We start from the raw sequence: 72,089 nt of genomic DNA, 5'->3' as shown, positions 1-72,089 counted from the left end.
TCACTACAAAAGTGGGTACAATATGTAAAGCCCATTTCTGATGTCCCCCACCGTGATATTGCTGGAATATTGCTAAAAGCGGGGTAAAACCAAACTCACTCACTCACTACAAAGATATCTCTATGGCAGTACAAATTCAAAGGTAATATAATACAAGAATAGTGATAATATCCAGTAATTTCCAGCAACGTGCAGATAAATCTGACAGTCTCTTAATAATTTTAATTAAGAAATTAAGACGATCCATTTTGTATATAAACAATCACGACCCCAGACAATCCACCAATTTCTGTTACGTGATGATTCCCAAGTTCAAACTTAAACGGTAACCTGCCATCAGTGAAACCAATAAACAAGGAAATATGATGAAGTCACAGATCTGTCTTCAAAGGTGTTTCAAAGTATAAGCCCCTATTGCTTGCTCGTTCGCTCCTTCCCTCCCTCAAACCCATCCACCCACGGGCCCAGCCAGCCAGCCGCTCACTCGTTCACTCACTCACTCACTCACCCACTCACTCACTCACTCACCCACTCACTCACTCACCCACCCACTCACTCACTCCACTCACCCACTCACTCACTCACCCACCATATACTAGACATAATGTATAATATTTTAAAGCTTTATTTTGTTGACAGTTACATAGACAGATTCTTTAATACAAATGCATAAAATCGGTGATTTACAATGTGATTAGGTTGTCTGACAAAACATCCACTTGCACAGTTTGAGATCGATTGGGTCATTGGATGAAGAGATATTTACAAAAAAACGGGTCCACATGCATTTCATGCCAAACTATAAGAGCTGCAAGTTTCAACGCTGCTCAAGCATCATTTGTTCAAGATTCGCATCGACTCTTTGGAATGGAAAGTTCGCTATTAGAAGTCATTATTCTCTTCATACAGTCTTAGGAAGAGTTGTTTTGTCAATCTGAATCGAAATACAGAACAGTTGAGTCGGTTCCTGTGGCAATTTCACAAAGCGTCATTGATGTTAATGTCAGGACATATGTCGTCCATTCACATCACGCTTTCCAACAGGATGCTCACGGATCAGTAGTTACATGAAATAAATCTATATCTTGTCAACCAGTCCAAAGTCCAGTCGAACTAGAAACCAAACTGATGAAGCTTTGTCAGTCAGTTTGATTTTTCGATATTATGAAAGGTAAATCAAAACGACGAAGCGTCAATAAGCGTCATAAAGGATGTTAAGAAAATGTGAACTCTCTGCCTCGGCCTAACCTTAAAAATCCATAAGATTTTAGACCCCTTCGTTCAGTGAAATATTAAGTGCAAATTTCGAAAGTTCTGACTGATAAAGATTTCTGTTTCGAACAAAACACAGTGTGCCTTTAGACCAATATCAAATGGATTATGGTGATGTGTGGAGCTCAGGTCACAAATCAGTTGAAGTTGAGCAACGTTGGGCGCGGAGAGTCTTTGGCTGGGTGACCATGTTTGGCAGTTTGACTGTAGTCAAGTCCTTCAGTCCTGCCCCACAAGGAAGCACATATGTTACTTGTGGTCTCGCCTTAGGCAAGTGAGTTTGTTCAAAATTGCCTCTGTTCACCCAGCAGAAATTGGGTACCCGGTGAGATAATTCATGTGACTATAACCTTCCAGCGCCTCACAGGCAGCTTGGGTTATCCGGGATAATAATAATAATAAGATTGTGCCTGCGCTTTCAGCAGCCGCAACGGATGGAAAATAGCGCATGACAAATGCACTTATTATAATTTTTATTAGGACCTTCTGAAAACGCACAGAAAATGTAAGAACTGTAATTTCTTCTAATCCATTTATTGCAGCAGACACTACCTTGACGATATCCTCGAGCATGCCGTGTGCAATATTGATGTACATTCATTGACATAAATGAACTTGCTTCATTTCTGAGATTGCAAAAACGTGTATTGAAAATCGACGTGATGTTATATCCACTTCTGAATCTGTGATTCTTATAAGAATTGCAAATACCTCAGCGGCGTGATCTATTTATTGATTTTCAAAGGAAAGCAAGATCATAATGATTGATGGTGTCAGGAACTGACTTTGAGATTTGGGCCTTGCATCTTTGTTCATTGACCATGTTTCTTGCCTGTAACATCACTCGTTTATTATGATAATGTTTGATGTTGTCGGAGTTTTTGGAAATCAATGCGATAAGCTTTGGTTCCTAGGTGATTGACACACTTGACGATGTTGTGTGAACGATGTTTTGTGGACGATCTTATGTGAACCCAGTTTGCATCATGTGTCCAGACACGGTCAATACACTCCCGTAGAAACCTGATTATTTGTTTATACCTAGAATTAGCCCAAACATGCATTCCCTACATGTTCATGACACTCGATACTTGTACATTATGGATGTCAACTTCTTCTTTACGTTTCTGGGTCCGTGTTCTTACAACGTAGAGAATGTGTATAATGATTGTTGAATTTCTTTTTAAAACATCAAATTACATGCATTCATGACATTTGCGATGAAGTGAAAATACTGACTTGCTGCACTTGGACTATTTACATGCCGTACAGTTTCACTGATAATATTAATTAAAATATGTAACATTACAACTTCTACATTTCATGGTGGAATAAAATATGTGTATTGACCAAAATAGGTACTTGCTATTCTACATTACAGGACAAAAGTATGGCTAAATGCTATACAAATAGCCGTCGCTCTACAGAGAGATGCGTCTGTTCACGGAGAGATGTCGTCTGCTGTCGGTGTATATCGGGAGTGTTATGAACGTGTTATCAGAGAGGGTCGTCTGTACACGGAGAGGTGTCGTCTGCTGTCGGTGTATATCGGGAGTGTTATGAGCTTGTTATCTGAGAGGGTCGTCTGTACGCGGAAGAGGTGTCGTCTGCTGTCGGTGTATATCGGGAGTGTCATGAGCGTGTTATCAGAGAGGGTCGTCTGTACACGGAGAGATGTCGTCTGCTGCCGGTATATATCGGAAGTGTCATGAACGTGTTATCAGAGAGGGTCGTCTGTACACGGAGAGGTGTCGTCTGCTGCCGGAGTATACCTGGAGTGTTATGAGCGTGTTATCAGAGAGGGTCGTCTGTACACGGAGAGGTGTCGTCTGCTGCCGGGTGATATTGATGCTACTAAAAATCAAATCAAATCAGTTCATACACAGAAAATTATTAACCTTATACCTGGAATCACTATTATCAAGAAGACGTTTTAGTTCGCGTTGCCCCAAGCTGACTTAATACTCTGTTCAAGGGGTGCTTAAACAGGATTGAAATGAATTGTCTGATATTGGAAAGAGAACGAAACGTCGAAATATATCAATACAGTAAACGCACTGATATTGAGGTGTGGTGGAGCAGCCTAGTGGTTAACACGGTAGCTAGTCACCCTGAAAACTCGTGTTTGATTCCCCTCATGGGTGCCATATGGGAAGCCCGCTTCTATTGTCGCCCGTGTTATCAGAGAGGGTCGTCTGTACGCGGAGAGGTGTCGTCTGCTGCCGGTGTATATCGGAAGTGTCATGAACGTGTTATCAGAGAGCGGCGTCTGTACAAGGAGAGGTGTCGTCTGCTGCCGGGTGATATTGATGCTACTAAAAATAAAAAATGTACTCACTCGTACTTCGAAATATATATGTATGCCAGCACCTCTAACCAGCTCTCAGCTTTACTACCGATCGTTTGTTTTCATCGACCAGTAACAAAATATGAATATGCAATTTATAGAACAAAAAAAAAAAAAAAAAAAAATACACCCAGCTTGAACGTGAACTTTACTCTGCGTGTTAATTTACTTCTAATGGGTCGATGATTCTGTCGAAAGTCTCCAGTTTTCAGCAAGAACACAACTATATCTCATAGCAATTATCAGTTTTGTCGCAAACAGAGGTTATTAAAACATAGCACGTTTTCATTTTGAACAGACCCGTGAAGATTCGGGTTAGAATGGGTCTTAAAGGGGAAGTGTACACGAAAAAATCACGTTTACTCTCAAGTGAAACAAAATATATTTTTTTAATTAGGTAATATCAGTGTTTGAAAAAATACACTAATTTTTCTTACAGTAAAAATATAACCCTCAATATAAGCCCTGACATGTTATGAGACGTATGTTTGCCGACCTAAACAAGCCATAGTTGCCGCCCTTTGATTTTGACGTAATTGATGCCAATTGATTTAGACAGGTCTCTTGTCTAGTCCCAAAGCAAAGGATATATAGTGACAATAATCACGTGGAAAAAAAACGTATGTAAAAATATATATGGCATTCGTTGGATAATACGTAGCTAGCTTTATCAACTGAGGATAAGGCATTGAAGGACCTATGATATATGTCTAGTTTATTAAAGAGCTCATATCTGGTTTCATTATAAAAACTACATTCAACAAGAAAACGAACCTCCTCCTCGACATAGTTATTGTTAAAAAAATTGCATGGAGTTATGGGTCGTGTAAAACGTCCAACTTCCACTTGCAATGGCGATGATCCAAATCGTAACTTGCTGAGGATACCTCGATGTGAACGATTAAGAATAGGTTTTACATGTGTGATTGAATAAGCGATAAGTACGTAGTTTGTTGCCATTGGGGAGGTTACGATAGGGAGGTGGTTGGATCGATCCTGAATGTGAGTGAGTGAGTTGAGTTTTACGCCGCACTCAGCAATATTCCAGCTATATGGCGGCGGTCTGTAAATAATCGAGTCTGGACCAGACAATCCAGTGATCAACAGCATGAGCATCGATCTGCGCAATTGGGAACCGATGATATGTGTCAACCAAGTCAGCGAGCCTGACCACCCGATCCCGTTAGTCGCCTCTTACGACAAGCATGGGTTACTGAGATCAAGATTCTAACCCGGACCTTCACGGGTACATCAGAGAAATAAACAGCACCGGTTAACTATTGTCAGCGAATTACAGAGATCGTTACTAAATTACTTTAGTTCGTACGTGTATGCGGCTATGTGATTCTCTGACGAAGAGACATAAGCACTGTCCGACCATCTTTTCAAAATATGGATATGTACAAAAACAGACGCAGACAGATACGTTTATTCAGTAAAAGGCCATAGGCCCATCATAGTCGTTTGCATATGGTATTAATAGTGTAGTACAGATACTTTTTAAGAGGAACATTTCGAATGCGCTTTAGTACATGATGCAGAAAAATACTAACATCTTTTATGACAGCCATCATTTGATTTCATAATGTTGATAAAATTGGCGTGTGGATCAAAATCAGTCAATTTGTTTTCTTTAATCAGAAAAAAATGTTCACACTTAAAGAGTACATGAAATTCATCTTCAATAACATTTTAGTCATTCAGTTTACACAATAAACATTATCTCTCATGGTATTTTAACTTTATTGTATCTTTCAGTTTCAACTGCTAAATTAAAATTACCACATCTAAGTTTGGACATGTAACTATTTATGAAGTATTCGAAACATGACTAGTGCTCTATTTGAGAGACACCACATAGCTTTAGATCATTAGACGGTCTACTACCAAAACACCTTAACCTCTGTTTTCACGAAAGATACCTTTTCCAGGAGGTCCAAGTCGTTTATCCTTTGTGCCACGTTCGAAGCTGACGCACTGATATCGAACTTCGTGTGGAGATTTGTAAGAGGGCAGTCTGTCCCATACCACCACCCTGCCCCACCGCTCACAGCACATCCCGAGGGGTCGGGGTGGTCCCAAGTGGCGAACCTCTGACCATTGACGTGCTTGCTTGCTTATTCGTACTCAAACCCATTCCCCGAGGCTTGCGAGGCATGCTTATAATTACCAGTGTAGGATAGAGTGTACCCACTGGTTTCATCGCCAATCTTGAAATAAGAGTAGTAGTGTTGTCCGTTTAGTGCACCAGTTCCACGCACGGATATATCTAATTTGGCTGTACGTTGGTTTGAGATGTAGTGCAGAGCTTCAATTCCGAGCCATCTGTTGCATGGCGTGATCCATCCAGTCTTACATTCATTTGTAGGAACATTTGCCTGTTTAAATCTGTTTAAACACGTGGTTTCAAATCATTGTGTTTTAAACGATAATATTTACAGTGATGTGGGACTAAGCTAAAAACAGTCACGCAGTACAATGATATGTCGTCTGCCAGTAGTTTCATCCATTGATCTGTCACATGATCATCGTTCATGGCAGTGTTGAAGTATTTGTCCACTGGATCCTGTTCTGACATGTCATGACAAGCATGCACCTGTTCTTCATCAAACAACCAAAACATAGTTCCCCAAAAAGTCGTTGAATGATTTTAGTGACTTCTGAAGAGTAACACAAGTTCGGTAAATCTATGCTTTGGCTCTAAATACTTCGTCTGCGCTTTCCTGGACTTTGGTTATCACTCGTTTGGCAGTTTTATGTCTATCCTGAAATGTTCTCGTGGCATCTTTCACCACGATCTTGAAACCATTCGTTAGATTACATGATGACAGGTTCACTGAGAGTGTGGAAATATCCGCATCACTTGCTTCCAGGAGTAGAAGGTCACTTTATTGTCGGCTCCTCTGTTCAATGAAACAACAAATGTTCAGTGATGATCACATGAGTATATGTTTCTGGTCTTTTTAGAGTGCAAAACTATTTCAAGAGAATATCTCTCACTTCCATTAATTCCTTTCCAAACCAATTTTGTCCTTTCCAGCTTCATACACCTAAAAGTTTAGGGTCATGGAGAGAGAGTGTCCAACACCCCATCGTTTATCATAAGGACTCTGTTGCAAGGTCAAGGACGTTATCTGGCGGATTAGGAAGACGGCGTAGACGTCGATCCATCTCGTCCCAAACATGCTCTATCGGGGAGAGATCCGGTGAATTTGCAGGCCAAGGCAGTAAGTCAACGTTGTGGTGTTGCAAGAAATCCATAGCAACCCTTGCCGTATGAGGGCGGGCATTGTCCTGTTGGAATGTTAACCCAGGGCCATGACGTTGCAGAAAAGGAATTGCCACAGGTCGAAGAATCTGATCCCTGTAGCCCACACCAGTTAAGTTGCCCTGAACAATCACCAAAGGAGTTCTTTGGCGTGCTGTTATTCCACCCCACATCATCACGGAACCACCACCAAAGCGATTCCTCTCCAAGACACAGGCTTGTGCATAACGTTCTCCCACGCGTCTATAGGCACGTTGACGTCCATCACTATGGGAAATTTTAAACCTGGACCCATCTGTAAAAAAACAACATTTCTCCACCAAAACAAGGGACATGATTTCGGCACCACATTCGGCGAGCTTGTCGATGACGTTGTGTCAGGATAGGTCGTATGGCGGGACGTCGTGGTCTGATCCCGTGATGACGTAAACGTTGTCGAACTGTGTTGGGGTGGATACGGCGAAGTCCTGGGATGGTTCGGGCAGTCATCACTGCAGTATGAAACCTGTGGCGAAGATGGGTCACCCTTATCCATATGTCCTGTCTTGGCGTTGTTACACGTGGACGTCCAGAACGTGGCCGATCGATGACGTCATTTGTGTTCTGGTAGCGTCTCACCAGTGCAGAAATTGTGTTCCGGTGGCAGTGGAAATGTGCAGCCACATGTCGTTGAGACATTCCCCCACGGACCATCCCAATGGCATCATGACGTTGTGCAGTCGTGAGCCTTGGCATGCTATGCGTTTCAATAGCCGTTTAATTTTTTGAACGATCGCAAGGGCAGGGGTTGAGCTTTCCAAAGTGACAGTATTGTGTGGCATTCATTTGCTCTGTTTCTCTTTCCCGGAATGCACGTGCAACAACGTATTGCACGTCTCAAGGACGAACCCACTGACGTCACGGAACGTGGCACGTGCATGCATGTTGGATACATGTCACTGATCTCTGAGTTTAATTCCTTATGTGTCTACACAGGTTTGATAAATTTAGATTTTAAATTTTTGTAAGCACAGTTTCTTTATGTGCCTAGTATATGTTGAGATATGTTTCTCGTACAGTCTAAGTGTCTTTTCTGTACTTTATGATTATCCCAATCTTGATTTTCATGAGCCCTCCGCCAGTTTAAACGTCTTTCTCTTTGTGCATCTTTCATCAATGGTGAGGGAATTCTGCGCTTGCGCTTTGTCTAAATGTTTCATTACATACCTGAGGACTTTCTTTATCAATCATCTCATTCCTGATATTATACACGCTTTTAATTTTCCCCTAGTCACAATCTGACCAAGTCGCCGGCGGTCTGTAGCACTGAACTTCCTTGGCCTCCTCTGTCATGTCTACCAGCTACCTCTCTTGCATTAGTCACACCCCTTTCAAAACCATCTAGAACTAGATTTCATTTGTCAGAATGTTCCAAATGTGACAGACATATACTTTTACACTGTGAGTATTATGTAGCGGAACGAAATGAATTGACAACCTCATTGACAAACTGGATGTTGAAAGTTATGTTCAAATTGATCTTTTGGATGAAAATGCGATGTTTGCACTATTTTGGTGTTCGGTTCAAACACTACCTGGAATTGTAAGCCAGACTACTTGGGAAAGTGTGTCATTATTTTTCTGTAAATATGTACTTCATCTGAAATATGTATTAGACCATTCTCTCTTTTCATCTGCTGTGCAGCAATAGCTGCTGTTGTGTACATATGTGATATGGACTATTTACTTATATTTACTTATACAGAATGTCTTACTTGGACTCGTATCTATATTTATGTACAAACTGACATCATATATTTGCTCTGGGTAACATCAGGGATATTGTAAATCTTCGGATGTAAATTCTGGAGGAAATACAGAAATTCATTCATTCAAGCGTTCCTGTATCCCCTTTGTCTCCAATCACCTGTGACTGAAGGGATGGTGTAAATCCAGCTAGGGTCCATGCAGGTAGCAAAGGTACTGTAAGTCCCCATGGTCTCTATAGTATGGTGACCTGCCTTCAGTTGCTGGTGATCTCCAGCCCGTATTTTATATTGTATTGTCCATAAAGGTTTGTTTAATTACAGTTGCATACTAGTTTTAATTCCCTATCTGTGATAATCTAGTTATTTTGCTGTCCTTCGTTGACAGGTGGTTATAATTCATTTGCGTTTATTATGAATTCATAACTTTTTAAAGTCACGATATTGCTTAAATATTGCCGATGTGACTGTAACTGTTAACCCACTCACTCATTCATTTCTGTATCCCCGCCACTAACTCACATCAACAAGAATAATCTGATAAAGAAATGTCATTGTTGCCGGACGTCGTACAAAACTACTCTTGACATGCCACGGTATCCATTAACCATTAATTATGAAAACGTGAACAATCTTAAGTTTTTCACCTGAGTCCCGACCCAGAAAGCGTCCCTAACGTTACAACCTATCTTAACTCTATAGTTTATGGCATGCAAATGTCGTAGCGCTACGAACGTTTTGTATTGTAACTCAAGGTTCCTGCCGTGTGTATATATATTTCAAAGACATATGGTCCCAGCTCTCTGTGTGGGACTTTGGGGAATAACTACAGTTCTGACAACAGAAAATACATTTTAATGAGAAACTATAGCACAACTATAGATCAGATATGGTGAATCCATGAAGATAGCGTTAATAGTGGCAGCATGTTGTCCGTGGAGAGAAGATTTACAAATATTACACACGGGAGTTATGCTTAGATGGCTACAGTCTTCATGAATCTTTGAATACCCACAAGACCTATCGCTCCTTAAATTACCACGACTGTATGGCCAAGTAATGAATATGCTATCAGTATAATTGATTAATAAGGCTCCTTGCCTATAGGCAGGAGAACTATTGTAATCGTTCGGATTATTATTATTATTATTTATTATTCCGCCGATTTTTGTACCAAACATACCTCCTAAACCAATGCTCCGAATCGCTTACAAAACATCACACAGATGCCCACCGAGGTGAAGATATTCCCCTTAAAAATCTCTAGGCTCTAGGCCCAATAGCAAAGGGGAGATAATTCAAAATTAATTCCACAATTTCAAAGTGTGACAGCAAATATCTCAAGAACTAATTGTTCCAACACTTCCAAATCTCTTGTACAGATGCACAATCGAATTCGCAACAATTTTGCCTGGACGGGTCAAGTCGCTTAATTGTACCGTTTGGCAGTTATTTTTGTTTTCAGTTTTTGGCCATGTTTTTCAGCAGTTTTCTGAGTAGTTTGCTCCAAAAATGTGCAGATTCTGCCAGTATGATAGATGAAGTCTCGGTCATGCCAGAACACTAATTGTTTTGACCGTAGACCCAAGAACAACTAAGATACAGCCTTTTAATGAGGGAACTATTTCTTCTCCAGAACTTCTTAAAAGGTACATCACCCCCGCAACCCCGGCTGTATTTGGAAGATCCGCTCTCCTGTCAAAAACGTGTTCTGGCTCCATTTTGGACGGTGATTTCTAGCCCTCAAATACAATTCAAACACCCGTAACTCTCAAACCAACCGTCCGATTTCGACCAAAGTGTACCTGTACAAGTGGGGTATTAGTGTCGATTATAACTACTGATTGCAGTAATGTATCTCCAAAGACAAGCAGTGAAATGATTCATACTAACTAAAACTATTACAACTTTCATCAAATATGTGACAGACTCAATAGGCTAGATAGAACTAAAGCCGAGGAGCCTACATCGTTGATTGCAACTATATTTATTTGTCAAGTCTGTCAAAATTGTAATGTATGAACCCACATTGTCAAATCTTTGAATTTAAAGAAATATAGATTTTCTGAAATTAATACCATTAGCTTTGTATCTGAAATATGCATTTAATGCCAAATAGAAACTTAATATGTTACCATCACCACGTGCAACTAGACCAAACTGTTATTGTACTATGGGCCTCAGATCAGATCACGTCAGAATAAAATCGATCTATCATCCGACCATACTGTTGATAGAAATCTCATGAATAATACTGTGCAATATCGTCATTATCAAAACACCTCACAGACGCATATTCCAGTAAAGATGTCTTCAGAAACGTGAAACTGCGTCTAATTTATAGATGAACACGATTTCCTCGAGACTCATTAATCAGACGAACCTCCATTAGGTCAATTCACAAGTGACTACAGAAAATAAATAATTCCTTTCAATGACTTCAAGAACGGAAAACGTGTTTTATATTCCATAAGTGTTTTATGGAACGCTGCAGCGATTCGATTGAGAAATACTATTGTGACATTGTATTCCTTATATCAGTATATAACATTAACTTTGAGGTATTGTTATACAGTAAGATAAAATTTCCAAACATGATCGTGCTGGTGTAATATGACAAGAGATGTGTTCCTTGTGACCAATACGATCACGCTGTGCCGGTTAGTTTGTTTGTTGTTTAACGCCGAACTCAGCAATATTCCAGCTATATGGCGGCACTCTGTAAATAATCGACTCTGGACCGGACGATCCAGTGATCAACAGCAGGAGAATTGCCCTACAATGACACAATATGGATACAATGACATGTGTCAACCAAGTCGGCAAGCCTGACCACCCGATGCACAAGCATTGGTTGCTGAAGATCAATTTTAACCCGGATACAACTATTGCTATTTACCAATTCAGAAATATTCATCAAAGGGGATATTATTTGTCATTTAACCTAATATTCTCACAATTAAAAGCGTTAAACCCATAATGAGTAAGTGAGTTAATATTTAACGTCACATCGGCAATATTTCAGCCATATGGTTTCGAGAACATATTTGACATTGAAATGGGATATATGTGTATTATAATAACCTGTCGACGAAGGACAGTAAAACAACTAGAATATCACAATTAGAATTAAAACTAGCGTGGAAAGTTAAAACCAATGGCACTATTTGGACAATACAATATAAAAACAGGCTATAGATCGCCAACAACTGAAGGTAGATCACCATACTAGGGACCATGGGGACTTACAGTACTTTTGCTACCTGCATTGACCCTAGTTGGATTTACACCATCCCTTCAGCCCTTGGCGATAGTAGGAAAATTTAGCCAAAATTAAAATCACAAAAATACTACGTTTAAAAAATCCCGGTAAATTTACTTTTGATTTGCTAGTACTTCAGTCGTGTTTTGGTAGAACCAACTTTATGGTTTAAGTGTATTATTATATGTTCTTGGTTCTTTTCTAGTTTTCCCATGGTCCCTAGTCTGGTCATCTACCTTCAGTTGCTGGCGACCTATAGCCTGTCTTTATATTGTATTGTCTTCGTAAATATAATACTTTTAGATTTCCATGCTAGTTTTAGACACCATCTGTGACACTTTAGTTATTTTAGAGTCCTCCGATGACTGATTATTTAACAGCATATATTTATTGTGTATGCAAAACCTTAAATTTTAACTCACTCACTCACCTCTTTTCTTGTGTCTATCATCATTCAGGCTTTGACAGTCTACGCGTATAACGGAAACTTTTGTGTGGAAGGTCACAAGAGGTGTGATTAGTAAGCGGTATAACGTCTCAAATAACGTTATACTATTATTCTGAAAACATTTTATTGAGGAGAAATAAATGGATGAGGCACAAGTGCCACAAAAACGAGGTCTTCTCCAATATACAACTTCTCAAAATGTGATGAGTAAATAATGACAGTGTAGAATATATTTCCAGTGCTGAGAGAGAACATAAAATTAACTCATAACAGACACACAGACAGGCACACAGACAGACACAATGTATATTATGCTAGTGTTTTCCAAGAGAAGATGGTGTCCCCCGCCGTGATGGTGCTGGAATATTGCTAAAAGCGGCGTAAAACCAAACTCAGTCAGTCAGCCAAGAGAAGACTTATATAGAAACTGACAATGGGTACTAAGACAATAAGTTTATGACGTGGCTTCCATTTTAACATCCTTTGATCTCTGTCCACAGAACTGCAGGTACGTCAGATGTACAGTGCTCGTATCCCGAGCATTCATGAACGGGTAAATGTTCGTCGACTAATAGCAGATACAACGTAATCAAATTAATATATGACTAAACAGAATATTGGTGTATCCTGTTTTGGTAGACAGGACAATATGATTATGTATATTTATCAGTGTTGCTTGAAATCATTAGGATGCGGTCGAAGCATATGCCAAAAATGGGCCAAAAGGGAAGAAACTGTGGAATGTCTTTCATGTTGGGTCAAGTCAGTACGTGATGTTGTCATTTGACTGACTGACTGAGTTTAGTTTTACGCCGCTTTTAGCAATATTCCAGCAATATCACGGCGGGGGACACCAGAAATGGGCTTACCACATTGTGCCCATGTGGGGAATCGAACCCGGGCCTTCGGCGTGACGAGCCAACGCTTTAACCACTAGGCTACCCCACCGCCCCTGTTGTCATTTGAAAAAGAGGAAACCGAATTGGAATAAACCCACTCTGTCCCAGCCAGTTCTCATCCAATGTCTGACTGCCCTGCATGAAAAGGTAGTAGTTATTCCCACTGACTAGGCCTCAAATAACATAACCATTATATGTAAACATCATTACATGAATAATTTGATCAAAGAGCTTGGTATACGTGACATATCAAATAATACCACATAAAAGGCCAGTATGATAACTGAGGAAGAAATCTGCCTAAACCATTCAACAGTACTATCAACGTTCGGCTTGACTCTAAAACCTGAAGACAATGTCCATTCCTCTTTTCTACTGGATTCCCAAAGTACATAAAAATCCGCACAAGGAGATTTATTGCTGGTCTCAGCAAATGTACCAGCAAATTAAATATTTTATTTATACAGAATAATATGTAATTATGATTAACATTTTGATGAACTATTATGAAGTTTGAAGGTCATTTATGAAACACTTTTGTACGTATTGCTACGAGGGTCCATATTTGGAGATCGTGAAGACACTTTCATATTTTCAGCAGTTTGCCGACTGCATAAAGATACTGAATTGGATCTATTGTTTCATCGGCAAATTGACCTTTTGAGTCTATGGGAGCAGGGGAAGGTCGTCATTCCTTTCCTGGCATGGTTCCAGAGGTCAGGACGTGCTGTGAACGTTCCGTCTATGTAGATAACGGTTGCGGATCGAAGCACTCGCAGCTGTTCATCAGGTAAGACATTTACCTGAGTAGGTTAATTGATTTATGTTTAAAAGATTCATTAAGCTACCTCCACCAGATTGAGTCTCATAGCTAATCCCTAATTAGCTAGGGTTAATCCATTCTGCCTCATGGGGGAGTATGGTGTGTTTTCTTTGTTAATTACCTACTCCACTGTCTCACAACTGGTAGTTCTCATAAACGGGAGTAGTAGGGTGCTAAGTCTATAGCTTGATTAGCTCGTCGTAGGCCGATGGTATGTAGTACTCTTGGTCTTTTTATATCAAAGCTATATACGCAAGGGATGATGTCGACAGACCAGACCAGACCAGAGCAAGGGCCCAATGAATCGGCTGCCTTGGACATTTCCCATTTCACATCAAATTAAGATATCAAATCCTACAGCACGAAGCATCCTAAATGCCAGTCATAATTTCAAAATTATGTTTTGGAATATGGTTAAAAGGAAAGGTTCCAAAACCGATGTTTACTATCTTAAGGCAGACGACACATTGGTGACAGAACCTTCGGATACAGCAAACAACCTCACTATCGTATGTACCCCCGAAGGTCCGGGTTAGAATATTGGCCTTCAGTAACCCATGCTTGTCGTAACAAGATAGCAAGATACAAGATAACAACAATATTTCATAAATGCATTAAATATGTGATTCAGTAATTTAGGAAGGCCTTTAAGGTCGCTTATGCTGGTAGTAGACAAGAGTAGGCACGCCGAAGACCCGGGTTCGATTCCCTACATGGGCACACTGTGTGAAGCCCAATTCTGGTGTCCTCCGCCGTGATATTGCTGGAATATTGCAAAACGCGGCGTAAAAGCCAACTCACTCACTCTTATTCTTTCCCTTTACACCAAAAGAAATTTTGTATCTGAGAATAATGAAATCCGGGTACTTTTTGTCACTGACGTTCTGTGCGGTATTTCCTGTGCGTTGTAATTTACTTCCACCGGGTCGATGTTCCTATCGAACGTCCCAGAATTTCAACGTAAAACCAAAAGCATTTTTTATTATTCTTTTATTATTATAGGATATCTATATATCGCACATATTCACGCAACTTGAACATGCTCAAGGCGCTGGTTTCTCCCCCGATCATTGGATGTCAATCTCAACGGCACATCGTATTATCAATCTCAACTCCCTGGGGATCATACAACTCTTGCAGCCACAACAACAAAGTATATGCTTGGTTGTCCTTCAATGATTCGTGGGAACATTCACTTTTGTTTTATGCCTCACAGGTTCAAGTTAAGATATTGGGTTCGACAGTCTACAGAAATATACACCAAGGGTTGATTATTTACAGCGAATTGCATTCTTACATAACTAGAACTAAAATACTTCTGCACGCGCTTAATTGTACGTACGTGTATGTGACCGGTGTCCGTACTTCTGTTCTATGGATGTGTATGTGACCGGTGTCCGTACTTCTGTTCTATGGATTTGTTCGTGACCAATGCTAATATGCATATTATTGCCAAACGGTTTAACCCAGAAGCAATAAGATAGAAACTGAATTGTAATACCAAGATTGTTTGCCTGCATTTTTCATGAATAGAACTCGAATGAGCGATAATTGAATTAACAATTATTTCAGGTCCTGTCCAAAACATCCAGATTCCCAGATAACAATAAGTACAGACCGACCTTTGTCTCACTGTGTATGAGTCACACAGACATACATGTACCATCAATATGTGAAGACCACAGTGCGTTGTAGAAGGGCAGTGTGCAGGCGAGTGGCAAGTCAGTTTTTTCGCACCCAAAAGGTTGCAAAGCTTTGTATTTAGAGAGTATTGAGTGCTTGTACAACCCTTTCAGCAACAATCATGTGTAAGGCTTTTATATAATGGTAGCTACCCCTATGGTGTACCAAGCACTGGCCATGTGCAATGGTTGGTTTTCGGTAAGGTGTTTATTTATGATGGATTCGAAACACGACTTGTGCTCTATTTGTGGGACAACAGTCTTAGTTTATTAGACGGTCTGCTACCAAAACACTTTAATCTTTGTTTTCACAAAATCTACTTTTTCCAGAAGGTCATTGCCGGCTGGCCATTGAGCCATGTTCGACGCCGACGCATTGGTATCGAACTTCTTGTGGAGATTTGTCTGAGGGCAGTCGTTCGCGTACCACCACCCTGCCCCACCGCTTACAGCACATCCCGAGGGGTCGGGGTGGTCCCACGTGGCGAACCTCTGACCATTGATGTGCTTGTCCCCTTCGCCGTACCCAAACCCATTCCCCGAGGCTTTAGAGACATGCTTATGGTTACCAGTGTAGGTTAGAGTGTACCCACTGGCTTCATCGCCAATCTTGAAATAAGTGTAGTAGTGTTGTCCGTTTAGTGCACCAGTTCCACGCACGGTCATATCGAAATCTGCTCTTCGTTGGTTTGAGATGAAGTGAAGAGCTTCAAGTCCGAGCCATCTGTTGCATGGCGTGATCCATCCAGTCTTGTATTCAGCCCATGTCTTGTTGTAGTCGTTCTGGCAGTCAGATCGTCGTTCTTCGACCACCGTCCACCCTGTGTGGCCAAGATAACATTCTACCTCGTACTCCCTCGGAGCATTCAGTGGCCGGATACTGATAATTCGAAAGTCGGATGATCCCCCTCGCATTCCACCTTCGTAGGCCTCGGAACAGTCTGAAAAATTGAAATACAACAGGTGACATTGTTCAACCTATTAAATTAAACTTGATGTTCAGCTGAACAAAAGTGAGATGACACTTGGGACTTTGTGAACTTGAAGGTCTTGCTGAGTGACTCACCCCTGTATCGCCTCTCACAGTAGGGTCCCGTGAAGTCATCATAACAGTCACATCTGGACACGGCGTCGTTGTATGTTCCTCCGTGTTGGCACACATTCACCTGAAACGAAATCAGTAAATGATTTCAAAGACGCCACATGAAACATTCTATTGGAACTTGCAAGCTATTTCTCTTGAAATTACTCTTCATGGAACATGTAGTTCGCCAAGCAGAGTGGTAGTCCCTACAAGTGTCAGGATTTGCATCTTATAGGTTCACTGTACCTAAGGTGATGCTGGTAACGCACGCGTTACCAGCATCCCAACATGGCGGCAGGTAAGATCGCTTGATTTTAAAAATGCTTCTTCTTCAACACATAGGCATTAATAAGCAAATTCAGTGCATTGAATGTATTTCCACCATCAAAGTTTATCAGTGTGCTAAATAATGTTGATTGTATACACGTGGAAGGCTGTTAATTCGAGGGGAATAATCGCCAAGCGATCTTACCTGCCGCCATCGAGGTTGGCATCATTAATTCCTGTTGATTATGACTCGTGGTTTTTCAACGCTATACCCAGGTCGTTGTTTTTCACCAAACTGATATATAAAACCTGTATGATTTTGGAATACCTTCTGATGTTCACTTTAGATAACCAGGTGAACAAACGATAGCATTATTTTCAGGAACACTCATTAACGTGTTTTAAATGAATTATGAAGGGTCGAGAGAATCATCTATAATATCAGCCAATCCTTGACCCTTGTGATATAATGAATACATTTGGGTCTGGTATGTTGATAACATCTACGCTATCCTCTCCTGTCTTTTTACTTTACGGTCTTTTATCTTGACATTCATCTGATCTTACCTTAGCTTAACCTGATTTACTTTACTTTCACCTGTGGTTTGACTTTACTGTCACCGTTGTTCTCACCTTAGTAGGGCGTTAGGGTAACCTAGTGGTTAAAGCGTTTGCTCTTCTCGCAGAAGACCCGCGTTCGATTCCCAACAGGGGTACAATGTGCGAAGCCAATTTCTGGTGTCTGCCGCCGTGATATTGCTGGAATATTGCCGAAAAGGCCGTAAAATCCAACTTACACACTCTAACTATGCTTTTACACGCATTCTCATTCTCACCTGTATGTTCTTTTATTCTCATGTGTTCTCCGATTACTTTCACTTTATTATCTATATGGTGAAACATAACCAGTGACATATATAGAGAATACTACACCAGGTCTCATTACATACGAATGATACGAAACGAGTGTCCTTCCTATGGTGTCTGACCGAGCGAAAGGTCAGATACCATAGGAAGGACACTCGTTTCGTATCATTCGTATGTAATGAGGCCGAGTGTGGTATTTTATTTATTACCCGCCTCTTACATGCATTAAATTGACAAAATAGCGTATTTTTGTTATTCTTATAGGCCCGGTTGTTCAATACTCGGTTATCTTAACCGCCGGTTAACTCCTAACGGCCTGTTAAATCCTTAACCGGCCGTTAGGTAACCGAACGTTAAATATGCGTTGTTCAAAACATGGTTAGTCATGCCGTTAGCTAACGTTGCCGTCAAAGTTTAATAGTGTGGTTAACGTCACTGGTTAGCTTCCATATATCCCACAATTCCGTTTTCTGTTTACTTCCGGATTACCAAAATGGAATCGCGAAATGTCGCCTGCACCCCAAGGAAAAAGAAAAGTCGAAATTTCTCTGCTGACGATGAGAAAGTAATCAAGTCAATGGTTGAGACCAACTCTATAGTTTATCATAGGCATGCGAATGTCGTAGCGCTACGAACGCTTGTATTGCAACACAAGGTTCTAGACGTTTGCATATATATTTCAAAGACATATGATCCCAGCTCTGTGTGGGACTTACTTCAATTCCGACAACAGAAAAGACATTTTCATGAGACACTATAGCACAGCTACAGATAAAATATGATGAATCCATAAAAATACATGTAATATTAATAGTAGAAGCATGTTTTCAGTGGATAGAATATTTACAAATATTACACACAGGAGTTACCCTTATACGGCTACAGTCTTAATGAATCTTTGAATTCCCACAAGACCTATCGCTCACTTTTCACTCCTTAAATTGTCATGACTGTATGGCCAAGTCATTAAGATGCTATCAATATCATTTATTAATTATTTGCCAAGTCTGTCAAAAATTGTAATGTATGAACACACATTGCCAAATCTTTTAACATCAAACAATACAGATGTTGTGAAATTAATACCATTAGCTTTTATCTGAAATAGGCATTCAATGCCAATAGAAACTTAATATGTTACTAGCACCACGTGCAAGTAATCAAACTGTAATTGTACTATAGGCCTCAGGGCCAACACTGCTGAATAAAATCGATCGATTATTCGACCTTACTGTTGACAGGAATCTCATGAATAAAACTGTGCAATATCGTCATTATCTGAACGCCTTCACAGACGCATATTCCGGAAAGATGTCTTGAAAAACATGAAGCTGCGTCTAATTTATAGATGAACATAATTTCCTCGATACTCATTAATCAGATGAACCTTCAATTCACAAGTGACTGCAGAAAATGCATAATTCTTTTTAATGACTTCAAGGTCGGAAAACATGTATCACATTTCATAAGTGTATTATAGAACGCTGCAACGGTTCGGCAGAGAAATACTATTGTGCCATTGTATTCCTTATATAAAATTCATCAGTGTATAACAATAGCATTCAGATATTGTTATAAAATAAGTTTAAAATTCCAAACATTATCGTGTAAAATGACAAGAGATAGCGTTGTGTTCGCTGTGACAAAAGGTTTCGATATTCAAATATAACATTTAATCAAAGTGACTACGAAGTAGGCCTGCATATCACTCACAACAGAAATAGATACATAACAATGTTTTGTATATTTTCCTACACATCAGTTGCGAGAGCAATGTTTATGCTAATAAAGTTTTCGTCAATTTATATAGCATTTTTAAAAGATGATTTGCTTCAATTAAAAAATTCGAAGAATGATAAAGAAATTAGGCCTATTGCTGAAATGATTAGTAAAAATATATTTTAAATCCATCTATGGGAAGGGATGCCAGACGGACATATCAAACCAAAATCGGATAATTACTCGGAATATTGACTTTCAAAAATAGCATATTAATTATCAATGATATCAGTTTTTCATAAAATCACTACTAATTCTGAAACGTTGCCGATAAACCTGGAATCGTGTTCAGATGTTTTCAGAAATACACTCACACGAACGCCCAAGTGCACTTTGCGCCCTATTGGATAGTGTTTACAAAATCACGTTTCGCGAAGGCCGGTATTGAGACGCCAATTACATCACTTATATTTCATATTAAGCGGCGACAAATGCATCACTGAATTCTAAGGCTGGGACGGGTACTCGGGTACTCGAATCCGGGTCGGGTACAGCTGGAATCGAGTCCTATTTCTAGGAATCGAGTACCCGTAAAGGGAGAGAGTTTTGTAATGACAATGGCAGACAATAGCTTGTCTTTTTCGTTTTTGACGTAACAAGCATTTACATCATTGAGTGAGTGAGTGAGTGAGTGAGTGAGTTTAGTTTTACGCCGCACTCAGCAATATTCCAGCTATATGGCGGCGGTCTGTAAATAATCAAGTCTGGACGAGACAATCCAGTGATCAACATCATGAGCATCGATGTGTGCAATTCTGATACGATGACATGTGTCAACCAAGGCAGCGAGTCTGACCACCCGATCCCGATTACGACAAGCATGGGTTACTGAAGATCAATATTCTAACCCGGAAATTCACGGGTTTTTACATCATTGGAATTGTCCGATTAATGGAGCATAGTTTTAATGACCGTAATTTATCTGTGCATGTGCAGTGAGTAGTTAAGTTACAGTAGCAGCAGGAAGGAAACGTTCGTTGTTATAACGAGGAGTGTAAGTAATGGTGTTACTCTCTATATTGGTTAAATAGACGTAAATTAAATAGCTTGAGATCAGTTTTAATGTCTTATTACCACTTTTTCAAGATTTCTATAATACTCTCTGTTAAATCGTGATTGAATATTCAGAGGTTGACCCGAATGTATTTCTTACATTTCCGGGTACTCGATTCCGATTCGGGTAAGTACATGTGGGTACTCGATTCCATTTTTTCCTACTCGTCTCAGCCCTACTGAATTCCTCATACATTTTAGAATCTAATTACAACTGGTCTTTGTCACCAATACCAAGTGTCTAGATAAACTGAAACGAAAGATATTGGGGGTGGAAACAAATACGAAAGACAACACTTGTTTGAAATGTAAACAAAGAAAATTTTCAGACACCCATTTGCATGGAAAGAGCATAGTAGCAAGAAATAGGAAATTAAAAATAGATACAATACAGGAATGTGATGTGTGTATACGAAACTGTCAAGTTTCTGTGCAGCGTAACGCCATGACTGACGCAAAATCACGCAGAACGACAACGGTAATAATCGGCATTTCTGGCCGCTTCTTCTCTTTCTTAAAATGAAAACGATAAAAACATGTAACAATACACAGATAGTCAGAATCATTCTGATTACTTACATGTCATATTTATGTACAAACGATCCCTGCATCAAGGGAAGGGTCCTCGCAAAACCAATGTCAGCCGTCATTTTAAAAAAACCCTCAACGGTAGTGATGTCATACGTCAACATTGTTGTACATATTTGGCAATTTCTCTGAGGTGAAGGTCGGTAGAATAAGAGTATACACAATCACCATATCCCGCCGATTACACTTTCAGTATCATAATGTAATCGTTCGGATATTCTTTCATGAAACTAATTTAATTATCTACATTAAGTCTTGTTCAATATCATATCATACGTGGGTATAGGGTGTACGTGTTTGATTCTTTGAAAGTGTTTGTTTGAATAATATTTACAGAAGAAACTCACACATTTAGTGTAGTAAAACATATATAAACCTTTACACAAGTGTTAAAAGATGAAACTTAGGCATCATGTTCTTGTACAACATGTATTTTAGTTCCTATGAAGTGCATAGTTACAGTTTCGTATGTAACTCTTCGTCAGAATAATTCCAATATCGAAGTCCAGTCCACGATACACCCTATCCTTTCTTTGCTGAACTGGCATCATGAAAGCAGTGTTAGCCATGAACACCATTTGCAAGTTAACCACACTGTTAAAAAGTTAGCGGCGGTCCTTAAGTGTGTTAACTTTACGTCACGTTAACAACCTGTTTAAAGTTAACAGAGTTTTGAACAACAAGATAACCCTCTGTTATTAGTTAACGGTCGGTTAAATGTACTTAACGGCTGGTTAAAAGATAACCGAGTTTTGAACAACCGGGCCATGGTTTCAAACCGAAACTGGTTTCATAAAGAGGTTGCGGAAGAATATTGTTCTGTAGTACACATTTTACATGACGTCACACTTTAATGACGTCACTACGCCTTGCTCGTCTGCCTCATTGGTAACCGACGTCACGATGCATGTCAGTTGTCATCGCCTCGTACAGCCTCCTACATTAAACTACTCCGTAGCACCCCGTTTCGTAGTTTGCAGTTGCTTCAATCGGCTAACATCACTGGTCGAAACTTTGCGTTTATGTTTTTCGACGCATATAATGTCTCAGTTCGGCTCACAATTAAACAGCGATACGGCAACGTTCGCAATGTTTACATTCCCACAATGCATATAAGTTGTAGAATGAATGAATTCACGTGTTTGTTATGAATGAAAAGTAGTTCCGTCACAACGTCACCTAACTGAGGGGTCATCGGTTTTCCAGTCAAATTGTTAGAATCACAGGTCAAGTCGTTACGACACAGGTCAACGCGATACGGCACTCTTGTGACGTACGACATTAGTATGCAACTTCCCATACGTTGACCACGTGGGTAATAAATATCATATGTGCACATGTCACTTTTGCTTAGCAGCCATTGTTTCTCTATTTCGTCGTCTGTGCCATCACTTAAATAATTGAACGTGACGTCAATGAACAGGACAGTCACACTTGCTTGCCGTATTTTACTGCAAAAATGTACATTAATAAAATGGATAATAAAGAAATTATTACACTCGCAATTGTGCCACACGACTTATACGAAACTCGTGCAAAAGTGTGTGTTGCACTCGCTCTCGCTCGGGCAATACAAAATTTCACACTCGTTTCGTATAAGTCGTATGACACACTTGCTCGTGTAATAATCTCCATTTATTTGCACCTGTCATTCTCACTTTACCTACATCTGAATTTCGACATTATCTGTGTCCTCGCTTGACCTATGCCATCACGTAATTTCGCACTTTACTGTCACCCGTCTTTCATAGGCTGAAGGGATGGTGTAAATCCAGCTAGGGCCCATGCAGGTAGCAAAAGTAATGTAAGTCCCCATGGTTCCTAGTATGGTGATCTACCTTCAGTTGTTGGCAATCTATAGCCGGTGTTTTATATGTATTGTTATTCTTCTTTATTTAAAATCTTTTAGTTTGACATGCTAGTTTTATGTTCATATATGTGATATTCTAGTATTTTTACTGTCCATCGTCGACAGGTTTTACTCTCCAAAATGTTTTCATTTTTCATTGTATAAATTGTTTTCGTCACGATATGGCTGAGATATTGCCGATGTGACGTTAAATATTAACTCACTCACTCTTTCGATTCATATGAACAAACAGATTTCAGTTTTACCTTCACATATTTTCACTTTATGCTCACATCTGTTCTCACTTTTATTTTACCTGATTTTTATCTTTACTTTCACCTGTTAACTTCACTTTAACTTTAACGGTGTCCTCACTTTTGTTTGCTCGCTTTACCTTCACCTGTATTACCACTTCACATAAGCGTGACTCATTTCTCACCTTACTTGAACCCTTGTTCTTATCACTGTTGTTTCACATGTACATATATAGATATGTTTCCTAGTCTTTCATTCACCTGATTAGGGCTCTCACGAGTCCAAAATTTGGGACTCGCGTACTCGAAGTGTCAGACCCGACTCGGACCCGAGTGATTAATGTTCATGAGCTGGGCCGGTGATACCTTATTGATTTAAACATATTTTTATTCATGAAGATGAATTGGGATTGGTGAACAAGCATCACTGCTTATATTAACACCTCTCCCATGCAACATATAATACAACATGAAAATGGAGGATTTGACGTCATCGATACTGACCATTGCATAAACATAATATTTTTAGAATGTATAAATATATACAGATTACATGAAATACAACAATTCTCTAAGTAGTCATAAGTTAGAGAGTTACAGTTGTGTGTGTCTCACAAGCCATTGTAGAACTATAAATCCATCATGAGAAGGTTGTTGAGTAAATTTAATTATTTTCCTGAGAAAATTTTAAGCGTTGCGTCTTGGTTATATAATCGTGGACGGATTCAACTATTTTCAGGTTTACACATGGAGTAAGTTCTTTGTTTCCCTTAAGAATGGTATCCAGGTTATAACCGGTAGTGTAAAAATACATATTATGTCTTATCCGAGTATAGTTACGGCAAGTGAGGAAATAGTGTAGCGCGTTTTCACTCTGATGTCCAAAAGAACAACAAGGGCTGTCTATTAAATGTCTGTTATACTTATCGGCGTTTAGGTCGCTACATCCGAGCCTGAGGCGGCAGTGAACGATTTGGCAAAAACGAGTGCCATAATTAAGGTCAAAGTTTGTTATGACTTGTGCCGCGAACGGCACCACATATAGTTCTCAGAGCATCAAGATGTAAATTTTCTAATGTACGCGATTGCTCAGAAGGGTTCATTCTCACTTATCCACCACCCTTTAGTTTTGACAAGGGATTAGATGGGATTAGTTGACACGGGTTAGTGATTACACTGCTCACTCTGAAATTTGGTCCTGGTGGGTGACACTAATTAGCTGATTTGCCCTGTTACAGTGAACAGTGTTCGTGAACTTTAATTAAATTGTGTCGATTATGCTATTTGTGTTTTTTTAATTCAGTGAACACTTTTCACTATTACACGATTATAAAATGGTACATGAGGTTCTTTAAGGTCAGTCACGATGGCTAACCAACAGGTTAATGTCCAGTTTATTCCTAATGGTAGAGGTGGTCAGTACTTAGTGTTCCAAAATTACAAGTTTGTAGTTAAAAGAATAGAATCGCTGTAGATTCTTTCTTGGCCAATCTTAAGGACCTTGTCCGAAAAGATTCCAAACCAATTCCATCTCTTTATCAGGAGGAGTTATCAGGTAAATATTAACATAAATACTTGGCAACTTTTTAATTACTATTAAATACTAAAATACTACAACAGTTTTCTTTGAATTTAACATTGTGTTTCTCTGTTCTAGGTCTGAGAGTGATGAATCCTGACATCATTGCAGAAGTGCCCATCTTTGACAGTGTACGTCCTGCTCTATACCGCTCCCGAGCCAAAGACATCCCCCATCTGCCAGCAACTAGATCAGCAATAGATCTTCCCGATGCATATACTAAGACGCATGCCAATGACAACTTCCTGCTGTTTTCTCACGGCGACCATGACAAGATCCTGACCTTCGCGACTGACGAGAACCTGCGACTTCTCTCCGAAGCAGATGTGTACTACTGTGACGGAACATTTGACAAGTGCCCTGGTGTGTTCACCCAGCTTTACACCATTCATGCATTTGTGCAAAATAAGATGTGCCCTTTGGTGTATGGTCTGCTCCCCAGATAAAAAAGCAGTCGACATATGAACGTTTCTTTGAAAATGTGAAGAATGTAGCGGCCTCTAAGAACATTGTATTGGATCCAGTGAGTGTGTTCACTGATTTTGAGTCAGCTGCTCAAAACGCCACCAAGATGACTTTTCAAAATGCCATATTAAAGGGTTGCTACTTTCACTTTAGCCAGAGTGTTTGGAGAAAAGTTCAGAAGCTTGGAATGGTAACTGAATATAAGGACAACCCGGACATAGGTCGTCTTGTAAGACGAGCGATTGCTTTGCCCCTGGTACCAGTGGACTGTGTGAGTGATGTGTGGTGGCAGGCCCTGGAAGATGCACCTCCTGGGGTGGAACAGTTTACAGACTATATGACATCGTACTGGGTGGAGGGTGACCATGGCAGGACCATGTGGAACCACTTCGCCACCGAAGGCCCCCGCACTACTAATCATGTTGAGGGCTGGCACAGGAAGCTTTCCTGTTTAGAAAACCATCCCAATATCTTCAAGATTATTGAATTCTGTAAAAAAAAGAACAATCTTACGTAGAGGCATCATGTATGCAATTAAGAGGAGGTGCCAAACCTCCTCGCAAGAAAAGTTAAATATGTCAATTTAACAAACAGATTATGTAACATCAAACAGCAATTCTTGGCTGGCCATATGGATGTATATGCATATTGGGATGCAGTATCCCATTTAACAGGCTATTGAGGATTGTCATAGATATTGAATGTATTGTTAATTTTGATATTGTATGTATTGTTGAAATAAAAAAAAATGTAGAAAGACTTACTTTTTTACTACTACATTCAAGGGGGGATCTTATTTCACAGGGAACAAAATTTCAGGGACATCTATTGTCTTGAGGATTATTCCGCTTCAGTGACTTGTCCACCTAGAACAATAGGTGGTGGATAAACGAGAAGACCCCCTCAGAAGTACAGTTATCCCAAATATGCGAACAATAGTCAAATATTGGCAAGATATAGGATTTATACATAATATCCAACGTTTTACGTGATAATCGGTATTTAAAACTCCTCAGACAACTGATCATAGGGCGAACTTTACGTACAATATCATTAGTGTGATCATTCCACGTACAATCGCTTTGGAGTGTTAATCCTAAATGTTTATGACTTTTGACTTCTTTTATGATTGTTCCGTCCATGAATAGGTTCGGTTTTAGAGACGGTTTCGTTTTACGTGAGAACTGAGTAGTTTCGGTTTTATTTGGATGAAATGTAACCTGCCACTTACGGGCCCATTGTGAAATTCTATCTAGGTCTTTGTTAAGACAGGTAGCAGCAACTGATGGATCGTCTATGATAACATATAATGAGGTGTCATCCGCAAAGAGACGAATGTTACTGTCAACATCACATACAATATCATTAATGTATATAAGAAAAAGAAGTGGTCCAAGGACAGAGCCCTGCATGAGGTATTCCAGCTAGTACAGTTTTCTTGTCAGATTTAGAGCCGTTAATTGCGACCCGTTGTACTCTATTTTCTAAATAACTTTCAAACCATTGTAATAGTTCGCCTTGGATACCATGGTTTTCAGTTTATTAATAATTCCTCTATGCCAGACCTTATCAAAGGCTTTACTTATGTCGCAGAAGACTGCTCTAACATCTTTTCCTTCGTCAAGAGCTTTGGCTATATAGTTGTACAAAAAGGTTAATATATTTGTTGTGGAGTCTCCTGGCATGAATCCTGATTGTAAATTTGTCATTAAGTCGTTATCTCTCAGGCAAATTGAATACATATTTAAATACACATTTCTCAAAGACTTTCGATAAACAAGATGTGAGTGCGACAGGGCGGTAGTTAGAACGGTCATGTACGCTATCTTTCTTGTGAATAGGTATTACCGATGCTTCTTTCCATGAACTGGGAAAAATTGACAGGCTAAGGGACAAATTGAATAATTTCGTAAGTATGGATGTTAGACGTGATACCTTATTACGCCTGTAAATTCTGTAATATGATTGGATGTGTCTGGGAAAAGAAACCAATCAATCTACTTCTCTTTTCTTTTGGTTTTAAGTTTGACTGCGCTTTCAAGATTATCTAATATTAATATGTCGTTGCAGTTATGATATATTAGCAACTTTTAAACATTCACCTGGACGATAAGTCACATAATCAATTAACCTTAATCACGGTTAAAATGCGGCAAAACACGTTCCAAAGCTGGAAGATACATAGATAAAGCATTCATTGATTGGTGCTGCATTAGATACTAGTATCTTGTAAAGATGGATCGACTATGGAACTTAAAGAATATGTAAAACAGGATTGATGTTTATTTGAGACTTCTTATAGTGAAAACGGTTTGGTTTCAAACTAAAGACTAACCATTTATTGAGTAACACTACGCTGTATTTCTTCTTCCGAAACTCTGCTGAACGGAGATCACGTCAATGGTATTCATTGTGATTAAAATTTTCACTATTAAAGATATAGGTCTCCAAGTGTGAATGTTATTTTGAATGCGTATGTATGTGTTGATTGTTGAATATGTAACACTGAAATACGCTGGATAAGAACGACTGAATATCTAAATTTATGTAGAAAACAAGTTGTTCAAATAGGTATAGTGGGCAGGGACAGTGATACAGCCGTGAGTGGCTACGCTTATCCACGCGTCCGTAGTTAGGGCAACGGCAGGTACTGTTTTGGGTACTGATATTTTGTTCTCCTTGCAAACTTCATACGACTTTATGAGGTAGTTGTGAATTGTCGCAGTACATGGGACCTGGTAATTTGGGTTCAATGGTTCACAGAAAGCCCTGAAACCCTCCCCTTTAACAAGACTTAATGGTCGCTTATCCTTAACGCGCATAAGCATTGCTTTTTGCGTAATACCTTCATACCATTTCCTGTCAACAGGCTTGCGACTTTTGCTATCAAATTACCAAACTGCCACAACGTTGCTTGTTGAGCTGGTTTTCTGTCTACAGTGCTTATTGTGGGTGCTTACAGGACAAATGCTTGCGTAACTAAGGGAAACGCCACAAAGACGGCATTTCGTATTTTGGCCACTAAATCAAGATAAAAATGCGTCCAGACATTGGATGTTTTCTCACGATCATCCATCTTGATTGCATGAGATGTTTAGAGGTATCTCCCCTACGAGTCCTCGAGTCCATTCAATTGGACTCGAGTCCTGCTTTACCCGACTTGGCCCCGAGTACCCGACTACTCGTGAGAGCCCTACACCTGATGAAAGAGTAAGAATGTACTCCGAAACATCATGTCCCTAAAAATAAAGAAGCTGACATCCTTAAATTCTCGCCTTTAATTCAGCATGGTTGATAAAATCGCACATTAGGACATTCCTTCGGCCGATCTGCCTAGAAGTTTGAGGGAAGGAACTCATTAAGGTACTCACCGGCTCTAGAAAGACACACCCAGGGGCCGTCTGCAGATCGGAACACGACCCGTTTGATGTCTCAGGTAGTTTGTGACACACTTGTCTGCTCTGGGGATCATCACAGAGGTTGACGGACATGCAGCTGGAATCTCCAAGACAGTTTGCCAAACACTGACCTTGAGATTCTACTACATCAGAGTTGACAGGAGTCACCGGAAGAATGACACCTTCGGAACATCCGGACATTGCTGTGAAAAGTTTCTCACGGAACTCACTTGAACAGGAAAAATCAACAAATAATACCAAAATAACAGGCACATAGAGTCCAGCTTGAAATCTGATCTGTGCAAATGATTCCATCATTACTGACACAACCTTTTTCCTTTCAACGTTTGACGTCTTCCTTCACTACTGCGTGTGCAGTCTGGGTGATCATGAACAAGAGTTAGGAATCTGTGACAGAGATACTATTAATAACATCCAGCTAGTCACAAATATTGCTCCCACACAGGACGGACACTCGTATTTATATTGATCCAACGTTGTGGCAGATATCATACCAGACACCTATGCAACATTCATACACTGATCAATCAAATAAACAATGGATCAGAAATGGGCCCAGTCTATGGCGGTTACGTGGTTGTCTATATACTATAGCAGAGACATCATATTACCAAGACTTCAAAGAATATCACGCGACTCCTCTTCAGAAGTTATTTTATCAGAGTTACAACATTCAAAGCTTCAGTGACGCTTTCAGAAAGTCCAAGAGCAGACATGGTGCAGTGATTTCCAAATTTGACGTATCAGTGATATCATTCGATGAGTTCCGATGAAAATTCACCCAACATGCTTTTTCCGTAAAATCCGATAGAGATCCATCATTGATTGGGTTAATCGGACTGGTAGCAGCCTGATGTCTGTCTGCCATATTCATTGGCATTGTTCGACTGATCCGATTGGGGTCGAATTGTAATTCGAGGGTGACCTAACACTACTCTGACACTTCCAACACTCTCCTGACACCGATCCGACAAATCGGTTACTATTCATAGGAAAATCGGACACTGACCCAATACTGGTCGGACTTGTCGCCAAAATCGGCAGTCGAGTATAAAAGCGGCCTGCACCTCCTGACGGTACTAGTCATGGCTCAGCTTCCTCGGAAGGCTGCAGCCCTGGGCTTTGTTTTCATGCTGCAGCAACAAACTATAGACCAAGATGCAATGACCCTTGAGGTCCTGAGAAGAAGGCACAGAAGACCACGTCGTTATTGGGTTCGACCATGGCTGCAAGCTGATAGAAGGCTGTAATATGGGCACTACACCAGAGTCATGAATGAACTGAGGATGGAGGATACAACGGCATTCTTCAATTTCTTGAGAGTTACGCTAGAATGTTTTGATGAACTACTCCAGAGACTGGCACCAAGCCCTTGAACCTGGTCTCAAGTTAGCCTGCACCCTAGAGAACCTAGCATCGGTATCCAACACTATCATACAGGATTCCCCCCACCTGAACCAAGGACAACCAGAACATGCTATACTTCATGATTGGGGATGACGCCTTTGCTTTGCGCACCCACTTGATGAAGCCCTACTGGAGAAAGAACTTTACTCGTACTGAGCGGATATATAACCATCACATAAGTAGAGCCCGAAAATGTTTCCGAATTGAAGACTTTGCTTTAAAGTTTGGAACTCGAGAAAAAGCGTCTGCAGCGGCATCCGCCATTTTGGTGTTTTTATCCTTACAACGAGTGCCGGTACCAATCTATTCATTTATTTATATGGTTTAAAAGTCACGCAAATGCAATAATATGACCAATAAACATTCTCAAAACTATTAATGTATAATAATATAAAGGAAATACAAATGTTATTAGTAGTTTTGACTACATCACGAAAATTACCGATCGTATCGGGTGAACCTGTTCACCGCAATATATCGCATTGTGAAGTTCGAATTGCAATATACCAGTATTATCGCCCACCCCTACTGATCATAGACTGTTTTGTTGCTTGAGATTGTTGAGGCGTGCTGAGAGCTACTTTGCCTTCTGTCCTCGGACATTTCTGTTCTTTCTTGGACCCATCTTCAGGATCTCGGTGGTGTAGTGTCTGATGAAAATCTGTGGAGTGAGTGTCGGATGACCCTCCTTTTGTAGTCCGCTGGCCTTCAGATGTCATCTCTGGCTTCACCATATGTGTCGGATGGCATTTGAGTTAATGTGCGATTACACTCCGATGTCACAACGGAAAGCAATCGGACAGTGCTAAATATACCCTCCAATGAGAATCGAATTGGTGATGGGCGACTATCAGGCGCGTCTGGCAGAGCGCAGGCTGCAATCAGATGAACGTCGGATGACTCTTCATCATCAGACACCTATCAGATTGCCGTGAGACGTCGATTAGACACGTCCGATAGCTGCACAACACGAATCTAGCACACATTAAACTGACTCGACATTCATCCAACACTGGCTCGATTTGCGACTAGAAATAGCGTCCTCTGGTGGACATCGGATAACGCTGAAAACTGACTTGATAGTCAACAAACACAAATCGGATTCATTGGACTGTGATATGATACTTTTACGTCCATGACCAAATATCTAGCAAATTCAGCGCCTGAGAGAATCAGTAAAACATAAAATAGAAATTTGGTTCAGGTCTGATCTCAAACAGGTTGCTTGACAAAAACAAACATTAGTTTATTATTGACAGCCTTTCAGTTATCAAATTAATCAGGAGATTGGTATTGCACAAGATATAATGGGAGGCGGAGGACTTTATTCAAACGTCATTTTTCCCTCGGACATTTCACGTGTCGTTTGTTTTCCTATACAACGTTATGTGTGGGTTTCCAATGTTCAATAGATATTAATTCTTACCGTTCACAATATAACATTAAATCAAGTATCAAATCTTCCCTAAAGAACTTCCTTAATGCCAGTCTTGGCAAACCCATATTTCCAAAAGTATGTCCAATGTTTGGATTATATTTAAAACTTAAAAGGAAAGGTTATAAATGTAGTGTTAACTTTCTTAAAGCAGGTGACACACGACGGACAGAACCTTCTGATACAGCAAACAACCTGGCTATCGTATGAACCATTACTTAACCTTATCAATAGCTGAACATTCTTTCTTATCAAATCAAACACCCCTTTGCAGTAACAAGCAGGCATACAGGGCATTGCAGGAGACGTCCAAATAATTACACGCTTACGGACAGGTGCACGTTTAGTTTAAAGCAATACTGACTGACTGACTGAGTTTGGTTTTACGCCGCTTTTAGCAATCTTCCAGCAATATCACGGCGGGGGACACCAGAAATGGGCTTCACTCATTGTACCCATGTGGGGATTCGAACCCGGGTCTTCGGCCAGACGAACCAACGCTTTAACCACTAGGCTACCCCACCGCCCCTTTAATGCAATAAGAGACGACGGGCAACCAACCTTCAACGACAACACTACACTACAGACAAACACCTGTGTTTTCTTTTTCAATTCCAAACACTGGTAACTGTACTCGATATTCCAAATCCGGAGGTGATTCAAAGGCCAAACGTATAGTCATGGTGTGACTACTTGCACATTGTCTGTTGTGGGCGAAGACACATACAACTGGAGATTGCATCAGTAATGTATTCAATACACCCTTCGCAAAGGTGATCACCCGTGTTTTTATAAAGAGTATTGGGGTAGCCTAGTGGTTGAAGCGTTCGCTCGTCACGCCAAAGACCCGGGTTCGATTCCCCACATGTGTACAATGTCCATTGCTGGTGTCCCCCGCCGTGATATTGCTGGAATATTGCTAAAAGCTGCGTAAGACCAAACTCACTCACTTACAAACAAGTTGCACTTGCAGAACCATGGAAAACATGATCAATAATCAGTTATGCATACTATCGAATGGCAAATGTTATTATGTCTAAATAGTGAAGGTTTAACATACACAGTAAACAGAAGTTATTAAATAGCCAGTCATCGAAGGACTGTAAAATTACTAGACTATCACAGATGGTATTTAAAACTAGTATGTAAATCTGAAGCTATTTTATTTATAAAGACAATACAAAAAACAAAACAAAACAACATGAACAGGCTATACGTAGATAGGGACCATACTAGGGACCATGGGGGCTTACAGTGCCTTTGCTACCTGCATGGACCCAAGCTGGACGTACACCATCCCTTCAGCTGCTGGCGATGGTGGGAAAATGTAGCGATAATTTATAACACCAAATATTCTACGATTAAAAAGCATGGTTGTGCTAAATTGATTTTTAAAATTTGGGGACTTACGTATCCTCAGGATTTTACGATAACGTTACCCCCCTTTGAGGATACAACCACTAACAATCGCAGTTGCTAGTTTATACTAGCATTTATTAAATAACATTTATCTATGTACAAAACATATTGTTCAAAATATATCGAATAATTCTATTTCTTTTAAATAAACAATTATTAAATAATAATTTACACTATAAAAATAGATCCTTTATTTTTTTTACATCCCCTGTGAGTGAAAAATCAATACAGTCAAACATGACATGCTTGACTGTGATTCTTTCATTACATGGGATAGAAAACAGAGGATACTGACCTTTTAACAGTTATTCATGAGTATATGTAGTATGGTGAATACGACATCTGACCATTTAACCATATGACCTCTTCAAATCTGGACTGACAGCCCAGGTAGGTGTAACCGATATAGGGTTTTATTGCACGTAATGTATTTATACATACTTGGGTGTCCCACTTCTGCATCAGATCACAGATGTACGATCTGATGATAGCTTTGTAATAAGAGTTATGTCAAAATAACATTCATAAATGGATATATTCTCAAAAAGCAAATTTCATTTATTTTTGCAGAAAATTGAAACCACAATTGATGGTGGAGCTCTTAAAAGTAATACAGAAATGTTACATTCTGTTCATCATCAGGCCTCAGAACGTCATCAGTTAACAGTTTATATGTGGAGGATGATAAAACGAGTCTTCATCACCATAGATCCGTAGATCCATAGATTTATTCAGGATATGGATGCACACATATGATAAATTTACAGAAACAAAAAGGAGTAAAAAGTTATTTTTTCATGAAAATGCTAGAAGGCAGACATCTGTCAAAGGTTTTAACCCAGAAGCATTAAGATAGAAATTGAATTGTAATACCAAGATTGTTCCCTTTCATTTATCATCACAATAACTTGAATGGGCAATTATTTCATGTCCTGTCCAAATAGCATCACGATTCCCAGATACCAATAAGCAGCTGCATCAAGGCACAGACCGACCTCCAGCTTTCGAAGTCCACATGAAGTTAGACATACACGTACTAACAATATGTATAGGCCACAATGAATTGTGAAAGGGGAGTGTACCAATGGCCATATGCAATGGTTGGTGTGGTAAGGTACATGTACCTATTTATGAAGGATTCGAAACATGACTAGTGCTCTATTTAAGAGACACCACACAGCTTTAGTTTCTTAGACGGTCTGCTACCAAAAAACCTTAATCTTTGTTTTCACAAAATCTACTTTTTCCAGAAGGTCCAAGTCATCTATCCATTGTGCCACGTTCGAAGCTGACGCACTGGTATCGAACTTCTTGTGGAGATTTGTAAGGGGGCAGTCAGTCCCGTACCACCACCCTGCCCCACCACTTACAGCACATCCCGAGGGGTCGGGGTGGTCCCAAGTGGCGAACCTCTGACCATTGATGTGCTTGCTTGCTAATTCGTACTCAAACCCGTTTCCCGAGGCTTTAGAGACATGCTTATGGTTACCAGTGTAGGATAGAGTGTACCCACTTGCTTCATCGCCAATCTTGAAATTAGTGTAGTAGTGTTGTCCGTTTAATGAACCAGTTCCACGTACGGTCATATCGAATTTGGCTGTGCGTTGGTTTGAGATGTAGTGCAGAGCTTCAAGTCCGAGCCATCTGTTGCATGGCGTGATCCATCCAGTCTTGTATTCAGCCCATGTCTTGTTGTAATCATTCTGACAGTCAGATCGTCGTTCTTCGACCACCGTCCACCCTGTGTGGTCAAGATAACATTCCACCTCGTACTCCATCGGAGCGTTCAGTGGCCGGATACTGATGATTCGAAAGTTGGATGATCCCCCTCTCATTCCACCTCCGTAGGCTTCTGAACAGTCTGAAAAATCGAAATTACAATGGGTGACATTGTTCAGCTTGTTGAACTAAACTTGATGCTGAGCTAAACTAAAGTGATGTATACTAAGGTTAGCTAAAGTGACAAGAACAAATCTGACCTCAGATGAAGAGAGATCAGATCTTCTGGGATGATCTCTGCTAGACTCCAGCACTGACAGGAATCGGGAATGGTTAGTGAAACATAAAACACATGTGCATTGATAGCCGGGACATCTTGTGTTACCTGATTGTTTTAGGTCAGCTCTTTAGGCCACTCATTTGTTCGGACACCGCATTCACTTGTTTAGAATTGTGCATGGGTGATTGTTATTTTGGAAATTGGGAGATCTTACATTTAGCAATATTCCAGCAATATCACGGCGGGGGACACCAGAAATGTAGGACAAAAATAACTATATCGCCCCGACACAGGACAGAAACGCTGAGACGCCTGAGTCTATTCTTAGTTTCGTGAGATGACAGTTGAAACTTTGTGAACTTGCGGACCTTGCTGAATGACTCACCCCTGTATCGCCTCTCACAGTAGGGTCCCGTGAAGTCATCATAACAGTCACACCTGGACACGACGTCGTTGTACGTTCCTCCGTGTTGGCACACATTCACCTGGAACGAAATCAGTAAGTGATTTCAAAGACGCCACATGACATATTCTAATGGAACTTGCATGCTATTTCTCTTGAAATTTCTCTTGATGGAACATGTAATTCGCCAAGCAGAGTGGTAGTCCTTACAAGTGTCAGGATTTGCAGCTAGTAGGTTGGTATCTTGAATTCGTGTTCATTATGACTCGTGTTTTTTCAACGCTATACCCAGGTCGTTGTTTTTCACCAAACTGATATATGAGACCTGCATGATTTTAGAATTTCCTCTGATGTTCACTTTAGATAACCAGGTGAACAAACGATAGCATTATTTTCAGGAACACTCATTAACGTGTTTTAAATGAATTATGAAGGCTCGAGAGAATCATCTATGATATCTGCTAATCCTTGACCCTTGTGATACAATGAAAACATTTGGGTCTGGTATGTTGATAACATCTATGCTATCCTCTCCTGTCTTTTTACTTTACGGTCTTTTATCTTGACATTCATCTGATCTTTCCTTAGCTTAACCTGATTTACTTTACTTTCACCTGTGGTTTTACTTTACTGTCACCGTTGTTCTCACTCTAGAAGGGCGTTAGGGTAAACTAGTGGTTAAAGCGTTCGCCCGTCTTGCAGAAGACCCGTGTTCGATTCCCCACAGGGGTACAATGTGTGAAGCCAATTTCAGGTGTCCTCCGCTTCGATATTGCTGGAATATTGCCGAAAAGGTCGTAAAACCCAACTTACACACTCTAACTATGCTTTTACACGAATTCTCATTCTCACCTGTATGGTAATTTATTCTGCGGTGTTCTACCATTACTTTCATACATATTCGTACTTCATTTGCACTTGTCATTCTCTAGTATGGTGATCTACCTTCAGTTGTTGGCGATCAATAGCCCATTTTTACATTGTATTGTCTAAAATAGTTTTCTACTTTTAAAGATATATGCTAGCTAGTTTTAACTCTTTTTGTGATACTCTATCTGCTTGTATTTATTGTGTATGTACAACGTTAACCTGTTCTCGTTCACGTTCTCGTCACTATATGGCTGAAATATTGCCCAGGTGACGTTAAATTTTAACTCACTCACTCAATCACTCACCGGTCATTCTCACTTTACCTTCATCTGGTTTTCCACTTTACCTGTGTCTTTGCTCGACGTCCACCATCACTTATTTTTACACTTTACTGTCACGTGTCTTTTCATTCATATGAACAAACAGATTTCAGTTTTACCTTCACATATTTTCACTTTATGCTCACATCTGTTCTCACTTTTATTTTACTTGATTTTTATCTTACTTTCACCTGTTAACTTCACTTTAACTTTAACGGTGTCCTCACTTTTGTTTGCTCGCTTTACCCTCACATTAGCCCGACTGATTTCTCACTTCACTTGAACCCTTGTTCTTATCACTGCTGTTGTTTCACATGTACACATATATAGATATGTTTCCTAGTCTTTCATTCACCTGATGAAGTAGTTAGAATAAATTCCGAAGCGTCGTGTCTCTCAATACAAAAAAGGTGACATCCATAAATTCTCGCCTTTAATTCAGCATTGTTGAAAATATCGCACATGAGGGCATTCCTTCGGCCAGTCTGCCGAGAAGAGTAAAAAGGAAGAGCTCATCAAGCTACTCACCGGCTCCAGAAAGATACACCCACCGGCTGCCTCCAGATCGGAACACGACCCGTTTGATGTCTCAGGTAGTTTGTGACACACCTGTTCGCTCTGGGGGTCATCACAGAGGTTGACGGACATGCAGCTGGAATCTCCAAGACAGCTTGCCAAACATTGACCTTGAGATTCCACAACATCAGAGTTGACAGGAGTCACCGGAAGAATGACACCTTCGGAACATCCGGGCATTGATGTAAAAAGTTCCCAACGGAAGTCACTAGAACAGGAAAAGCCAACAAGCAACACCAAAATACAAACAACATGCACGTGTGGCCCAGCTTGAAATCTGATCTGTGTACATGAGTCCATTATTACTGACACAAACATTATCCTTTCAAGGTTTAGATACTGCTCCCTCATCTGACACTGTAACACAGAGATACTTTGATATTAGTACTGTCAAACTCGTCACAAATACTGCTCCCAAACAAAGAACTGACACTCCTAATATCCTGGCTATGTTATATTGTGGTGTATTGTGTCCAGCTTTTCAACTACGTTTTGTCCCTACGCAGATTTACTCGATAATGGGCCATTATTAGTACTTAATCGAAGTTATTGAACGTAAACGTCAAGACGAATGTGAGAATGGAAAATGTTCTTTGATTGTGACAGATAACATACCTATACATCCATTCATACACTGTTCAATAATCAAAGCCCATTTCCATGTTATCACCCCCAATCACCGAACCAACCAATTTATTGAAGAAATAAATTGATCAGAAATGTGAACAATCAGTGTCTTTGATACTTTAGCCGTTCTCTCTAATTTAATCGTGAGTTCATATTAGTGCTCGAACATAATATTGGATTTTTTCCCGCTTGCCCAGGTGTCCAATCGAAGTTGCAACATTCAAGGCCTCAGTAAAGATTTCAAAACATTTTATGGTATTACTTGTATTACTGCACTTTTGATCTTTAGAGTATTTTAAAGAGGGATTATAATTAATTAATTTTATCAATAGACAAATTTGACTTTGAAATATATAAAATGGTGAACAACATACGTGTTCGCTGTCAATATGGCTGGAGTGCGGACAGTCGAATATCTGATATCACAGATAGGGAACCCTCAAATTCTTCTTGATGAGTATGCAAGCAGAAGTTTATCAGTGAACTGCGTAAGCGAGCTAGAGAAGAACCAACGCAGATGCAGACCATGTAAACGGAGCAGCTGGCAGTAGAGGATGAAGAGAACCAACACGTTCTTCCATCTTTCCCTAGCGTCAGCAATTCATTCTACAGACATCGTCGGAAGACAATACCAGAATTACCTACTACCCTCCGAGACAAGTGATGGACGTCGTTTCCTTCGTCTTCTTTCTCATACCATCTATACATATGAAACTTAATTAAGCAAGAATTAAACCATTCATTTCTGCTGCCGGCATTGAGCTGGAAAATATATCTCTTTCCCGTCTTCTTTCTTCTCCTCCTTGGCAGCTGGTGAGGCCTGAAGTTGACCTAACTCTGACAAAGTTTAAGAAATCTGAAACTAATGAATTACAGTATAAACAAGAATATAATACATACAAATCCTTATTTACAGATGGGTGGTGGCGCGGTGGCATGTGCCACTGTCATTGGATCCCGAACAATATCTTCTCGACTACCAAATAACAGCTCTATTTTCACAGCAGAAGCTAACGCCTTATTAACAGCTCTTAAATATATTAATAAACACCGTAAATATAAACAATATATAGTCTTTTCCGATTCTCATTCGTGTCTTCAGGCTTTTAAAAATCTTTCTTGTAAACATCCACTTTTATTAGAAATTATTGAATTGTATAATGAGCTTGCTACTGGCCAATGCGACATCGTCTTTTGTTGGTTACCCAGCCACGTTGGCATTTCTGGTAACACAATGGCCGATCTTGCTGCCAAGGCAGCACTCAGCAAGTCTGTGACACCACTTTTTCTTCCTTACTCTGATTACAAATCTTGCATTAGAACTTACATCGGTGATCTGATGCAGAAGAAGTCGGATACCCAAGTAGGTATCAATAAATTACATGAAATAAAACCTTATATTGGTTACACTCACTTGGGTTGTCAGTCCAGATTTGAGGAGGTCATTATGCGACGTTGTCGTATTGGCAACACAAGATATACTCATGCATACCTATTGAAAGGTGAGGATCCTCCGTTTTGTATCCCTTGTGATGTGAGAACCACGGTCAAGCATGTCCTGCTTGACTGTGTTGAATTCTCCATCATAAGGGATAAATATTTCAATATCAAAACAGTAAAGGACCTTCTTAATAAAGTTAATTATCGTTTAATCATTGATTTTTTAAAAGAGATAGATTTGTTAACTGAATTTTGATATATGTTTTGTAAATAGATTCCGTTTTTATAATTGGTAGTTCAGATTATCAACTTCGATTGTTAGTGGCTGTACCCTCAAAGGGGGTTGAAGTAGCGAAAAATTATTGTCCTCCTGAGGGTACGTAAGTCCCAAAAACCTTCAAAGTGAAATTTTCTCGTACCAAGTTTTTAAACGTAGTATTTTTGTTCTTTTAAATGTCGGCTAAATTATCCTACAATCGCCAGCGGCTGAAGGGATGGTGTACATCCAGCTAGGTTCCATGCAGGTAGCAAAAGTAATGTAAGTCCCCATGGTTCCTAGATTAGTGATCTAGCTTCAGTTGTTGGCGATCTATAGCCCGTGTTTTATATTGTATTGTCTTCTTTAATTGGAATGTTTTAGCTTTGTTCGCTAGTTTTATATTATATCTGTGATTATCTAGTATTTTTACTGTCCATCGTCGACAGGTTTTAATCTTCAAAATATTTTCACTTTTTATTGTATAAATTGTTTTCGTCACGATATGGCTGAGATATTGCCGATGTGACGTTAAATATTAACTCACTCGCTAATCCAATGCGACATCGTCTTCTGTTGGTTACCCAGCATTGGCATTTCTGGTAACACAATGGCTGATCTTGCTGCTAAGGCAGCACTCAACAAATCTGTGACACCACTTCTTATTCCATACTCTGATTACAAAGCTAGCATTAGAACCTACATCCGTGATCTGATGCAGAAGAAGTGGGACACCCAAGTAGGTATCGATAAATTACATGAAATAAAACCCTATATTGGTTACACCTACTTGGGTTGTCAGTCCAGATTTGACGAGGTCATCATACGACGATGTCGTATTGGCCACACAAGATATACTCATGAATACCTATTGAATGTGAGGATCCTCCGTTTTGTATCCCTTGTGATGAAAGAATCACTGTCAAGCATGTCCTGCTTGACTGTGTTGAATATTCCATCACAAGGGATATCTATTTCAAATCACGAACCATTTCAATGTCAAATATGTTCTCGTCACGATATGGCTGAAATATTGCCGATGTGACGTTAAATATGAACTCACTCACTCAAAAATAGTTTTCACACTTCTTATTCTATGTGTGGTCATTACAAACTGCCAAATTGGGTATTTGTTTGATAAAGACACGTATAAACCAGAACAGTTGTTACATTCACTGTGAAAATGGTCACATAACAAGAATGAACTTTTACAAATTAGTCTAAGTGGTTTGTATCAGTTACCAAAGTAACCAGCAGGTTGGTATTGCACAATAAAAGACAACACTGTGTGATTTACCTATACGCACCTACTTCACTCTTGTTAGAAAGTATTGATAAATCGAAAACGTATCTACGTCCTGGTGCTAATAAAGCGGCCGGAAGTAAAGGATCTATAACGATTTTCTATTTTTGAGCAGGAAGTGAGAAATAGATATTCGTCCATGTTATGAGTCACAGAATTTCCTCTTGCAGGAAGGAATTTCGTTCCTTGTGTTAAAGAACTGAATTTTGTAACCTTTTACAGTACTACCCCAAACGACATACATATACGAAGGAGTATTTCCATTCCCTGGACAATATGACGGGTACAGTGTATGTGTGTGTGCGTGTGCGTGCGTGTGTGCGTGCGTGCGTGTGCCCTATAAGTCGGCTGACTGACCATGCCAAGTCCTGGGTTTTTGACTCTGACATTTCACATGTCGTTGGCTTGTGTGTTTTCATTTATGTTATGTGTGCATTTCCCCCAAAATAAGATATCAAATCCTGCAGCACGAATCATCCTAAATGCCAGTCTTGGCAAAATTATATTTTCAAAATGATGTCCAGTGTTTTGGAACTTTTCCTGTTAATCATATTCCAACTGAGGCAGGCGACACATTGGTGACAGAAACTTGTGACACAGCAAACACCCATTGAAAACCTAATCTTTAGCTAAACATCATACCAATCGACACGTATGCTTTCATCTATCTGTAACGAATTATGAATACGGGGTACTCATGAAAAGCAACCTCCCCATGGTTATAGCTGAGGAACTCCTATTGCTCTACCCCCGTGTTCACTCATTTGGCCAATCTGCCGTGGGTAGTGTCCATGCCACTTGGACCCCCGCTTCACCTAGACAGGTGGTAAAATGGGCCCGGTTGTATCAATCGACACGCCAAGCCCCCAGCTCCTTCTCTGTCATGTTGTACAAATCGATGAAAAATGTCAATCTCTGCACACCGAACACTTAACACCAGCATCGTGAACAACCACGACCGACAGTTTGCTGGTACAACGGAAATTAATATTGCATAGAAGATGAACGACCAAGGTGTAACATGTGTTAAACCCTACAAAACAACACCTATCTGTTTCCTTTTTCAATTTCAAAAGGGCGAAAATCAATAAACCTAAATGTCGATACTGATATTCCAAATCCTAAGATGCTTCTTATGCTGAATGTACGGTCATGAGGTGACGTGATGCACATTGTCTGGTGTGTGTGCTCACTGTGGTGAGAAGACACATTCAACAATAGCTTTTGACAGTAAATTAAAAATAATTTGCAACCTTTCGCAGCTGATCACCCAATAATAGGATTTGGAAACAAGTTTAGCGGATGTGACACAGCTTGTCCATAGCTCAGAACGTAAATAAACCTATACATTAGGTTATGGGGTCGGGGTTGGGGTTGGGGTTGGGGTTGGGGTTAGGGTTAGGGTTAGGGGTTGGGGTTGTGGTTTAGGGTTTAGGGTTGGGGTTCAGGGTTTAGGGTTGGGGTTCAGGGTTCAGGGTTAGGGTTAGCTTAGGATTTTACAAATACCGTCTGAGAATAAAACACAACTAAAGTAAGCAAATCATCTACAAGCTTTAAAATGCTTGGTTTGGGTCAAATCCGATTCTGCTCACATATTCTTATCTGCAATGCCTATTTTAACTTAAGAATCACCTCCTGGAAAACAATCCAATCAGAGTCATTGCATGACCAGGACTCATCTTGTCGGTCAACCACAAAGTCTCAGCAAAACGTTAAAATAAAATATACCTTAGCCAGATTTTTTCACAATATGTGGCAGAGTCCTAAATGGGTACATTCTAGGGCACATAAAACAGTGAAATTGTAGAGGAATAGATCTGATTTCAATGCATCACAGCTTGATTTTACACCATCATCATTCTGTTTGCAGGAAACATACTTAAAATCCATTGAAATCCATTGCTATATTTACTAATAATCTCCGAGCCTTAACAGTGTGACATACTTTACACGTTGCTTTCACAGTATGTCGTCTCTGTATTCCACCTTCTTCAAGCCTTCAGAAGACAGATCTTCCATGACTACTTCCCGATAACTCTGCATTATTACGTATGACTTAAATTGCCACAAGCCTTCTGTGGTGGTACCCGTGTGAAGGTCCGGGTTAGAATATTGATCTTCAGTAACCCATGCTTGTCGCAAGAGGCGACTAACGGGATCGGCTGGTCAGGCTCCTAACTTGGTTGACACATGTCATCGGTTCCCAATTGCGCAGATCGTTGCTCATGCTGTTGGTCACTGGATTGTCTGGTCCAGGCTCGATTATTTTCAGACCACCGCCATATAGCTGGAATATTGCGGAGTGCGGCGTAAAACTAAACTCACTCACTCACTCCGTGGTGGTACAACAAAAGCTAAAGGTAAAATACAGGAGTTCTTTCAGGTAATGATTTATGCAGATATAAAGATGGTTGAAACACACATGTCCATTCTGGCACAGGAACCTATTCAGCTCTCAATGTATCAGTTAATGACTCAAATCTACTGAATAAATTGGAACGATCAGTCCACGACGACCTGTGATAAAGTGAATATTTTCCTACAATATTTAAACATGAGAATCCATCTGATGTTCCCCCATCCCTAAGATGGAATATTAGAAAAGCTACCTAGACGTTACATGTAACGCTGTCTTGTAACAGACTTAATCCTTAAGTCTTTTGCAAACGAGGACTGCAAACAAGCTAGGAAAGGCAAGGAAAAAAGGCTGACCTATATTTCTGTTGCCAAAAAGACTTGGCGAAAATTCTTCCTCATTAATTTATATAACCCCAAATTCCAAATATATCAAAAACATATCAAGAAAATAACAATATTAACTTCAATTGAGATATTGGGGAAAATACTTAGAGAATAACCAACCTTTATGTTTTCGTTTTTAAATCTCGGAATGTGTGAGTACAGGACGTTGTAATTATCAATGAAACGGCAAAAGTTGTCAATGAACTTGGATCATGAAAAGTATTCCGTCAACCAATCATAATCAACGTTGAGAATCACTGAAAAACACATGTGCGATTATCACAACAATAATCTCCTGTGTATACATGTATACGGATAATAACATAAAACATTCTCTTTTTATGAGCTCCATACTGCTAATCATGTTTGGAGACCCTTTTAAATATTTGTGATGAAATTTTCGTTGCGTTAATTGTCCTAATAACTCGACCTGGACTCATACCATTCCTTTAAATTATCGCCCACTTTCACTAACAAGCTAGTGGAAAACCATGGAAAGCATGTGTAATAATCGATGAATTCTTTAGCATATTATCGAATCGCAACTGCAACGACGTCTAAATTCACAAATGTCGATACATTTTTAAAGAACCGGATTTTTTTTGGCAGAAGATATAGACCGTATAAAGACCCAAAACTAATTTTAGACGAAAAGCTGCAAAAAGAGGAACATTTTTTCATATATTGACAAATTCATTATTTCAATCTGTGCGACGTTTCGGTGTTCGCTCGTCATGCCGAAGACCTGGGTTCGATTTCCCACATGGGTACAATGTGTGAAGCCCATTTCTGGCGTCCCCCCCGCCGTGATATTGCTTTAATATTGCTAAAAGCGGCGTAAAACCAAACTAACTCACTCATGTGGGACACAAGTACTTAACGCATTCGTTATGTTGCAAGGAGATTGAGAATATACACATGAATGCACCCCATACCATAGGTTTTTTGCACTGACGTTCTGTATTTCCTGTGCGTTTTAATTTACTTCCACTGGGTCGATGTTCCAGTTGAACGCCCCAGAATTTCAACGTAAGATCAATAGCATTTATCAATTATGCAGCGGCAACAACAAAGGAAATGCTTGGGCTGACAGATAGACACCCCAAGTGCTGTGATTGTGTAGGAATAATGCTGCGTAAAACCATATAGGGTTGTCCGTCAATGATTTGTGGGAACATTCTCCTGAAAGTCCAGGTTGAAAACCGGAGATCATTTGACCGGGGTCGCATGAGATCAACACTTTTATTTTATGTCTCACAGGTTCAGGATCAGATATTGGGTTCGACAGTCTACAGAAATATACACCACGAGTTAATTATTTACAGCGAATGACATTCTTACATAAACATCACTAAATTACATTCACACGCGCTTAATTGTATGTACATGCATGTTGGCGCTGTCCGTACATCTAATACAGATGTATACATGTGATAGATATACACAGAAACAAAAACAAGAAAACAATATTTGTCCATGACTAATGTTGAAATGAATATTATTACCAAACGGTTGAACCTAGAAGCAATAAGATAGAAACTGAATTGTAATACCAAGATTGATCGCCTACGTTTTTCATGAAAAGAACTCGAATGAGCGATAATTGAATTAACAATTATTTCAGGTCCTGTCCAAACCATCCAGATTCCCAGATAACAATAAGTACAGACCGACCTTTGTCTCACTGTGTATGAGTCACACAGACATACATGTACCATCAATATGTGAAGACCATAGTGTGTTGTAGAAGGGCAGTGTACCAAGTGTTCCCAAGTATTCGGAACATGACCAGTGTCTTATTTGAATGACAGCTTTAGAACCTCATACGGTCTGCTACCAAAGCACCTTAACCTCTGTTTTCACAAAAGATACCTTTTCCAGAAGGTCCAAGTCATCTATCCATTGTGCCACGTTCGACGCCGATGCACTGGTATCGAACTTCTTGTGGAGATTTGTAAGAGGGCAGTCTGTCCCATACCACCACCCTGCCCCACCACTTACAGCACATCCCGAGGGGTCGGGGTGGTCCCAAGTGGCGAACCTTTGACCATTGATGTGCTTGCTTGCTAATTCGTACTCAAATCCATTCCCCGTTGCTTTAGAAGGATGCTTATAGTTACCAGTGTATGTGAGAGTGTACCCACTGGCTTCATCGCCAATCTTGAAATTAGTGTAGTAGTATTGTCCACTTAATGAACCAGTTCCACGCACGTATATATCGAAGGTTGTTGTACGTTGGTTTGAGATGAAGTGTAGAGCTTCAAGTCCGAGCCATCTGTTGCATGGCGTGGTCCATCCAGCCTTGTATTCAGCCCATGTCTTGTTGTAGTCGTTCTGGCAGCCAGATCCTCGTTCTTCGACCACCGTCCACCCTCCGAAGCCAAGTAAACATTGCACCTCGTACTCCCTCGGAGCGTTAAGAGGCTGGATACTGATGATTCGATAGTTGGACGTTCCCCCTCTCATTCCATCGTTGAAGGCCTCAGAACAGTCTGAAATACAGAAACTACAATAGATCCAAACTTGTTGATCTAAACGTGATATTTAACTAAACCTTAACTAAACTTAAGTGATAAATACGAAGGTTAACACTGAACATAGATTAACTAGTAGAACTCTTTTAAGATGAAGAGGATTAGATCATCTTCTGGGATGATCTTTGCTCACCTTAGTTACTGACAGGAATCAGCATTACTGGTAGTGATGCATAAAACACCTACAGATTTGTAGGCGGGATCAGATGTGCCTAATTGTATCATATCATCTCTATGGACCACCGATTTGACTGTTCAGACATTACATTTGGGTCGATTGTTTTATATCGGGATGTGAAGGTTGAGATTGTGGAAATAGGGAGATATTCCATGAAGAAAAAAGGTGTTTGCAGTTTAGCAGTAGAAAGAAATGTGTCGTATCGGGCAAAAAAATAAGAACTATTCGCCCGGACACAGGACATAAACGCTGAGACTCGTGATACCTTTCTTAGAGATGACAGTTGGAACCGCGTGTACTTCTGGCTAGCAATTCTCGAAAATTCGTTGACTTACGAACTTCTTAAGTCCATTCTTAACACATTGGCTCCGATCAAAGTTAAGAATTCTTAGGGCTCCGAACGTTTCGAGAATAAGAGCCCAGGACCTTGCTGAATGACTCACCTCTGTACCGCCTCTCACAGTAGGGTCCCGTGAAGTCATCATAACAGTCACACCTGGACACGGCGTCGTTGTACGTTCCTCCATGTTGGCACACATTCACCTGGAACCAAATCAGTGAAAGATTTCACTTCTTTACGAAATCAGGTGATGAAGATATATCTGATGTGTTTACACTGTAGGTGATGTAGATAATTTGGATGTGTTTACACTGTACGTGATGTAGATAATTTGGATGTGTTTACACTGTACGTGATGTAGATAATTTGGATGTGTTTACACTGTAGGTGATGTAGATAATTTGGATGTGTTTACACTGTAGGTGATGTAGATAATTTGGATGTGTTTACACTGTAGGTGATGTAGATAATTTGGATGTGTTTACACTGTACGTGATGTAGATAATTTGGATGTGTTTACACTGTAGGTGATGTAGATAATTTGGATGTGTTTACACTGTACGTGATGTAGATAATTTGGATGTGATTACACTGTGTAGGTGATGTAGATACTGTTTGGATGTAGATAATTTACACTGTAGGTGATGTAGATAATTTGGATGTGATGTGTTTACACTGTAGGTGATGTAGATAATTTGAATGTGTTTACACTGTAGGTGATGTAGATAATTTGGATGTGTTTACACTGTAGGTGATGTTGATAATTTGGATGTGTTTACACTGTAGGTGATGTAGATAATTTGGATGTGCTTACACTGTAGGTGATGTAGATAATTTGGATGTGTTTACACTGTAGGTGATGTAGATAATTTGGATGTGCTTACACTGTAGGTGATGTAGATAATTTGGATGTGTTTACACTGTAGGTGATGTTGATAATTTGGATGTGTTTACACTGTAGGTGATGTAGATAATTTGGATGTGTTTACACTGTAGGTGATGTAGATAATTTGGATGTGTTTACACTGTAGGTGATGTAGATAATTTGGATGTGTTTACACTGTAGGTGATGTAGATAATTTGGATGTGCTTACACTGTAGGTAGGTGATATGTCAGACCCAGACCTCCGCCTACACCGCCACCAAGGACGTCATTCGTGAGAGGAATGTCAGCGCTCAGGGATTACGTCACGACAATCAAAGACTGGGACGATATATCCGACCTAGTATGTGGCAGAGGGAACTTTGTGTTGTATTATAATATACTGAGTCAAAAAAGAAACTTCACAAATGTAATTTGAAAAATAATGAATAATTTTTCTCTGATGATACATCTATGTATCCGAAATGGGATCCCTATCTTTCGACTCTAGAAAAACGTTAGCAAAACCCACTCAAACCCATCCATTCGTCGTGCAAATGACGTTAGTGCCAAATCAGGTTTTGCACGTGCAGTCGACTGACTGACTGACTGAGTTTAGTTTTACGCCGCTTTTAGCAATATTCCAGCAATATCACGGCGGGGACGTGCAGTCGATCACGTGATCCTCGCATCGAAGTTTTCTTCATATGCACGTGTTTGCATTGGCCTCAAGAATTGAAAAAACACTTTTAAACCACAGTTCTAACGGTACTTGAAATGCCACGATTGTCAAATGTGCAACGTGAACGTGCCGTTGGCATGTTGCAAGCGGAAAGATCAGTTATTGATGTCGCAAGAGCAATGGGATGCAGCCGTCGTACAGTGTATGACTTGCGAGGTCGTCTACAACAAACTGGCACCACTTCTAATCCCCAAGGTCGGGTCGTCCACGTGTGACGTCACGAGCAGAAGGCCGTCAAATTGTCCTACGTCACCTACGTGACAGATTTCTGCCGGCTTCACGAACCAGGGCTGAGATGTTTAGAGGTCGACTGTCCTCACAGACCATTCGAAATCGGTTGCGGGCTGCCAATCTCCATTCTCGACGTCCATATCGTGGGCCAATATTGACGCCGTTTCATCAACGTCAACGTCTGCTGTGGGTCCAACGTCACCTCCGATGGACCCAGAGAGACTGGAATCGAGTCGTCTTTAGCGATGAATCCAGGTTTACCCTCAGATTCGCGGACGGCAGGCATAGAGTCTGGAGACGACGTCGTGAACGTTATGCCCAATGTTCTGTACAGGAAGTCGACAGATTCGGGGGCGGAAGTTGCATGGTGTGCGGTGCTTTCTGTGGGAACAACCGTTCCCGACTTCTGGTCATCCGTGGAAACCTCACAGCTGCTGCTTACCGCGACCAGGTGCTCACCCCTTAAATCGTTCCTTTCATGGCGGCTCATGGCCCAGGTCTCCAGTTCCAGCATGATAATGCTCGGCCGCATACCGCGATGTTGACACGATATTTCCTTCAAAACACTGGAATCAACGTCATGGACTGGCCATCGAGGTCCCCTGACCTTAATCCAATAGAGCACGTTTGGGATGCACTTGGGAGAAGGCTTCGTGGTCTTAGGGACCAACCTCAGAATTTGCAGGAACTTGGCGTTGCCTTGCAAGAGCAATGGCGCAGAATCCCCGACCACGTGTTCACAAGCATCAGGTAGTCGATGAGGAGACGGTGTTTGGCAGTGGTGAATGCGCGGGGCGGCCATACACGATATTGAACTAAGAAATTTCGCATTTTATTCTTGTGACTTGACATTCTGTAGACCCATGTTTTGGAACGGCGGTGTAGCCTAATGGAACTGATTATGGCACTGTCAGTGTATCGAGTACATCACACAGATCTCAGCAATGAAATAATAACAATTTAACCATCTTACCATCTCTTGTTCGTTTATAGTGCCCAGAAGAAAGAATGTGAAGTTTCTTTTTGAATTATAATATAAATTATGTTGTGTTTATCAATATAAATGCAAATGTATATAGTTTATGAATAAACATTCCCTAGTATGGTAATCAGTCTTCAGTTGGTGGTGATGTATAGGCCGTTTTTATTTTGTACTGTTGTCTGTAGTGATTTGTTTTATAACAGCGTACTGTTTTAAATTTAGAGCTGTGATGCTCCAATATTTCACTGTCCTTCGGTGACAGGTTTTTACGTTGAAAATTTATTGATGTTAATATTGATATGCATGAAATTGTGCTCGTCACGATATGGCTTCAATATTGCCGATGTGACGCTAAATATTAACTCACACACTATGAATAAACACGTGAATCTTTTAAAGGGTTTTGTGATATTTTGATGAGATATACAATCACATTACATAAACTAAATCTAACCACTGTGGGTGACATAGAGTGGGTGAATTTACACATAGATATAGTTTACACTGGGTGAATTACATGTGACTTCAATTTACACTGTAGGTGAGTGGATAAAATTCGTTTACACTGTAGGTTATGTACATTTCATGTGACTTCGTGATATTTTAATATTCACAAGCGTTTTACCTCCATATGTATTCTCATTTTAACCTTAGATAACCAGGGAGACGGTCGATAACATTATTTTCTGGAACACTCATTGAATTTAACGTGCTTCATATGAATTACGAATGCTTGGGAGAAACTGACCGAAGAATTAATCTATAACATCATTTAAACCTTTACACTCGCTAAACTAAGAATACATCTGGGTCAGGTAAGTTGTTGATATCTATGCCATCCACTCCTGTCTTGTCACTTTTCCGTCTTTTAACGTTACATCCATCTGTGTTCCCACCTAACGTTCACATATGTATTCTCAGCTTGACTTCAACTGTTTTATCACAATCCATTCATCTGACTTCTCATTTAAACATCATTTGTATTCTCACTCTGCCCTCTGTTTGCTCGATATATCCTTCCCTGTATTCTCAAGTTACTTCCAACTGTTTTGCAATTTACCTCACTTGTCTTTACTTCACCTTCATGTGTCTGCTTACCTTCACCTTACCCCTTGTTCACTCGCTTTACGTCCCCTGTATCCTCACTTCACATTAGCCAGACTATTTTCTCGCTTTACCTAAACACTTGTTCTCACTTTACTTTCTCGTGTGCAAATTGGTATATTTAAAATACCCATTCTATTGAAAATGATTTAATACTGAGAACATCAGTGAATAAACCATTTCTATGAAGGATGAAATATATTTCAAAAACGAAAAGAATGGTTAAAAAATCGCACATTAGGACTTTCCTCTGTGGGTGGAAGTGTGTGGGGAGACATTCTTCAAGCTACTTACCGGCTCCAGAAAGACACAACCAGCGGCTGCCTCCAGATCAGAACACGACCCGTTTGATGTGTCAGGTAGTTTGTGACACACCTGTCCACTCTGGGGATCATCACAGAGGTTGACGGACATACAGCTGGAATCTCCAAGACAGCTTGCCAAACACTGACCTTGAGATTCCACAACATCAGAGTTGACAGGAGTCACTGGAAGAATGACACCTTCGGAACATCCGGGCATTGATGTGAAAAGGTCCTCACGGAACTCACTCGAACAGGAAAAGTCAACAAGCAAAACCAAAATAACAGGCACATACGGACCAGCTTGAAATCTGATCTGTGCAAATGATTCCATCATTACTGACACAACCTTTTTCCTTTCAACGTTTGACGTCTTCCTTCGCTACTGCGTGTGCAATCTGGGTGATCATGAACAAAAGTTAAGAATCCGTGACTGAGATACTATTAATAACATCCAGCTCGTCACAATCGTTGCTCCGTCACAGAACGGACACTCTTATTAAGTTGGGTTTAACTTCTCGTGGTGTATTTTCTTATGCGTGTCAACTACCACCAGTCGTTACGCAGATTTACTCGATAATAGGTCACTGTAAAGTACTTCGTCGATATTATTGAACGTGAATGTCCAAACGAATGTCTGCATTGAAAATGTGCTTTATATTGATCCAGCATTGTCATTGGTATCATACCAAACACCCATGCAACACTCATATACTGATCAATAATCGAAACCCATTTCCTTTTCAACCCAACCACCAGTTAAAACAACGCTGATCACAAATGGGACCAATCAGTGTCAATGGTGGTTACAGCAGTGACGTCATATTGCCAAGATTTCAAAGGACATCATGCGGCTCCTCCCCAGAGGTTATTGATCAGCGTTACAACATTCAAAGCTTTAGTGGTGCTTTCAGAAAGTCCTATAGGTGACATGTTGAAGTGATTTCCTAATTTGACTCTTCAGTATAACATGATTTCCCATACAATTCTATATTTTGTTTTGTACGAGGAGTCTCATTCTGTGTTCTCTTTCAAGCTAACACTTGGTTTTGAACAGTATTGGGCTTGTTTGAGTGCCATTCTAGAAGTTGGTTTGTACCGGTATAGGGATGACAAGACGTTATGGAAGTTCAACTTCTTTATTTTGACAATAGCGACGTTTCGGTATAGATTCCTATACCGTTTTCAAGCATATGGGGGAATGAAGGGGTACACCAGTTTATATACAAGATAAAGAGATAACAATAACAAGGGTGGAAAACAAAGCATCAAAGAAAGTTACATTATGAGCTTCAATAGCATGATGATGAGCTAAGATAACATAAATGAGAGGAGTGGGATTACCATGACAATTAGTGAATGTAAGTCAATTAGGCTTTGTTTTTCCACCTTTTTTTATTGTTATCTCTTTAACTTTTCTTGTATATAAACTGGTGTACCTGTTCATTCCCCCATATGCTTGAAAACGGTATCCATGGTTCCTAGTATGGTGATCTACCTTCAGTTGTTGGCGATCTATAGCCCGTGTTTTATATTGTATTGTCTTCTTTTGTTAAAATGTTTTAGTTTTACATACTAGTTTTATATTTACATCTGTGGTACTCTAGTGTTTTTACTGTCCCTCGTCGACAGGTTTTACTCTTCAAAATGTTTTCATTGTATGAATCGTTTTCGTCACGATATGGCTGAGATGTTGCCGGTGTGATGTTAAATATTAACTCACTCACTCACTCACTTGAAAACAGTATAAGAATCTATACCGAAACGTCGCCATTGTTAAAATAAAGAAGTTGATCATCCATAAAGTCTTGCCATCCCCAGTATTTGGCTGACACTTTATCTTCAACACCAACCATTTTGGCACAGTTTGAATAAGATCATTCGCTTTGTCACCACACTCAGTGGCATCGCACTCAGTGGTGACGATATTTGAGGTCTGATGTTTTGGTGTTTGTTTGCGGAGAAGATTAGGACATGTGGACGAAGAAATGACATCATGAACGCCAATGTATTTTCACTCAATTTAAGTCAGTATCCGAATTTACAGAGAAAATTGAGTGAGTGAGTGAGTTAATAGCCATAGTGACGAGAAACATTTGGTTTAACTATCAGAAATATCTGTCTCAAAGGACAGTAAAACATTAGCAAGTTATCACAATTTGAATCTAAAAACTAACCATTTCAATTGATAAAAGACTTTATTCAACACGAAGATCAATATTACATGTACTACCAATAAAATACGAGCTATATACCACCAGTCACCAAAGCCAGACCAGCTTACTGGGGATCATGGGGATTTACAGTACTTTGGCTTCCTGCATGAACCTCAGCAGGATTTAAACCATAACTTTGACAACTGGCAGTTGTAGGCAAGCTAGCCATAAATTAAAACATGTCAATATATTTGAGCATAACATACTGGTTTTCTGCAAAGTACCACAATACTATTTAGACTAACATGCTATCATCAAAGGACAATCTTTTTACAATACTTTAACCCCATTAAATAACACTGCTATAATAATATGAGTTATCAATTGCGTCAACCATAGTTAAAATACATTCATTCAAAAGCTATTGTACAATCCTATTTCTTTTAAAAAACTTATAATTAAATGAGAATTTACTTTGAAGCAAATAGTGCTTAACTGTGATTCTCTCATCACAAGGGATACAGAATGGAGGATCCTCTCCCTTCAACAAATACTCATGAGTAAAACGAGTATGACCAATTCGACATCGTCTCATTATCATGTCTGGATTGACATCCTAAGTAGGTATATCCTTAGGTTTGTTTAATTTCCTGAAGTTTGTTTAAACCTACTTGGGCGTTCCACTGTGTTTGCATTAAATGTTTCATATACTTTTTTATATAAGGTTTAAACGAAGAATATGGTATCAAGAGTAGAAAAACAGACTTTACAAGAGCTGCTTTAGCTGCAGCATCTGCTTTTGTATTGCCAACTATGCCGACATGACTCGGTAACCAACAAAAAACGATGTCAAACTGGGCAGTTGAAAGATCATTATCTAACTCTAAAATATAAAGAACATGTATCAAGACAGCGGCACTTGAAACCTTGCCACCATCCTTGCCACCATCCTTAAATACAGAAAGATGAGAATCATATTTCATTCTCAATTGTTGATATTCTTGTTTATAAACCAATCGATTTGTGTCTGATGTTTTAAATTGAGTAAGAGTTTGGCCTGATCAACTGCCAAGGAGGAGTAGGTAACAGCTGAAATGGCGCAATTATATCAAGGTCAATATTAGCAGCTGAAATGTGTAGTTTGAGCCGTATACCGAGCGGAGGAACTAGTTTAGTATTTTCTGAAATAGTGCTTCCTACTGTGGGTTAAAAACTGATTCATAAGCGGGGTTTGAGGGATTTGAACGTAATTTAGTAATATACTGAAGAGATAATTTGGTACGGCGCAGTTAGAGAGAAGGTTCATCAGCTGCAGTTTCCACGTACAGACTGTCACTTGGAGAGGTGCTGAAAGCTCCTATACAGAGTCTCAGGCCTTGATGATGTATTGGATCTAATATTTCTAAATTACTTTTACATGCTCAACCATATATGATGGAGCCATAATCCAGCTTCGAGCGAATGAGGGACCTGTATAAGTGAAGGAGAGTAGACTGATCCCCTTCCCATTGAAAGATAACACCCAAGAACTTGGCTTCGTCTGCTACCTTAATGGGAGTACCAGCAAGATATAACTGGGGGTCACTATGCGGTTTATATTTCCGGCAGAAATGAATGCAAATCGTTTTAGACTTTGAGAACTTAAAACCATTGTTCATCGACCAAGCAGCTATCTTATTGAGACAGAGTAGCAACTGTCTCTCAATAGTCCGCATATGTTTTCCTCGACATGACACATTAAAATCATCCACAAACAAAGACCCGTCAACAGAGTCATTTAAAACTTTCGATGAGCTATCAATTTTTATGCTAAACAACGTTACCAATAATATGGTACCTTGTGGAACACCCTGATCTTGATCATAAATGTCTGACAAAATGGATCCCACACGTACCTGGAAATGTCTATTTGTTAAAAACTGTGATATGAAATTAGGCATATGGCCTCTCAATCCCATTTCATGGAGGTCCTTTAAAATTCCATATTTCCAGGTGGTATCATAAGCTTTTTCTAAGTCGAAAAAAATCGATACGGCATGTTGTTTATTGACTATAGCGTTTTTCACAAAGGTCTCCAATCTAACCAAATGGTCAACAGTACTTCTATTATTCCTAAAACCACATTGGATAATTGTGATAAAATTGTTTGTTTCTAAGTACCATATCAGTCGGTTATTGACCATCCTTTCCATGGTCTTACAAACACAGCTAGTAAGAAATATAGGCCTATAATTAGCAGGGTCTGTATGATCCCGACCAGGTTTGGGTATCGGAATGACGACAGCGTTCCGCCATGATGAAGGGAAATTGCCACTAGTCCATATATTGTCAAAAATACTTAACAATACTTCAATACATGTGTCAGGTAAATGTTTTAATAGCTGATAATGAATGTTATCAGCCCCTGTAACTGTGTCATGTGCTTGCCCTAACGCAGTGTGCAATTCATGTAATGAGAAAATGTCATTATAGTTCTCCCCATTATCAGAATTAAAATTAAGTTTCTTCTTTTCTTCTTGGGCCTTACATTTCTGAAATTGTGGAGTATAATTTGAAGAGGAGGAATGTTTAGCTAATGATTCTCCAAGTTTGTTTGCTATGTCAGATGTATCTGTGATTGATGTGTTACCCTCCTTTAGATGTTGAACACTTGGTCGAGAACCTTTACCTTTCATTTTTGGACATGGGTGTTCTGGAATTGATTTTAGACACGTACTTTTGCCAAGACTGGCGTTTAGATTGCTTGAAGGTGCGACGGGCCTTAGCATTTGATATCTTGAATCTATTTAAATTATAGACCGTGGGGTGATTTCGCAAATACTTTTCTGTCTTTTTTCCTTGCTTTTCTAGCTTGTTTGCAGTCGTCAGTATACCATGGTTTTCGTATATGTGGATTTGTAGAGGATTTAGGATTGCAACTTCCTTCAATTTGTCCGAAGAGATCTGGATACGGTCACAAACACCCAAAATCAATTCAGGTGTTAATGTAGATTTACATAATACCTCAAACAAAGACCAATTGGACTTTGTAAAATTATATGTTTTTGAAGGTTGAACATCATCAGGGTGAACTGGTGTTAGTATAGTTGGAAAATTGTCGCTTCCACAGAGGTCACTATCAATTGACCATTCAAATTCATTGAGCAAATATGAATCAATAAGGGACAAATCAAGTGAGGAGTATGTGCCAGTAGCAGGGTGTAAATAAGTGTGGGAATCATCATTTGAAATACATAAATCAGTATTCGTGATAAAATCCTCAAGAACTTTGCCCTTAGTGTTCGTGTGTGTACCGCCCCAAAGCGGATTGTGACCATTTAGATCACCCATGATGATACATGGTTTAGGTAACTGATCATATAATGCTTGGAGATCAGACTGTTGAAGAACAAAAAAGGTGGAATATACAAAGAGCACAATGTAAACACAATATGCAATTTAATTCACACAGCAACAGCTTGAAGGTTGACACTAAGCGAGACAGGGCTGTGGATAACTCCCTCCCTCACAAAAATAGATGAGCCTCCAGTAGCCCTTACCCCAGGGGGAAAAGCAATGGTACGAGCTATAGTGACGTAAATTCATTGCATCTGTCTCCTTCAAATACGTTTCTTGAAGGCAAAATGCTGAAGGTTTCAGTTCCTGGTCCAATAACTGTAAATCATTTAAATTTGTCCTTAATCTTCTATAATTCCATTGAATCAGTGTTTGGGAATGATGAATCTCTTAGGAGGATTGATTGGAGATCTACCTCGCCCATTTCTTTTAGGCGAAGAACTTTTAGTTCTACGGTGGATGTTTTCTGAGACATCCATCTCTTCTAATGATCCATACTTGTTTGGGATCATCTTAACCTTTAGATTGTCTACCATTTTGATTAGTACGAGAAGATGTTGAGTCTGTTTGATATCTTGCTTTAACAGTTTGGCCTTTTCCAGAAGGTGCCTTTTGTGATGGTTCATGATGTAAACCTGACTGTGATAGTGATTTAGTTGTCAAAGAGGGTAAAACGTCAGTGGTCTCTGTAGCTGAATGACCTTGGCGTATGGTGACGACGATATTTGAGGTCTGATGTTTTGGTGTTTGTTTGCGGAGTAGATTAGGACGTGTGGACGAAGAAATGACATCATGAACGCCAATTTATTTTCACTCAATTTAAGTCAGTATCCGAATTTACAGAAATTTGAATGACCTTGGCGTATGGTGACTTACCACTCGAAGTGCTGCTGTGGACCGAACCTGCCAACTTCCTTACATCAGAAACACGCTTAACTTTCTCACATTTGTGGTCATTTCAAAATGACAAACGGTGCTTTCATTTTGTATCCATATTTACATGTTCTGCTAACATGATCTTTTCTCTTCTGAACGAGAAAAGGTTTACATAACTTCCGTCCATGACCAAATGTCTAGCAAATTCAGCGCTGAGAGAATCAGTAAAACATAAAATAGACATTTGGTTTAAGTCTGTTGTGAAGCAACCTGTTCATCTGACAAGACAAGCACGACGTTAAACCCAATTTCACCTCACCTGACAAGAACAAACATTAGCATATTATTGACAGTCTTTCAGTTATCAAATTAATCAGGAGATTGGTATCGCACAAGATATAATGGGGGGTTGGGGACTCTGTCTCTGTGTGTGTGTGTGTGTGTGTGTGTGTTTGTGTGCGTGTGCGCGCGTTTGCTTCCGCTGTAAAAATAGAGCTGGTATCCGATGTTCTAGAAGATATTGTTCTGGATCCAGTGACAGTGGCATAAGCCACTGTGGCAGTCACATATATTTGTGTTAATGTCAACTAAATCATAACCTTAACTGACTGAGTTTGGTTTTACGCCGCTTTTAGCAATATTCCAGCAACATCACGGCGGGGGACACCAGAAATGGACTTCACACATTGTGCCCATGTGGGGATTCGAACCCGGGTCTTCGGCGTGACGAGCCAACGCTTTAACCATTAGGCTAGCCCACCGCCCCTTATAACCTTAACACCACTGTAATTAGTTTTAGTTTTAGTTTTAGCTTTAGTTATTAGTTTCAGTATTAATATTAGCACTTACTTATTAGTATATTAGAATATATTGTATATAGTTTTAGTTATAGTATTGGTATTAGTAGTAGTTACAAGCAAGTATTAGTATTAGTTTTACATGCAATCCGTCAATAGGAAACATATCATTTCTTTAAACCAAACATAGGACATAATTCATTAACTGGACTTGCTAATCAAGATGAACTGGTAATACGGAGATGTCGTGTAGGACACAAGTACTATTCACATTCGTTTTATTGAAAGAAGATAAATCTCAATGCATCCCATGTCATAGACCAACAAGTATTAATCACATTTTACTTGAATGTGTGAATTTTGCACATATCCGACACACACCATCTTTATGATGATGATCCTGCGTTATCTGAGCGTTTTAGGAGAGTTTCTAACAAATTGACTTTCGCATGTGTATAGAAATCAAAGTAATCGACAAAATATAGAGTAATATCTCAAAGCTCACTTTTTACCTTTCAATGTGATATTTGAAAAGACTGTTTTCACTATACTTGAACTGTTACTTGATTTGTTCCCAGGCCGCTGTCGTATGGCAGGAGTAATGCTGTAGGCGACAGGCAAAAATATTTCCATGTAGCACATTTTGTGCATGGTGGCTGCTACCGGTCTCTAGAGCAGAACATTTAACACCTGGTGTCACCATCCATTTACAGTGATCCATTCAGTAATTTTCACAAATATTGTACCTTAACACCAAACAGAGTTTGTAAGTTTTAATTTACCTCCACTGGGTCGATGTTGCAGTCGAGCGTCCCAGAATTTCAGCATAAAACCAATAGCATTCATCAATTATGCATCGACGACAACAAACGAAATGTTTGGGCTGAGACATAAATATAGACCCATCCCCCTTAATTTACACACCGGCGGTGTTGCAAAACACATTCTTCATGCAGCAGAATTTCTTGTCCACCTCTAAGCAACAGGCAATATTCAAAATTACCACATTCACATTTGCAACAAAATCAGTAAGTGCACTGTCGTGACACTAGAATGTCTGGGCCATTGCGATAGTCTGATTCGGACCTAATTACTTACGGGCCCATTAACATCTAACATGCTTAACTTTGCAGCAAACATCATGACGTATTTACAGTGTCTAATGTCATATCCACCGATCTTTTCCTTTTACAGACGAATTGTATCTATTTCGTCAGATAATAAATAAGTCTCAAGTGTTGACGTGCTGTTTATAATTGCTTTTCGTTAGCCCATATATAGTGATGTAATATGCTATTTATGAAGGATTTCGAAACGCGAATAATGCTCTGTTTGAGAAACACCACACGTCATTTGTTCGTGAAACGGTCTGCTACCAAAACACCTTAATCTTTGCTTTCAAAAAATCTACTTTTTCCAGAAGGTCATTTTCGTCTGTCCATTGTGCCACGTTCGACGCCGACGCACTGGTATCGAACTTCTTGTGGAGATTTATTTCAGGGCAGTCAGTCCCATACCACCACCCTGCCCCACCACTTACAGCACATCCGGAGGGGTCGGGGTGGTCCCACGTCGCGAACCTCTGACCATTGATGTGCTTGCTTGCTCCTCCGTACTCAAACCCATTTCCCAAGGCTTTAGAAGAATGCATACCGCTATCAGTGTAGGAGAGAGTGTACCCACTGGCTTCATCGCCAATCCTGAAATTATTGTAGTAGTGTTGTCCGTTTAGTGCACCAGTTCCACGCACGGTCATATCGAGTTTGGCTGTACGTTGGCTTGAGATGTAGTGTAGAGCTTCAAGTCCGAGCCATCTGTTGCATGGCGTGGTCCATCCAGTTTTGTATTCAGCCCATGTCTTGTTGTAATCATTCTGACAGTCAGATCGTCGTTCTTCGACCACCGTCCACCCTGCGTGGACAAGATAACATTCCACCTCGTACTCCCTCGGAGCGTTAAGAGGCCGGATACTGATGATTCGATAGTTGGATGTTCCCCCTCGCATGCCATCGTTGAAGGCCTCGGAACAGTCTGAAAAATAGAAATTACAATGGGTGACATTGTTAAACTTGAACCAAACTTGATGTTCAACAAAATTAAAGTTATGCGTACTAAGGTTAACAATTAATATAACTAACAATAAGAACAAATCTGACCTCAGATGAAGAGGTGAGGTGGGGTGAAATTGGGTTTAACGTCGTGCTTGAGAATATTTCGCTCATATGACGACGTGCATGCATGTGTAAATGTATGTGCAGCTGCTTGTACTAGCCCAGACTTAAGCTGGTTTTATAGTGCTAGCTCACTGAGATATCATGCCGCAGTGAAGCATGAATACCCAACTCAGACACATTATACTGACTCCGAGCCGACCAGTCCTTGTTGTGCCCATTAATGCCGAGCACCAGGCAGGGACCAACAAGTACCATATTTTAACGTCTTTTGGTATGACGCGGTCGAGGATCGAACCCGCGACCTTCCGCTCTCCGGGCGGACGCTCTAACCACTACACCACGGATGAAGAGGGATTAGATCTCTGCTAAACCCCAGCACTGACAATAATCGGGATTGTTTAGTAATACATCAAACACCTGTAAAAATATAACTGTTTAACCAGATTGTTTTGTGTCAACTCAATAGGCCACTAATTTGATATTGTATTTGCATTTATGTCACTTGTTTGGAATTGTGCGTGTGGGGTTGATATTCAGGAAACTGTTAGATATTTCATGGGGAAAAGGTGAAAAATGCAGTTCTGAAACAGACAAAAATGTTTTGCCTTGAGCACCGTTTAGGGCAAAAAGAACTGATCGTCCCGACACAGGACACAAACGCTTAGACGCCTGGATCTATTCTTAGTTTCGTGAGATGACACTTGGGACTTTGTGAACTTGCGGACCTTGCTGATGACTCACCTCTGTACCGCCTCTCACAGTAGGGTCCCGTGAAGTCATCATAACAGTCACACCTGGACACGGCGTCGTTGTACGTTCCTCCATGTTGGCACACATTCACCTGGAACGAAATCAGTAAATGATTTCAAAGACGCTTAAAGAAACGTTGTAATGGAACGTGCAAGCTATTTCTCTTGAAATTACTCTTGATGCAACATGTAATTCGCCGACCTGAGTGGTAGTCCCTACAAGTGTCAGGATTCGCAGCTAGTAGGTTGGTATCATTAAGTCATGTTGATTATGACTCGTGGTTTTTTAACGCCAAACCTACAGTCGTTGTTTTCCACTAAACTGATAGATGTATGAGACCTGCATGATTTTGAAATTCCCTCCTATAGCTGCTTAGACTGACTGAGTGAGTGAGTGAGTGAGTGAGTGAGTATTGCTAAAAGACCACATTAGTACGTTGTTCAGGTACGGTGTTCATCACCATGATATGGCTGCAGCATTTGGTTGCCTCAACAAAACAAAACACAAAACAAAAAAGACAAAAGCCCAAATGGAAATGAAAGTTGAATGACCATCTGTTATGCAGCTAGTATCACTGAAGAATATGATTCACAAAATCAGGAATTGTGAAATCCCAGGTGACTGCTAAAACGGTTGGAGCGAGTTAAGATGTTAAGTCACATTGGCAATTTTTCAGCCAAGTCATGACTAAAACAAAGATGGACACAGTATGCTAACAGATAAATTTGACATTGCAAACATGTTGGGTGAAACTTTAGCTACTCATTCTCCTTCATCAAATTATAATCCAAAGTTTCAGAAATATAAAAATCATCAAGAAAAGTTGGAAATTAGTGAGTGAGTGAGTTAATATTTAACGTCACATCGGCAACATCTCAGCCATATCGTGACGAAAACAATTTATATAATACAAAAATGAAAACATTGTGAAGAGTTAAACATGTCGACGATGGACAGTAAAACTACACACAGGTATGAACATAAAACTAGCATGTAAAACTAAAACAGTGTAATTAAGATGACAATACAATATAAAATACAGGCTTTAGATCGCCAGTATCTGAAGGCAGATCACCATACTAGGAACCATGGGGAGTTACAGTACCTTTGCTACCTACATGGACTCTAGTTGGATTTACATCATCCCTTCAGCAGCCGGCGATTGTAGTAAAAATTTAGCCATAATTAAAATCACAAAAATTCTACGCTTAAAATTCTGATTAGTTTGAAATTACGTAAATTCATTGCATCTGTCTCCTTCAAATACGTTTCTTGAAGGCAAAATGCTGAAGGTTTCAGTTCCTGGTCCAATAACTGTAAATCATTTAAATTTGTCCTTAATCTTCTATAATTCCATTGAATCAGTGTTTGGGAATGATGAATCTCTTAGGAGGATTGATTGGAGATCTACTCTCGCCCATTTCTTTTAGGCGAAGAACTTTTAGTTCTACGGTGGATGTTTTCTGAGACATCCATCTCTTTCTAATGATCCATACTTGTTTGGGATCATCTTAACCTTTAGATTGTCTACCATTTTGATTAGTACGAGAAGATGTTGAGTCTGTTTGATATCTTGCTTTAACAGTTTGGCCTTTTCCAGAAGGTGCCTTTTGTGATGGTTCATGATGTAAACCTGACTGTGACAGTGATTTAGTTGTCAAAGAGGGTAAAACGTCAGTGGTCTCTGTAGCTGAATGACCTTGGCGTATGGTGACGACGATATTTGAGGTCTGATGTTTTGGTGTTTGTTTGCGGAGTAGATTAGGACGTGTGGACGAAGAAATGACATCATGAACGCCAATTTATTTTCACTCAATTTAAGTCAGTATCCGAATTTACAGAAATTTGAATGACCTTGGCGTATGGTGACTTACCACTCTCGAAGTGCTGCTGTGGACCGAACCTGCCAACTTCCTTACATCAGAAACACGCTTAACTTTCTCACATTTGTGGTCATTTCAAAATGACAAACGGTGCTTTCATTTTGTATCCATATTTACATGTTCTGTTAACATGATCTTTTCTCTTCTGAACGAGAAAAAAGGTTTACATAACTTCCGTCCATGACCAAATGTCTAGCAAATTCAGCGCTGAGAGAATCAGTAAAACATAAAATAGACATTTGGTTTAAGTCTGTTGTGAAGCAACCTGTTCATCTGACAAGACAAGCACGACGTTAAACCCAATTCACCTCACCTGACAAGAACAAACATTAGCATATTATTGACAGTCTTTCAGTTATCAAATTAATCAGGAGATTGGTATCGCACAAGATATAATGGGGGTGGGGACTCTGTCTCTGTGTGTGTGTGTGTGTGATTATTGTGTTTGTGTGCGTGCGCGCGTTTGCTTCCGCTGTAAAAATAGAGCTGGTATCCGATGTTCTAGAAGATATTGTTCTGATTCAGTGACAGTGGCATAAGCTCACTGTGGCACATATATTTGTGTTAATGTTAACTAAATCATAACCTTAACTGACTGAGTTTGGTTTTACGCCAGCTTTTTAGCAATATTCCAGCAACATCACGGCGGGGGACACCAGAAATGGACTTCACATTGTGTTAATAATGGGATTCGAACCTGGTCTTCGGCGTGACGAGCCAACGCTTTAACCATTAGGCTAGCCCACCGCCCCTTATAAACCTTGTGTTTATTAACACCACTGTAATTAGTTTTAGTTTTAGTTTTAGCTTTAGTTATTAGTTTCAGTATTAATATTAGCACTTACTTATTAGTATATTAGAATATATTGTATATAGTTTTAGTTATAGTATTGGTATTAGTAGTAGTTACAAGCAAGTATTAGTATTAGTTTTACATGCAATCCGTCAATAGGAAACATATCATTTCCTTTAAACCAAACATAGGACATAATTCATTAACTGGACTTGCTAATCAAGATGAACTGGTAATACGGAGATGTCGTGTAGGACACAAAGTACTATTCACATTCGTTTTATTGAAAGAAGATAAATCTCAATGCATCCCATGTCATAGACCAACAAGTATTAATCACATTTTACTTGAATGTGTGAATTTTGCACATATCCGACACACACCATCTTTATGATGATGATCCTGCGTTATCTGAGCGTTTTAGGAGAGTTTCTAACAAATTGACTTTCGCATGTGTATAGAAATCAAAGTAATCGACAAAATATAGAGTAATATCTCAAAGCTCACTTTTTACCTTTCAATGTGATATTTGAAAAGACTGTTTTCACTATAATTGAACTGTTACTTGATTTGTTTCCAGGCCGCTGTCGTATGCAGGAGCAATGCTGTAGGCGACAGGCAAAAATATTTCCATGTAGCACATTTTGTGCATGGTGGCTGCTACCGGTCTCTAGAGCAGAACATTTAACACCTGGTGTCACCATCCATTTTCAGTGATCCATTCAGTAATTGTCTCAAATATTGTACCTTAACACCAAACAGAGTTTGTAAGTGTTAATTACATCCACTTGGTCGATGTTGCAGTCGAGCGTCCCAGAATTTCAGCATAAAACCAATAGCATTCATCAATTATGCATCGACGACAACAAATGAAATGTTTGGGCTGAGACATAAATATAAACCTATGCCCCTCAATTTACACACTCCCAACCGGCGGTGTTGCAAAACATTCTTCATGCAGCAGAATTTCTTGTCCACCTGTACGCAACAGGCAATATTTAAAATTACCAAATTCACATTTGCAACAAAATCAGTAAGTGCACTGTCGTGACACTAGACTGCCTGGGCCTTTGCGATAGTCTGATTCGGACCTAATTACTTACGGGCCGCCGAGTCTGGTACGGTTACTGCGGTGCCGCTCGCCGTTTTTGATGCAGATTCCATTAACATCTAACATGCTTAACTTTGCAGCAAACATCATGACGTATTAACAGTGTCTAATGTCATATCCACCGATCTTTTCCTTTTACAGACGAATTGTATCTATTTTGTCAGATAATAAATAAGTCTCAAGTGTTGACGCACTGTTTATAATTGCTTTTCGTTAGCCCATATATAGTGATGTAATGTGCCTATTTATGAAAGCTTTCGAATCGCGAATAATGCTCTGTTTGAGAAACACCACACGTCATTTGTTCATTAAACGGTCTGCTACCAAAACACCTTAACCTTTGCTTTCAAAAAATTTACTTTTTCAAGAAGGTCATTTTCGTCTGGCCATTGTGCCACGTTCGACGCCGACGCATTGGTATCGAACTTCTTGTGTAAATTTGTATCAGGGCAGTCAGTCCCGTACCACCACCCCGCCCCACCACTTACAGCACATCCCGAGGGGTCGGGGTGGTCCCACGTGGCGAACATATGACCATTGATGTGCTTGCTTGCTCCTCCATACTCAAACCCATTTCCCAAGGCTTTAGAAGAATGATTATGGTTACCAGTGTAGTTTAGAGTGTACCCACTGGCTTCATCGCCAATCTTGAAATTAGTGTAGTAGTGTTGTCCGTTTAGTGCACCAGTTCCACTCACGGTCATATCGAGTTTGGCTGTACGTTGGTTTGAGATGTAGTGTAGAGCTTCAAGTCCGAGCCATCTGTTGCATGGCGTGGTTCATCCAGTTTTGTATTCAGCCCATGTCTTGTTGTAATCATTCTGACAGTCAGATCGTCGCGCTTCGACCACCGTCCACCCTGCGAGTCGAAGGAAACATTCCACCTCGTACTCCCTCGGAGCGTTCAGTGGCCGGATACGAATGATTCGAAAGTTGGATGATCCCCCTCGCATTCCATCGTTGAAGGCCTCGGAACAGTTTGAAAAATAGAAATTTTTATAATGGTCGACATTGTTTAACTTGTTGAACTAAACTTGATGTTCAACTAAAATAAAGTTATGTGTACTAAGGTTAACAATGAATATAATTTACAATAAGAACAAATCTGACCTCAGATGAAGAGGGATTAGATCTCTGCTAAACTCCAGCAGTGACATTAATCGGCATTAGTTAGTAATACATCAAACACCTGTAAAATTATAGCTGTTTAACCAGATTGTTTTGTGTCAACTCAATAAGCCACTAATTTGATATTGTATTTGCATTTATGTCACTTGTTTGGAATTGTGCGTGTGGGGTTGATATTCAGGAAACTGTTAGATATTTCATGGGGGAAAAGGTGAAAAATGCAGTTCTGAAACAGACAAAAATAAGTTTTGCCTTGAGCACCGTTTAGGGCAAAAAGAACTATTGTCCCGACACAGGACACAAACGCTTAGACGCCTGGATCTATTCCTAGTTTCGTGAGATGACACTTGGGACTTTGTGAACTTGAAGGTCTTGCTGAGTGACTCACCCCTGTACCGCCTCTCACAGTAGGGTCCCGTGAAGTCATCATAACAGTCACACCTGGACACGGCGTCGTTGTACATTCCTCCATGTTGGCACACATTCACCTGGAACGAAATCAGTAAATGATTTCAAAGACGCTTAAAGAAACGTTGTAATGGAACGTGCAAGCTATTTCTCTTGAAATTACTCTTGACGCAACATGTAGTTCGCCGACCTGAGTGGTAGTCCCTACAAGTGTCAGGATTCGCAGCTTGTAGGTTGGTATCATTAAGTCATGTTGATTATGACTCGTGTTTTTTAACGCCATACCTACAGTCGTTGTTTTTCACTAAACTGATAGATGTATGAGACCTGCATGATTTTGGAATTCCCTCCTATAGCTGCTTAGACCGACTGACTGAGTGAGTATTGCTAAAGGCCACATTTGTACGTTGTTCAGGTACGATGTTCATCACAATGATATGGCTACAATATTTGGTTGCCTCAACAAAACAAAACACAAAACAAAACAAACAAAAGCCCAAATGAAAGTTGAATGACCATACGTTGTGCAGCTAGTATCACTGAAGAACATGATTTACAAAATCAGGAATTGTGAATCCCAGATGACTGCTAAAACGGTTGGAGCGAGTTAAGATGTTAAGTCACATTGGCAATTTTTCAGCCAAGTCATGACTAAAACAAATATGGACACAGTTTGCTAACAGATAAAATTGACATTGCAAACAAGTTGGGTGAAACTTTAGCTACTCATTGTTCTTCATCAAATTATAATCCAAAGTTTCAGAAATATAAAAATCATTAAGAAAAGTTGGAAATTAGTGAGTGAGTGAGTTAATATTTAACGTCACATCGGCAACATCTCAGCCATATCGTGAAGAAAACAAATTATATAATACAAAAATGAAAACATTGTGAAGAGTTAAACCTGTCGACGATGGACAGTAAACCTACACACAGGTATGAACATAAAACTAGCATGTAAAACTAAAACAGTGTAATTAAGATGACAATACAATATAAAATACAGGCTATAGATCGCCAGCATCTGAAGGTAGATCACCACTCTAGGACTGACTGACTGACTGACTGACTGACTGAGTTTGGTTTTACGCCGCTTTTAGCAATATTCCAGCAAAATCACGGCGGGGGACACCAGAAATGGGCTTCACACATTGTACCCATGTGGGACCACACTAGGAACCATGGGGAGTTACAGTACCTTTGCTACCTACATGGACCCTAGTTGGATTTACATCATCCCATCAGCAGCCGCGATTGTAGTAAAAATTTAGCCATAATAAAAATCACAAAAATTCTACGCTTAAAATTCTGATAAGTTTGAAATTTACTTTGAGAGTTTTGGGACTTACGTACCCTCTCAGAAGGACAATAAGTTTACAGTACTTTAACCCCCCTTGAGGGTACAGCCACTAACAATTATTAATTAAACTTCCAAGCATAAATATTTATCTATCTACAAATCAGTTAACAAGTCTAATTCCTTTAAAATGCAATAATTAAATGAGAACTGATACTGTTAAAAAGATCCTTCATAGTTCGTGATTTGAAATAGTTATCCCTTGTGGTGGAATATTCAACACAGTCAAGCAACACATGCTTGACCGTGATTCTTTCATCACAAGGGATGCAAAACGGAGGATCTTCACCTTTTAACAAATATTCATAAGTATACCTTGTATGGCCAATGCGACATCGTCGCATGATAACCTCTTCAAATCTGGACTAACAACCCAAGTAGCTCACACAACAGATAATGTGCATTTATTTACACCATTGACATACTTCTGGCATTTAAAACACCTGAGCGGGTTGGGGATGTAGGTGTCAACTGGAATATTACAGTAACCTGCCTTCGGTGACTTGAGAGCGTTTGGAGTAGCTGACTCTGACTTTCCCGCACTCAACCAGCAGCGCACCTGAACGTAACCGTTTAATATTCTTAACTTCCCCAGCGATACTTTGAATACCCTTAGATACTGCGAAAAGGTTCAGCTTTAAAGGTGTCTTGTCGGTAGTTTTAATCACAAGAAAGCGTGGCAAAAAATCAATTGATGTGAGAGGTCTGAGGTCATCATCAATAGGATCATTTTCAAGAGGACGTTTATTATTTTTTTTGTGGGGGTTTCATAAGCCATGTTTAGTGTTTAGTTTTCATCATCCGAACTCTTCCACCCCCCTTCCCCACCACCACGGAGTATCCCAAGGACAATGCTAAAGCAAAGCGGGTCTCCGACTTGAAGCACAAAGAATACCCGGATGATATACTCCAGCAGAAAACTAAAAGATTAAGTCTTCCACCAATCGAGCCATGAGCCACCGCCTTCTGGGCATACGACTCTAGACAAAAACGTACCTGGAAAAGTGTATTTGAATTTTATGAGTTACAAAAATTGTGGATGTCAACTGAAATATTACAGTATTATTTATTATTACCTGCTTTGATAGACTTCGGAGATGAGAATGGGAATAGATAAGTATTTGTTTGAATTGCTTCATTGTTTCTGCAAGTCATATTTTAATACATGCCATTCCATGATCTTTCATCTCAGAAACAATATCTTATTCTGACATAACAGTCGATTTCCGTCTCTCATTCTGCCTGTACTAGTGTTCAGAGTTCTGAACAATTCTGAATAATTCTGTTGACATCAGGTTAGTTGCTTGCTGTTTTCTACTGCATTCAAACACCAGAGAGCCTGAAAGCAAGCGTTTTATGGTTTTGACCTCACCCGCAATGCGGAGTATCACAAGGACAGGTTGGCAATTCGGTCGCCTCGTACGACCAGCAATGGGGTGCTGTGGACTTATTCGACTCCGGGTCCACACGGGGGTCAAGAGCTATTAGGAGGAGGAGGTTGCTTTTCACAGGTGCCAAAACGGTTAGAGAAACATTAATGGCTTTCTGTTTCAAAATAGCAAGCATGTGTACAAAATGCTCATTGAATAAATCTCAAAACACACAGACATGTATTAAACGATCCATTCTGATGCATACGTGTTTTGATCACTGCATCCACAACATTTCACCTTTATGGATACACAATACGATTTAGAAAGTCGTCAAATGTAACATATGTTCTGTTTCGGATTACTCAGTCTTAGTAATCCGAATTGCCGGCAGCTGAAGGAATGATGTAAATCCAACTAGGGTCCATGCAGGTAGCAAAAAGTAATGTAAGTCCCCATGGTCCCTGGTATGGTGATCTACTCTCAGTTGTTGGCGATCTATAGCCCATTTTTATACTGTGTTGTCCTAATTTGTAATCCAATTTTAGAGAGAGTTGCTAGTTTTATTCCTTGATACTGTGATATTCTAGTTGACTTTACTGTCCTTCGTCGGCAGGTTTCTATAATTTATATGTATTTACTGGTGAATTCACAACTTGTTTATAGTCACGATATGGCTGAAATATTGCCGATGTGACTTAAAATCTGAACTCACTCACTCCGTAATCCGTACCCTCAGAGTCAGGCACCTAAATCACCAGCACACAAAGTCAGATGCATAACCCGCTCAGCCACCGTGGCTTCCCCAAAATGTACATATATAGACGTCTGTTTCCTACTCTTTCATTCACCTGATGAAGTAGTAAGAATATATTCCGAAACGTTGTGTCCCTCAGTACAAAATTGTTGGCATCCATAAATTCTCGCCTTTAATTGAAAAATCGCACATAAGGACATTCCTTCGGCCAGTTTGATGAGAAATGTGAGGGGAAGAGCTCATCAAGCTACTCACCGGTTCCAGAAAGACACACCCAGCGGCCGCCTCCAGATCGGAACACGACCCGTTCGATGTCTCAGGTAGTCTGTGACACACCTGTCCACTCTGGGGATCATCACAGAGGTTGACGGACATGCAGCTGGAATCCCCAAGACAGTTTGCCATACATTGACCTTGAGATGCCACAACATCAGAGTTGACAGGAGTCACTGGGAGAATGACACCTTCGGAACATCCGGGCATCACTGTGAAAAGTTCCTCACGGAACTCACTCGAACAGGAAAAGTCAAATAAAAATACCAAAATAAAAATAACAGGAACATACGGCCCATTTTGAAATCTGATCTGTGCACATAAATCCATTATGTAGATACTGCTCCCTCATCTAACGCTGAACCATTGACAGAGATACTTTGGTATTAGTACCATCCAACTAGTCACAACTATTGCTCCCAAACAAAGAACTGACACTTCTAATATCCTGGTAGTTTGGTGATCTACCTTCAGTGGTTAGCGATCTATAGTCCGTGTTTTATATTGTATTGTCTTCTTTAATTAGAGTGTTTTAGCTTTCTTCGCTAGTTTTATATTATATCTGTGATTATCTAGTATTTTTACTGTCCATCGTCGACAGGTTTTAATCCTCAAAATATTTTCACTTTTTATTGTATAAATTGTTTTCGTCACGATATGGCTGAGATATTACCGATGTGACGTTAAATATTCACTCACTCACTCCTAATATCCTGGCTATGTTATGTTGTAGTGCATTGTGTCAAGTTTTTCAACTACCTTTTGTCACTACGCAGATTTACTTGATAATGGGCCATTATTAGTACGATCGTATTGAACGTGAAGTCTTGACGAATGTGAGAATGGAAAATGTTCTTTGATTGTGACAGATATCATACCTTTACACTCATATACTGTTCAATAATCAAAACACATTTCCATTTAATTACCTCGAACTACCGAACCAACCAAATGAAGAAATCCATTGATCTCAGATGTGACCAACCAGTGTCTTGGTGGATAAGTCGTTCTCTCTAATTATATGAGTTCATAGAAGTGCTCGAATATAATATTGGCTTGTTACCCCCTCTTGCTCAGATGTCCTTTTATTATCAATGGTAGTATAAATTAGCAAACTGCGATTGTTAGTGGCTGTATCCTCAAAGGGGGTTAAAGTATCGTAAAATTATTGTCCTCCTGAGAGGATACGTAAGTCCCAAAACTTTCAAAGTCAATTTAGTTCAACCATGCTTTTTAAACGTAGAATATTTGTTATTTTAAATTATGGCTAAATTCCCTTCCATCGCCAGCGGCTGAGGGGATGGTGTAAATCCAGCTAGGGCTCATGCAGGTAGCCTTTCTTTTATATAAAAAGTAATGTAAGTCCCCATGATCCCTAGTATGGTGATCTACCTTCAGTTGTTGGCGATCTATAGCCCGATTATATATTGTGATGTTTTGAAATGATTTAACATTTTACACTGAACTCAAACTAGTTTTAATCGAATTGTGATATTCTAGTCGTGATACTGTCCTTAGCTGGCAGGTGTTTAATTAAGTATACATGTGTTTATTCTTAGTACATAACTTTTTGTCGTCACAATATGGTTGAAATATTGCCGATGTGACGTTAAATATTAACTCACTCACTCACTTGCTCAGATGTCCAATCAAAATTACAGCATTCAAGAACTCAAGGAAGCTCACAAAATGTTTACTGGTAGACATTTTAAATTTTGATGCAACAGGCACAAAATATGATGTCCGATGCAATTCCCTATTTTGGATTGTACCATACGTTGCAAATATTTATGATGCGTGCCAACGATGGGGCAGTATATGCTCACCTTTAGGTATTATTATTTGATAGTGATTCATATTCAAGTTTGCCAAAACTATATTTTCAAACTTGTGTCCAA

General features: G+C 39.8%; 2 protein-coding genes and 1 long non-coding RNA gene across 3 annotated transcripts; 1 reads left to right on the top strand and 2 right to left on the bottom strand.

Moving 5' to 3' along the window:
- Nucleotides 1-15,227: 15,227 nt before the first annotated feature.
- Nucleotides 15,228-29,708, bottom strand: LOC124280170. The gene is made up of 3 exons (XM_046716067.1): nt 28,903-29,708; nt 16,813-16,912; nt 15,228-16,687 (listed from the first exon to the last, which is right to left on the bottom strand). The coding sequence occupies exons 1-3, from the start codon at nt 29,245-29,247 to the stop codon at nt 16,029-16,031; spliced, it is 1,104 nt and encodes a 367-aa protein (XP_046572023.1). The 5' UTR covers nt 29,248-29,708; the 3' UTR covers nt 15,228-16,028.
- LOC124280171 lies at nt 22,497-41,803 on the top strand. Its single transcript, XR_006899597.1, has 3 exons — nt 22,497-22,715; nt 33,528-33,535; nt 41,792-41,803. It is a non-coding gene; the product is annotated as an uncharacterized LOC124280171 (long non-coding RNA).
- Nucleotides 41,804-44,975: 3,172 nt separating this feature from the next.
- LOC124280154 (fibrinogen-like protein 1) lies at nt 44,976-51,518 on the bottom strand. The gene is made up of 3 exons (XM_046716040.1): nt 51,015-51,518; nt 46,903-47,002; nt 44,976-46,239 (listed from the first exon to the last, which is right to left on the bottom strand). Exons 1-3 carry the CDS (start codon nt 51,357-51,359, stop codon nt 45,581-45,583), a joined length of 1,104 nt encoding a protein of 367 aa, XP_046571996.1. The 5' UTR covers nt 51,360-51,518; the 3' UTR covers nt 44,976-45,580.
- Between the last annotated feature and the right edge of the window lie 20,571 nt (nt 51,519-72,089).

This window comes from Haliotis rubra, unplaced genomic scaffold (assembly GCF_003918875.1).
Source record: "Haliotis rubra isolate DU_JTF1 unplaced genomic scaffold, ASM391887v1 Scf261, whole genome shotgun sequence".
NCBI classification, from domain to species: domain Eukaryota; kingdom Metazoa; phylum Mollusca; class Gastropoda; order Lepetellida; family Haliotidae; genus Haliotis; species Haliotis rubra.
Note: the sequence above shows the minus strand (reverse complement) of the source record. Positions and strands in the feature narration are given on the sequence as shown.

What these genes read in the sequence shown, in the direction of transcription:
- LOC124280170 (XM_046716067.1), bottom strand. Translation starts at nt 29,247, where the DNA reads ATGATGGAATCATTTGCACAGATCAGATTTCAAGCTGGACTCTATGTG. An exon ending in GGTGTGTCTTTCTAGAGCCG is followed by an intron (nt 16,913 to 28,902) that starts GTGAGTACCTTA and finishes ATTTCGTTTCAG; the next exon opens with GTGAATGTGTGCCAACACGG. An exon ending in CTGTGAGAGGCGATACAGGG is followed by an intron (nt 16,688 to 16,812) that starts GTGAGTCACTCA and finishes TCAATTTTTCAG; the next exon opens with ACTGTTCCGAGGCCTACGAA.
- LOC124280154 (XM_046716040.1), bottom strand. Translation starts at nt 51,359, where the DNA reads ATGATGGAATCATTTGCACAGATCAGATTTCAAGCTGGTCCGTATGTG. An exon ending in GTTGTGTCTTTCTGGAGCCG is followed by an intron (nt 47,003 to 51,014) that starts GTAAGTAGCTTG and finishes ATTTGGTTCCAG; the next exon opens with GTGAATGTGTGCCAACATGG. An exon ending in CTGTGAGAGGCGGTACAGAG is followed by an intron (nt 46,240 to 46,902) that starts GTGAGTCATTCA and finishes TCTGTATTTCAG; the next exon opens with ACTGTTCTGAGGCCTTCAAC.